Here is a 72089-nt window from a genome sequence, read left to right on the forward strand (position 1 = left end):
TTCCCAGTGGCAATGTAATCACCACCTTGACTATGTGCAGCACATTTTACAACAGCCAATTGTTTAGGCAGCTGTAACGCCTCAAGCAACTTTCCAACCACTTCTGCATTCTTAATAGGAATTCCACTTGAAGTCAGGAAACCTCTTTGTAGCCATAGCTGGCCAAAGTCGTGGACGACTCCAAAGCCATACTGGCTGTCAGTTATCACAGTCACTCTCACACTCTTCCCAATCTGCATACGCTGCACTCAGCACTCCTTCATCTGTTCTCAAACATGACCCATCAACGAACATCACAAACATCACAAATCACTTTCTGGCAAAGGTACATCTTTCACATCTGGTCGTGGTTTGGTACAAAAATCAAGTACATCCAGACAATCATGATCAACTTCATCTCTTACCTCCACAATCTCAGCATCAGGCAACAAAGTTGCAGGATTCACATTCACACATCTCGCAAGACTCACATTAGTGGCACCCAATATGACCTTTTCATACTTAGTCAGCCGACTGTGTGTCATATACTGAGTACGACTCCTTGTCCACAAAATTGCTACATCATGGGGTATAAACACTTTCAATGGATATCCCACCACAATTCCTTCACTCTGCTCCAAGCTTCGACATGTTGCAGCCACCGCTTTCAAACATCCAGGTAAACCTACAGCTACTGGATCTAGCATTGATGAAAAATATGCAATTGGTCTTCTCATTTTTCCATGTTTCTGGGTCAACACAGAAAGTGCACATCCATTTCTCTCACTGCAATGCAAATCAAATTCTTTTTCATAGTCAGGCATACCTAATGCAGGTGCTTCACACAAACTATCTCTCAATTGTCTAAATGCTGCCAATTCTTCTTTGTTTAATTCAAGGGGATCTTTTACATCACTTCTCGTTAATCGCACCAAAGGCTTTGCGATCAAGGAGAAGTTCCCTATCCACTGACGACAGTACCCAACCATTCCCAAAAACATTCTCACTTCTCTTTGAGTCATGGGAGCTCTCATTCCTTTTATTATTCTAATTCTGTCTATGGTAATTTTCCTTAGTCCTTTCTCAATGTTATGTCCCAAATACTGCACTTCCTTTTTACAAAACTGCAGTTTCGCTGGTGACACTTTAAGTCCTCTATCTGCCAAATGATTCAGCATTGCTATTGTATCTACCTCACATGCTTCACGTGTTTTTGACGCCACTAAAAGGTCGTCAATATATTGGACCAATACTGAGCTTTCAGGCATTTCTAGACTCTCCAAAGACTTCTTTAATAACTGATTGAATATTGAGGGGCTTTCTGTATACCCCTGTGGGATTCGGCACCATGCCAAAATACGCTCACCAAAACGAAATGCAAAAATTTGCTGACTATCATGGTGCAATGGGATGGAAAAGAAAGCATGACACAGATCAATTACTGTGTACCATTCTGCATCATGGGGAATCTGATATAAAATCACTGATGGATTTGGTACAATGGGACAACATGATACCATCATTTTATTCGCCTTTCTCAGATCTTGCACTATCCTGAATTTCCCATTAGGCTTTTTCAGTCCCATTATCGGTGAATTACATGGACTACTCATTATTTCTCTCAAAATTCCTTGCCTGATAATTTTCTCTATCACAGGAGTTACACCTTCAATTATTTCAGGTGTCGATCTGTACAGGTCCCTACCTAATAAATTCACAGGACTGGAGTTACACACCACAAAGCGGTGCATTTCTGAAAATTTCCCTATGCTGACTTTCACTGGTTCTGTAAGATATGTCTTAATTTGCCTGTTGGACACACCAACTACTTGGATCATTTCATCCGAGAGAGGAAGATTCCTAACATCAGCTGATCTAACAGTTGATCGAGTAGCACCAGTATCTACTAGGAAAGTAATATTTTCATCTTTAACCCTCCCATCTACAAAAGGTCCTGTCTGGTCTACTTCTAGAGTTGCGCCAAGTACGCACTCTTCTTCCTCCCTTCGGCACCGTCAATAGCTCTCTTCTGCATCACTCTCATCGCGTTGCAGCTAATACTGCGAGACAGCGCTAGCGCGTGGCAGCTTATTTACCTGTTCTTCATTGTAGAATCCCGATTCACTACTATACTTCTGTGTGTTTCTGCTTTGTGGAAAAGGCGGTTTTGGCACCTGATTCTGTGGGGGAACAACTTGCTGCTGTTGCTGCAGTTGACCACTCACCTCATGCTGCACCTGTGGGTTCAATGATGGATTTTCATTGTTAGTACTCGGGGGAAACTTACACTCAGATTTCCAATGCCCTATCCTGCCGCAATTATGACACGGGAACTTCTTTTTAGCTTCTTCAATATTCCCTTTGTACTTCCCATTACTAAATTTTGGCTTTGTCCCTGCTTGTTCTACCAATTGTGCTTCCTGTCTCTCCGCTACCTTTACCTGTGCCCACATTGCCTTCTCCTTTAACTTCCGCTGTTTTGCTTCAATTTCATCACTGAAGTATTTAGCATGTCTCAATACTTCATCTATTTTCTTGTTTTGCCAATCTACGGTATGCTGTTTTATCATTTCACCAATTTCTGGTCGTAAACCATATACAAATCTGTATACAAAATGGCTCAAATCCTTTTCACTCAGATTCTCATCTCCGCTAAACTGCTTAAAAGCTTGTATTAGCCTCTCGTAGTATGCATGTACTGACTCTTTACTTTCCTGGTGTGTTCGATCAATTTTTACCCAGTCTGTTTCTTTAGGGGGCACTTTATTTTTCAGAAATACCATAACCTGCTCATATTTCTTCATTACCTCGGAGTCTGGTGCTCCTGTTTTAGGATCCCTGGGATATTCCTTGGTTGGCCAATTTATCATCAACTTGCACTCTGACCATAGATCTGCTGGTACTATTATGTCAAATAGACTATTCAAATCAATCCATAGTACTTTAGACAATTTCGCAAATCTGTCTACCTGTCTGTACCTCTCGACGGGCTTTTCGCTTAGTCGAGGGAAATCATTCGTAAAAGACAAAATATCCTGTCTCGTCCATGGGACACGTACATATCCTCCTCCTGGAATCTCTCTCATAGGGCATTCTGTCACTACCTTCTCCTTTTCTCTTACAGGAAAGGCTGGAAATGTCTTATCTGAGGCATCATCTCGTTTTCTATACCACCTGCTTCTCCATTTATCCACGTCTCCCCATTTTCTCAGCAAAATGATTATGTCCTTAATTTGACCTATTCGTCCTGTGGTGTTCATCTTCTCAATATCCTTTTCAGTGAATTCTACTCGATATGGTTTCTGTAAGGCTTTTACCTTTTCAATATCAATACCCATCTCATTTGCTATTTCTTCTAACCTTTCATGTAAGTTTTTCGCTCTCCAGGTCACACTTTTTCACAAAAATAATAATTCTTCATCCTGATAAGTTTTCAATTTTTCTGTCGGGATAGTCCCTACGATTAATTCTTCCAATACCATTCGTAACTTGGCCACATCAATTGATTGGGATTCCTTGTCTTTCCTCTGCAAGCTTCTTAACCATTCACTTAACTCGTCTGTTGATGGTCCTACTGATTTTTCTACACTTCCATGTCCAAAATCTTTTTGTGTTTCTGACACTGTTTCTATCATTGTCATACGTCTCTCTGCACAATTCTGATCTACAAATGGATTATTTGTAAAATTTGGTTCCATTACACTCATAGTCTGCCTCCATGGATTCTCATTCTGACTCACTTTTGGTTGTTCTACAGGTTTATTACTTCTGTAAGGGACTGTCAAACAATGCTCACTGTCCTTCTGTTTTTCAAAAATAGGCATTACTGGACCTCTCGTTACTGGAACAGTTACAGCTTCTAGATTCTTAGTCAATTCTCTTATTTTCTCATTTAATTCCAGGGTTGTTTTCGCTAATTCTACAGAATTTTCTCCATCTGTTCTTCCTTCCGATCTTTTTTCTACTTCCCTGGTACCACTGTTTCTACTCAAACTTAGGGATTCTGGTTCCGATTTTATGATTCGCATCGTTTCTCTCATTGGAGCACTTGGAGTTAACATTTCTGGTTCTGGTCGATACGGTGGTGGCTTTTTATAGAACATATCATCAAGAACATCATCCTCAGACTCATTCGCTCCATACCCTCTCGACTCCAAATTATGCCTCTTTTCTGCACACTTTCGACCTTCATTCTCTCCTACAGTTCTTACAGGGAACACACCCTCAGTCATACTCGCATCTCGCCATCTTTTCATTCGATCGCTATGCGTTTCGTATCCGTATGGTCTTCCAAACCAGTACCTATATCATCTACCACTTCTTTGTCTCTCTTGTTCATGCATTTCGTCTTCCCATTCCGTCAAAGCCTCAAACTGTGTCGGTCTAGGTCTTGGTTCCAAATTCATCATCCTTTCCCTCAAATTTCTTAAAGCCGCCAAATTAAATGAACCATGCTCTGGAAAAGCTAATACTCCATCGTCCTTGGTGTATCTCACCCAGTTATCTAACCAAATACAAGTATGAAACCCATATTTCGCAATCATAAAGGATGCAGGGGTTTTTGGTGGAGGAAGTAACTGTCTTTCCCTAGTTTTAACTGGTTTGTCCTTCTTGAACCACTTCTTGATTCTCCCTAACCAAGTTTTCTTCTCCTTATCTGGTGGGTCGTAATACATTTTCTTGTCCTTCGTGAAACGCTAGTCCCTCTTTACTACTGTACCGCTAATCTATCCTATCACAGTGCGACTTTGCACTAACGCACCAATTCAGAGCGTCCACGTCATTGTCACAGTCCTCGAATCCTAGCGCAACTCACACTAACGCACCAATAAGGAGCATCTACGTCACCCTGTTTTCCTCCAATCCTAGCGCGGCGTACACTAACACACCAATCTGGGGCGTTTCACAGTTCTGACCGACTGTCCAATCCCAGCGCGGTCGTTCTGACGTCAACAGCAGCTGCGGCAGCTCCTGCTCCTGCTTCTGTCTACCCCTCCTTTACAAATCTGCTCAGTAAGTTTTTGTTTCAATTTTTGTTAGTAACAACATAGAAACATCTCCATTGTCCGCTTCGCTAACCAAAGAACAGCAAAAAGACCTTTCTCACGAGAATTCCGTCTTTCCCGAGAGCAGCGCTTACCTCTGCCCTACTACGCAATCATTACTTCCGTTGAAAAAGTAGCACATCCCTCTACTTCACCCTTCTAACAAGCATTAGCTAATTGTTTCTCTAGCATTTAACACACATAGTTGGAGACCCAATGCTCCTGAGAAATAAACCTTGAGTTTCGCAATCAACCCAAATGCCTTTACATTCACACTCGTTCACACAAGAAAATGTAGTACATTCACACAGAATCCTGTCTTTCACGAGAAAAGCGAACAGTCTGTCCTACTACAGAATTATGACATACGTTAACAAAGTAGCGCTTACCTCTCCTTTGTCCTTCTAACAAGCTCAGAAAGTACCTATTACCTTTCCAGTGATAAGCGTTATCGGAATGCCAGTTGGATCCCTGTCACCTAAGACCAGAACTTCACAGGTAACCTTCGCTATCATACACACTTCTCTCACACAGAAAATGTCTCTAATGGCAACACACGACGATGCCACCGAATCAAACCCAGACAATGCGCCGTGCAACTTCAATTGTCACACGTTTCCCCTGTGTACCTACAGGGCTACAACAATTCCGTCTTTCCCGAGAGCAGCGCTTACCTCTGCTCTACTACGGAACAGTTACAAACTTCCGACTTCCTACATCCCAGAAGCCGTGCATACAACAGATAACTCAACGTAACTCAACATAGAGTGTTAGTACATAAATCAATACCAATCAATAACCAAAATCAATCAGCAATGTACAAGCAATAATCACTAAACCAAAACAATAGCAAACCATCATACTGCTACCAGAAAAACTGCTCCAGCGCGGAGTGCAAAATCCCTCCCTACCGTCACGGACCAAAAGATCTGACATACACACACTATCCATACATTCGCTGGTGGGGCCCATAACACCAACATTCACTCACGATCAGTCCGTGCGAGAGGCGATTATCCTTCCAAGTGCTGAAAATGAGGGGGAAAGATACCACTTTTACCCTAATGAGCAACAAATCTACACAACCTTCTTATACTCATTAGGCCCTAGATTTCACCTTTGGTATTCCCCTAGTAAACGGGATGGATCAGTTAGTTGTAGGTTTAAGTGAATTTCTAATACTCTAATTAACCTTTTCATTAACACATTTCAATGAATAAACAACCCAACTCATTTCTGTAGATGTTCAAATCCAAATTTATATTAATATTGCAAATCAAATCATTTATTTGATCAAGTTGCCATTCATATTTACCTATTCTGGCTAAAGTCGTCCTCAATGTCAAATCTGGCAGTCTCGCAAATCTATGCCCATTGATTTTAGTAGGTTCAGTTCATCAGGAGTACAAGGCATTAATTCAGTCATTCAAATATTCAGGCTAACAGCTGTCCTGCAGTGTCACCGTCCTCTCCGTCAGCATATCATCAGGAAATCGAAGGAGCGACTCCCAACCTCTCTATTCTCTGGGTTTTATAATAATTTCAATAACAAAATGTAACAAAAATGAGTTTTAAACTGTTCTGATTGGCTGGTCAGGGGTCGTCCTACAAAGTTCTCATAAGGTTTAGTCCATGGTGTCATCATACTTGCTGGTTCCGTTTTGTCTGTAGTGTTGCCACTATTCCCAGTGCGACCTTGATAAGTACAGCTTGCCTGGGGTCAGGACGAGGCCATTGTTGATCATCTTAGCGCAGGCGCACTTCACCCAAGCCTTGTTCGGCGTTGGCAGTCGGGTTAGGCACCGAAGGCAGCCATCGTTCGATAGGCCAAAATGGTCAACTTAAGCAAAGAAACACAAAAACGTAATTAATACATAAAAATTACTATGCAAATGTTATTCCCTCGCTAATACCCATATGCGTGTGTATTTATCTAGCCAAAAGCAACACTCAATGCGGTTTATAGTTACTAAATAAAGCACAAATCACAATTGCATCACAAAAGCAACATATATCATGCAATATTCTAATTGTTTATGATTAGTATGCGTACGAAATTTAATTCACGTATTAATTAAGCCATGCAGATGCAGATCCCACGTGTAATTCATATATTAGTAAGGTTGGTAAATATTTTCCACATCACTCCAACCCGTTAGTTCGATTATAATTAATTAATTAATCTAATTAATAAAATATCATGCAAAATGGGGTGGGTATACAACTTTTTGCATAACCCGCTCCAGCACTGACACCCAGCAACCAAAATAATAAAGCCTGACGCTTAAGGCACATAAGTCTGTTTCTCCGACCCTGACAAGCTGCTCCAGCACAGTTTGCTCCTCTCTTGTCCAAACATGGAAATGAACTACGAGGAAGCCTTCCAGGGAGGGGAAAACACCCTGGCTGACCTCCCGTGGGACGATGACTTCTATGATGCTGTTGACGCTTCAATTTACAAAGCAGTGGGTGAGGCCATGTCGCCCCTTGAAGAGAGGGTATGGCGCCACATTGACCAGGCACTAGCACAACTGACTAACCTCCCTATGCCCCCGTCCCTCAAACTGGGTCCCCAGCGACTGTTCTGATGACAGACCCTGCCCCCCTCCTAAAAAATGCTTTCTTAGCTACACAACCAAGTATACCACCTGCAGGTGACGATTTGTCAAATCTTCAAAACGATGCAGGGGACACTGGCACTACACCCGGCCCTTCCAGTCCTTGGCCCCCAGCTCAACCTCAGGACTCTTCTGACATGTTCGACCCTGACGAGATTATCCATCCCTATGACTGGGCCCCAGGGGATAAAGTAGCCAGCTATGTGGCAATGCGCATTAGGAAGCCCTTAGACAAAGAGGCACGTAACTGCCTCCGGGCAGAATGCCCATGTCCTTCCCTAGATGACAACGTCGCCCTCACTCCGGAGATTGATGCCCGCATGGCTACATTTTTGCAAACATTTGTGAGGGATACCAAAAAAGGGATTGATAGGTCCAGGCGTACATGCCAGGACAAACTCCTGGACGTTTTAGGGCCACTCACCAAGATCTTGGACATGGCCGAAGAGGCCAAGACATCTGGTTCCTTAATATCTCCTGAGTCCCTTTCCGAGTGGGCACAGAGAGCTATTGTGTTCTTTCCACGAAGCGTCGCTGCTCCTTGCTCATCAAAGTGGATTCCAAACTCGGAGATCTTGCAGAACCAGTGGCGCAAGGAGGTCTCTTTCGAGGACCTTTTGTCAAGGAGTTAGGCAAATATGTCAACACCTTCACCTCGCTTGACAAGGCACAATCAAATATAAAAAAGGTTTTCCCCTGGGTTTTCCGAGGGGCCAGTCGAGGTAGGGGCCGCACGACCGGCCGTGCTTCCAACCAGCACTGAAGAGGGCAAAGATCCAGACAGGGACAGTACCAGGACCAGTCCCGTTTCGGCAACTTCTACCCTGAAAGAGGTCGACGTGGCAAGGGCAGAGGATATCGAGGAGCTGCAGCCTCATCCAATGCCGGTGAGAGTTCTCCGTTCTTCCCGACTAAAAATAGGGGGGAGACTGGGGAATTTGTTTCCAGACCTGGGTTTCTATCACCGGGGATCCATGGGTATTGCAGACGGTTCAGGGTTTCCACATAGAGTACATGGGCGAACCCGTCCAGCAGAACAGGCCCCGCCCCATCCAGTTCTCTCTTCAGGAATCCTCCTTAGTGGATGCAGAGGTTGAATCCTTCCTGTCCAAAGGGGCTATCGTCCCCTCTGCTCTCCACCCCAGAGGTTTCGTCAGCAACCTCTTTTTGGTGGACAAAACAGCTGGTTCAAAGAGTTGTTAGTCTACCGCTGCTTCAAGATGGAGGGAATCCATCTTCTCAGGGATGTCTTGCATCCCTAGGACTGGATGGTGCTTCTGAACCTAAGGGACGCATACCTGGTCATCCCAGTTTTTCCTCCCCCACAGACGCTTCCTTCAGTTCATCCGGGAGGAGCAGATGTACGAGTTTGCGTCCCTCCTTTTCGGCCTATCCTTGGCTCTTTGTTGCTTCACCAAGGTCCTCATGCCGGGAGTGGAATGTTTAGGGCCCGGGGCATTCATATGATTGTTTACTTGGATGATCTATTCTTGATGGAGACGTGTCCTCTTCAGCTTCTTCAACATCTTCTGATGGCAGTGGATCTTCACCAGAGTCTGGGGTTCGTTATAAACGAGATGAAGTCGGTTCTCATGCCCTCGCAATCCCTTACAATTCTGGGCTTCCTGATGAAGTCCACGTCCTCCACGCTCAGTTTACCGGCCAGGAAGATCTCAAAGATCCATCATGAATTGAGACGGGCACTGGCCAAGTGGCAGGAGTCTCTCAGAGATCTAGCCCGGATAGTAGGTCTACTCTCAGCTTCCATCCAGGCTATCTTACTGGGGCCCCTCCACTACCGTGCCCTGCAACGTCTCAAAGCACTACATTTGCGCAGAGGCTGTCCCTACTCACAAAAGGTAATCCTCTCTGAGGAAGCCCTGGAAGAGATCCAATGGTGGTTACAACACATGGAAGCTTAGAACGGGCCTGCAATCTTCGGCTCCGCGCCAGATTTAGTAATAGAATCCGACGCCAGCACAATAGGCTGGGGAACCAGATGCGACGAATTTTCTACAGGAGGGTTGTGGTTGCCAGAAGAACGGAGGTTACATATCAACTGTCTGGAACTTCTGGCAGGCTCCTCCGCCGTTCGCTGTTGGATGAGAGAGTCCATTCAGTCTTCTGTTCTTCTGAAAATGGACAACATATCAGCAGTCCGCTATATCAACCATTTAGGGGCCACGAGGTCCAAAGCCCTCTCCGATCTAGCTGCCAGTTTTTGGCAGTACTGTTTAGACAACCAAGTATCTGTCACGGCGGAGTATCTTCCCGGACAGGACAACTTGATGGCGGATTTTCAATGCTGCAATTTCAAGGACTCCAGCCTATGGAAACTGGACCCAGACGTTTTTCAGAGATTGAACGAACTTTGGGGTGTTTTCTCAATACACCTTTTGCCTCAAGACTAGACCATGAACTCCCACGTTTTTTCAGCTGGAAGTGGATCCCTGGGCAGTGTCCACGGACACCTTCCTCCAGGATTGGGATCGGGAAAAGAGATACACATTTCCTCCTTCATGATGATCATAAGGGTGACAGCCCAGATCAGAAGGCAGAGAGCGGAAGTGCTAATTCTCATCCCGTTTTTGAGATCTCAAGTCTGGTTTCCAGTTCTTCTGGAACTTTCTTGGAATTCTCCAATCCTACTCCCCCTCTTTCTGAATCTTCTTCTGGATCCCAAAGGAGTTCCGTATCCTCTGGTTCTGGGGAACTCATTGCGACTTATGGCATGGAGGATTACCCGGGATAATGCGAAGTCCCGAGACTTTCGGCAAAGGCTGAGGAACTCATGTCTAAGGCTTGGGCGGACAGCACAATCAAACGCTACAAGTCTGCTTGGTACAGATTGTGCAGGAGATGTGTGCAACGGGGTCTCAATCCCATGGAAGCAGATGTAGTTCCCATCCTAACTTATTTAGCTCACCTGGCCTCTAGCAGTTTGGCTTACAGGTCTATAAAACACCTTTCTGTCAGCCATTTCGGCAGGCCACCCACCAATTAATAATACTGCAGTCGGAGAACACCCTCTCGTGTGTAAACTTCTCCAAGGTGTTAGGCTATCTCTGCCCCCGGAACTGCGTTACTCAGCGTTATGGGACATGAACCAGGTTCTTAACTTGTTCTTATCTTGTCAACCTAATCTGTTTTTATCACGAAAAGAGCTGTCAGCTAAACTGGCAATGTTGCTTTGTCTTATTTCCTGCCAACGCATGTCTGATGTGAGAGCTTTGGACGTCACATGCAGGATGTTCACTCCTAGTGGAGTGACCTTTACTCTTAAAAGAAGGACTTACTGCCACACGAGGGTGATCTCATACCAGGAATTTCCAGTTTCACCTAAGTTGTGCGTGGTTCGTTGCCTGAAGGCATATGAAGAGATGACAGAGGAGTACCATCCACCTGGAGAATGCCAACTCCTTATTGCATTATGCAAACCTTGCAAGATGGTGTCTCCCCCCACCATAGCCAGATGGGTCAGGTGGGTGATGCAAGAGGCAGATATAAGCCTCAGAGACTTTGGAGCTCACTCAGCTCGAGGAGCTATGGCCTCGAAAGCATTTTGCTTGGGTTCCCGTTTAGAGGATATCCTCAACACGGCGGATTGGTCTTCCGATTCTTCCTTTAAAAGGTTCTACTTAAAGCCAGTGCTGGACATGGCTCCCCTTATGGTGAGCAAGCTTTAAACTAGCATAATCCTCGCCTCCAGTCCTGACAGGGAATGAATAATGTCCTAGCTATCGTAACGGAAAGTTTCAATTCTAATAAGGACTCGAAGGCAAGAATTATCCCACCCTAGGGTTTCTGGATGAAGAATTCCCACCCTGTATTGGAGTAAGTAGCTCATTTTGAGTGTAAACTGTTGAGAATTTTGATTCAGTATAATTTGCGAAGTCTGCCTCACTGCTCTTGGTTTCTAGGTTTAACGTATACCTGTTCGAGATATGACAATGTACCTTTGCCCTCATAGGTTTTGATGCGAATAAACAAGAGGCTTGAGTGTAATCTAACGACTGCCTTCGCGCAACGATAGAGGATGAAGGGCCATTGTGGACAGACTACGTCAAGGATGGAGTGCCCTGATTGGAGGAGCAGGATCTGTTCCTAATTGGACACTTCTTCTCTAACTACAATTTTCCCTAGGGTGTTTGGGAAATGTAGTCTTGTTGTTTTAAAATGTTTTTTTTTAATTTGGCTGCTGTTCATAAAAGTGAAGAGAGAAGGCATACTCCTCGCCACCGAGTCCTTAATAGAATTGAAACTTTCCGTTACGATAGCTAGGAAAGTTTTCATTGTGTATCGGCATTAGCTCTGTATGTTGGTTGTAGCACTGCACGCAGAGACGTTTTAATGCATGGGCCAAGTGGGCTCTGGCCCCAGGCCCCAGCCTTTCAGGGGGCCCCCTGGCAGTCATCTCCATTCTCCAGACTTTTGCCCTCATGACCTTGCAAATTTCTTAAACAGATTGTTTTAAATACTGTTTTCCTTTACTTTATCTTTTATGTAGCTGGTGTGTGAGAGTCTAGTACAGCCATTTTGCAGAGAAATGTTGTGTTTATGTTTCATGCAATATACATAAAAAAAGTTTCTTTTATATCAAACAAGGCCTAACATATAAGAAATGGGAGGGCATCACAGGGATTATTTGCAGTAATATTGGTGAGCTGCTGGTGTGGTACAATATTTAAAACACACATAACTATCCCTGAATATTGGCTGTAAACACATTTAGGGCCTTATTTATGAGAAGTGATGTATCTCTGTGTGAAAACAGGGATGCGTCAATTCTTAGTGCGCCCTCCTTGCGACATGATGGATGCATCATAGTTACTGTATGACGCATCATGTCGCAAGGAGTTACAGATACGTCAGTATTTCTGACATATCTGTAAGCGCAACAGTGATGCATTGCTGGGGTGTGTTTGAAAATAGATACAAATCCAGCGATGTGTCTTTTCACATGGGACAGCCCCACGTGAAAGAGAATGCATCAGTCTTACACCTGCCGTGAGGCAGGGGTAAGATATTGACGCAATGGGGTCCAAGAAGCGGCGCACTGAGTTCTCATAGATTTCAATGCGCCACTTCTGCAAGGCTTCTTGCGGGGTAACACCCACCCTGCATACATTATACCTGGCGCAGGTATAATGCGGTGCAGGGGTTTACAAAGTGACGCATCTGCCTAGATGCGTTACTTTGTAAATAGTGTGCAACATACACATTTTTTACGCTGCCGGTGCGTCACAAAAAGTGACAGTAGGAGGAAAACATTCATGAAAGACTCATCAGTTATTAAAAAGCCAGGTTTTTAAGTTCTTCCTGAAAGAGAGTAGGTCTGTGGTTAGTCTCAGAAACTCAGGGAGTCTTTTCCACAATTTTGCGCCTAGAAAGGCGAGGAATCTGCCTCCAGTGCAGGCATGGCATATTTTAGGCACGATGGCCAGGTTGGCATTGGAAGATCTTAGGGGTCTAGATGTTGTGTAGCGATTAGCGCGCTTATTTAGTTAGCTGGCTCTTAAGCCATGGAAAGCTTTAAAGAAGATGGTCATCGCTATGAAGTCGATCTATTCTTTATGCGGAGCCAGTGTAGAGACTTAAGAATAGGGGTCATACTAGATCTGGGTTTAGGTCTCAGGATGGCTCTGGCTGCCGCATTTTGTACCACTTGTAGGCGCTGGATTATGGATTTGGGAAGACCGAGGTACAAGCTGATGACATAGTCAAGCTTTGATGTAATCAGAGCCTGCTCCACAATCTTTCTACTCTCAAGCGGTAACAGTGGCAGGAATTTTGTTGGCATCCGGAGCATGCCAAAGCAAGCGCAAGTTTTTGACTTTCTCCTTTTCTGCGGGCGGGGGTGGCTGATCTTTTTGTCACCAAGAGCGTTTCTGGATTACCAAAGAAAACAACTTCAGTTTTGTCAGGATTGCACTTCAGCTGATTGATCTTAAGCCAGTTAAAAACCTTTGTGAGGAAAGTCCTAATCATTGCCCGTCAAAGTTGGTTCCTTTTTCACATGTAAAACTCAGCTGAGTGTCATCAGCACAGGAAACTATTTTGATGCCCTCTTCCTCTACCAGAAACTCAAGGGGGGATAGATATATATTAAAAAGGGTAGGACTGAGAATGGAGCCCTGAGAGACACCTACATTCATGGCCGGAACCGGGGATAAGAAAGGGGAGAGCCAGATGTCCTGAGATCTATTTGCCAAGAAGGATGACATCCATGTTAAGGCGGTCCCCCCAGGCCGATGCTAGCAAGTCTCTCCAGGAGCCTCTCATGTGGGACTGTATTGAAGGCCGCCGACAGATCGAGCAGTATCAGAACAGCCTTGCCTCCCTGGTCCAGCTTACCCTTGAGAAATTCAGTCACTTCCAGCAAAGCGGACTCCGTACTGTAAATAGCCCTAAAACCGGATTGGGACTCAGGAAGGAGCTTCCCATCTTCAATGTGTTTTTGGAGGGCCTTGTTTACATGCTGCTCTAATACTTTGGAGAGAGCAGGAAGAAGGGAGATTGGCCTGTAGTTGTCAGGGTCCGTCAGTTTGGCGTTAGCCTTTTTTATCAGTATAAGAATCTTAGCATTCTTCCATAATTTCAGCATGTTCCCTGAAAGAGCTGGTTTACCATGGGGTTCATGGTGGGAGCTAATAGGTTCAGGATATTCGCTGGACATGGGTCGATAGGAGAGCCAGACTTAATGCTTTGGAGAAGGGTCAGTAATTCTTCAAGCTGAAACTCAGGGAAAGCTAGTAAAGATGGAGGATCCAAGAGGTGAAATTTGTTATTAGAACTAAGGTAGAAGGTCAGTTCTGCCTCTGAGATGTTAGTGAATGCTTGTTTGATCACGAGAGAGCTTTTTGTGGAAGAATTGAGCTATTTGCTTAGACCATTCTTCTGTGCATGGCCCTTCCTTTGTCCCGGCTTTCGGGGCGGTAAAGGATTTAACTATGCTAAAGATTTCCTTACTCTTATTTTGGGCATTTTCTATCTTGGTTTGAAAGAAGTTTTTCTTGGCTGCCTTCACGAGAATGTAATGAGCTTTTAAGGTGTCTTTATACACCTTCCTGTCCTAAGGTGCATAGGATTTACGCCATTTCCGTTCCATTTTTCTACAATTGTTTTTGCTACATCTAAGGGAACCGTAAAACTATGGAGCTGGTGGGGCCCACCTCTTTGAGGAGTGGGAAACCACCGATACCGCTGCACCGATGTTGGTTCGGAGCCATGAATCTATTGAGAGGGCGTCCGAGTCGGGGCAGCCAGACAGCTCCGGTGAGGAATAACTGAGGGCGTCGGCTAACATTGGGATGGATATTTTATGGAATGTCCTGTAATTAGGGACCCTCTGCCCTGCGTTAGCCCGAGGGGCAGTGGCAGAGTTGGGAATGATGAATTTTAATAGGTGGTGGTCAGACCAGGTAATGAGAAGAAGTAAACTTACTGATCTGTCAAAGTTGTGAAAAATGTGGTCGAGGGTATGGACCTTCTCATGGGTGGCTGAAGAAATACATGGAAACATGTTGCAGGCCTGCAGCGTCTCCAATAAGGGAAATTGTTTGAGGGTCTTTTCTATTATCCATATGTATATTGAGATCTCCCACAACAAGGCAGTTGTTGTATTTTAAGGCCAGGGAGGTGGTGGATGTATTAAGCGTAGTAATAAAATTTCCAATTGCACTGGGAGGTCTGTAAAACAGAAAACCAGCTATGCTATGATGGGGGGATAAGGTTGAGCGGAAGCCTAAGGACTCTGCGCCCTCAATGTTTTCCATCGGGATGGGAGAGCAGTCTAGTTTTTTATTGTAAATTATGGGGACACCGCCCCCCTTCCCACTCGGTCGTTCCCTCCTAAGGATTTTATAACCCGTAGGGATGGCGGAGGTGATAGTAGGGTTGGTGGCTTCAGACAGCCAGGTCTCAGTGAGAAATAAGAGATAAGGCTGTTCATCTAAAAGTAGGTCATAAATGTGTGGTTCATGCATTTGCATGGAGCGACAATTTAAAAGTGTGGCCTTTAAGTCCTCTGTTTTCTTATTGTTTTTACACTTATTGTTGCGTGGGAGGATCTTGGGTACACGTTTCCTTGGCTGGAGGAGACCAGTTGCACTTATTGCGTTGAAAGTCTACCTCCAAGCTCGGATCAGCCGCTGTACACTGACATAATGGTAGCCGCCTAAGGCTAAGCGGTTTTTCCCTAATGTAATATAGTGGAAGAAACTCACTGGGGGGGAACTGGGCAGCATGGCTGGCGCCGGACGCCTCCAGGATGCTGACGGGCGTCTGTGTGCATCGGGAAAATTTAGGCTAATGCCTATGATGCAAACTGGATCGCTAATGCAGCTGAGGAAGCGGAAACTGTGACGGCGGAAGTGAGGGGCCCAATAGTAGCCCCAGCCCTCCGCTCAATCGGTGTATCAGCCGCGGCGGACAAGGACTGGAGGAAAAGCGAGATGCGAATCGGAGCAGCTAAGGAGGTGTAGGCAAGCAGAATCAAGTAAAGTGCAAGTGCGCATAGGTAGGAGAAATTGTTAAAAAGCACAGAGTAATTCAGCCACATATATACAAGTTAAAAAGTATTAAAAACCTAGTAGCAGGGCAGGGAACACTAAATCCTACCGCTGTCAGCTGCGCGCATCTGTTTACATCGGGGAAAATATAGCCTAATGCCCATGATGCAAACTAGATCGCTAACGCAGCTGAGGAAGCGGAAACTGCGTGGGAAACAGGGGCTCAATTTGTATCATAAATTCAAAGCTGTTCTGCACAGGGGCCCCCAAAATATGTTTGGCCCAGGGCCCCCAAAATCCTTAAGATGTCTCTGACTGCACGCTGCACTGCAGTAAAACTATTTGTGGCACTAAACTCTATCTGGGGCACTGCATGTTGCTTGTTACACTGCTAACTGCCCGCACTATAGTGCACCAATGTACACTGTCTGCAACACTGTGCGCTGTTTGTGGCACTGTTCACTGTCTGTGGGACTGTTCACTGAATGTAATACTGTCCACAACACGTCAGTGTAGCAAGTGTTGGGTCCATAGAGTTGAATATTGACTGAAGTCTTGTGCCTAGCAGTGCAGACTGATTGCCACTGCACACTTCCAGCAGCACTGCGCTCTTTGTAGAACACATTCACTACAAGTTCACAGGAGTCTGTGTTGTTGCACAGTGAATGCACGTTATGTTAAAAAGATTTGTGCAACACTTCATGTCCATTACCTATCATACCACTGTGTGATGTATGTAATAGTGCACACAGGCAAGAAAAGTCTGTAGCACTGCTTGTGCTCTCGTTGTAACACCACTCAATACAATTAGCATTGCACAGTGACTTTAGCAGTAACAGTGCACATTGGAACACTGCAGTTGGACTTCTGAGTGCACGCAGCAGTGCACATTGACTGCAGCATTGCAAAATGACTCAAGGACTGCGCAGTGGCTGTAATTCTACAGAGATAGTGAAGCACTGCAAAGCGCGGCATTGCGAACGGCCTCGACTGCCTTGCAGTAGTGTCACGAAAGCCCCGCACCATCCAGGCCCGCTGCTGTGGGCTCAGCAGTCATGTTCTGAGCACGTGACTTGTGCATAAAACAGGATGGGAAGAAATGTTTAGAGGAAGCCAAATGCCTGAGGCTTTTTCACAAAGCATTTTTAGCCACAGAGCCAAAAACCTGACTCACCCTGCCGCTAGTGTACAATAGACAGTCCTCATTACAGCCAACATGCTTTCAGTATGCCATAGTCAACTACTAAAAACGACCTTCCACCCAACAATATTTAATACATACCACTTTTTAAAATCTACTTATAATTTGCTTTCCTCAAACAGAGCACAGTAGACAAATTCACTGACACCATTGCATAGATCCTCTAAATCCCCCAAATCGCCTCCGCATTCAAACCTGCTTTTTGCAATTTTATTTTGGGTTCAGTTTTATAGAGTGTCCTCATCACCCGTAAGTACAGGAGCGCTTTATATTACCACCAGTTACTTTGTACAAGCATACAGGTAACTGATCGCCTACGCATTCAAACCTGCTTTTCACAATTTTATTTCAGAGCGCGGTTCATATAACGGCAACATCACTCCAAGGTATAGGACCACTTTATATGACCACCAAATAATACACAATATATTGCCTTTATAAAAAAAACTTATATTGCACAACTGCGCAGCAACTTAAAACATACCAAACAAATATATATTATTAATCACATAGGTGAAAGCTAATGCATTAATCAATGCTTGTTTGCTCTGTCTTTAACTCTGTCACAGTTTTAGCTAGTTATTTATGAATGTGTGCATATAAAGCACACTCAACCACAGAGTATCAACGCATTATACATGGAACAACATTGATGTATCGCTCTTTGCAATTAAATGGACTAGAGAAATGTTACAAACACTTTCTACAACCAGCAGTAAATATGGAACTGACTGCATGAGGGTGGGAATGTGCAAGCAAACAGCATAGGGAAACCAAGGGAACATAGCTCACGTGCATTTTCTCTGAACTCCTTGCTGCCTGCTCTAAGATTTCAAGCTACCAAAGGCGAATCACAGTTCCTGACAGAATTCAGTGTACTTCATCAGTCAGGTTGTTTGGGTCTAGTGAAGGCTCTGTCTTCGAAAAACGGTGCTAGGCGCCACACCAACATTGAGAATGAGATGAGCCATTTGCTTTCAGTTTGATCATTGCTGGAGGGCACAGCTCAGCACCCTGTGTGCAGATCTCAACAGGAGTTTAATGTTGGAAATGAGAGACTTTCCCCTTTTCCTGGGGTACCTCTAGCTAGTGGATTCCTGCTCATGGATTGTGGCTAGAGGGAGATTCCCACTCAGGGAAGTAGATAAGAGATAGCAAGCATGTTGTAAGGGAGGAGGGGCCCTTCGGGCACCACCACCTGCTGCACCCACATTGAGAGATCGGCACAGTCTTTTTGACCTCCCGGCAGTAGACTGTGGCTTTTCCCCGAATCTGGTCACCACAGAGGAGACCGAAAGCCCACTGGGCATCGGAGAAAGTTTGTTCAAAACATGAATGTCATGAGGTCTGGTCAACACCAATCATGGGCGAAAGGCATTCTTTCTGTCTGACCCCCCAACCCCCAAATGCCTCCCATAGAAGGGGGAGATAAAACTCACTTGGTATCAGGGATAGAAAAAAGATCAGAAAGAAATGTGATGGGAGTCTGTTGCATCCTAGCACCAGACTTCCTCCTAACCTTTGACCTATATTTTCAAATGAAAGATTTAAAAAGAGATTTCCAAAGGCAGTCTCTCTGTCTCCTGGAAACCAGATCCTTCATCCTACAGCCATTCCATGGATAAGTGAGAGGAAATTTGAATGTTTTGGGACATTTTGACACATACGCTGGCAGAGAGGTAAACTCACCATAATGCCTCCACCATGGAGCAGACATCGATTGCTGTCCAAGGGTGGGATCCCGATGCCAAGGCGGATCAGTGCCCTGCACTATTTCTGTTTTGCACACCAAACCCTGGTGTTTAGTGGACAGAAAGTCCGGAAAAGGATGATAAGAAGCAAACTCTACAATCAGCCCCCAATAAGAGCTCAGAAAGACTGAAAGATGTTTGGGGAATGGATATGAATACATATGGACATCTACTTGCTACCCCACCCTCGATTACTCTGTCTGTAGTTTTAAGGAAAGCCCAGGGTTGGTAGGGTCCCCTGGGAGCTGTCTGTTCCCAGGCCCCTCCATGAACAGTGAGGGAAATTTGGAATTTGTTAGCCATAGGTTTGCAAGGCATTTGGGGTTAAAAAAAAAAAAAGCAGGGGGATCCATGCAAGTCACCCACCCTATATTCACCCGATATCTGATTTTCTTAACTGTCTCAGGGTGTCAACATCTCCGGATGCCGTTTGACCCAGGCCAAAATATCTCAGCTACAACATTACCCAAATATGTTGAATTTAAAGCAAAAATCTTGATGTTTCCATAGTGTATTTTGGGGCCTTTCCTGTCTCGGTCAATGAGCCCATTTATACCAGAGGGGTACCATTTATATCAGGAGATTACAGAACTTTTCCTCACAGAATTGAGGAAAATCTGTACTTTTAGCCTAGCTTGATTTTCGCAGGGCCTTCCAGGTAATAAAAAAGTATTGTGTTGCAAGCAAGGCAAACCTCCCTGGAATTCCCTGGTCAACTCATTTCCAGAAATGTCTGGGGCTGGTAGGTTTCCCTCAACGGTCGCTAAACACAGCCCAAATATTATAGCTACCACAACCCAAGGATCGATGTAAGTTCAAAGCAAAAGGAGTGAAAATTCTACAATGTATTTTTAGCAATTTTGTGCTCTGGGCCATAGGCCCACCCACACAATTGGCTTACCATTTGTACCGGGAGAAGTGTGGGTATACTGGATGGTAAGCCTTTCGGTGTTCTCTGAGATTTCTCAACTTTTACACAAATAAGATAGATGTCATCTTAACTGATGTTCAACATTTTTTGGATATTTTGGTTCTGTAAAAGCTGTGGGAATCAGGCAAGTCACACCACCCTGGTGCCTAGGGTTCAGGAATATTTGTGGTTGGTCGGTTTCCCTAGGTGACAGCTGACTCCGGTCAAAAAACTGCAGCTACACACATACCAATAATGAATGGATTGCAAAGGCAAACGCTTGAAGTCTTCATTTTGCATCTTGGTACCGTTTGCTGTCACAGGTAATCACCCCACTTACACAAGCTGGGTTTCATTTCTATCAGAAGAGTGGGGACACTGGTTGAAAGGAATTTCATTGATTCCCAAAATTCTAGGACCTTCCAGTAGAAATGCGAGGAAAATCTTGGATTTTTAGCAAAATTTATCATTTACATAGCATTTGAGGAAAGAAGTGGTATTGGGATCTATGTGAGCCACATCACCCTGGACTCGGCTGCATTTCATGTTTTCAGAAATGTCTGGGGTTGGAAATTTCCCTGGGTGCTGGCTGACCCTGGACCCAAACTTCATGGCTAACCACGGGCACAGATTGATTGAAATGCAAAGGAAAATTCTTGAAATTTCCAGGGTACGTTCTGGGGCGTTTCTTGTCATGGGAGATAAGCCCACTCGCACAGGTGTGGCACTCTTGTTATCAGGCGAACTATAGTAGTTTATGAAGTCCTTATTGATTGTTGCAAACTCTAGAAATTTGCCTCACAGGAATATAGAGAAATTCTATCATTTAGCCATAGATTAACATCTGCTGGGCATCCTGGGTAACAAAAATTTGGGATCCATTCAATTACACCACCCTAAACTCCCAGGATTCCTTTTTTTCTTAAACTGTCAGGATTAGGGAGGTTACCTTGGGTACCTGGCAACCTAAATGAAATATCATATCTACCTCTACCCCAAGTATCGCTGTAATTCAAATAGAAAAAATTGTCATTACGAAGGTGCGTTTTGGGGTATTTCTAGTCCTGTGAAATATCCCATTCACACACATGTGGGGAACTGGTTTTATATCACGAAGAATGGGAATGGAGACTAGCAGGATGTTTGTTGTTGTCTATTAAATTCCTCTACATTTTTATTCTTTCAAATGCAACTCAGTGTGCATAGAAGAATACATTTTGTGAAGCTCCCTTAATATAAACTAATATTATAGGTAATCCCAAACCGAGAATGGTACAAGTAACCCCCATTCGTAATGTCACATTCTTGGGCACATTGGAAAATGCACGACTTTCCTTCATGCCCATTTTTTATTCATTAGATTTTACCTCATTAATAGAAGGATGGTTAAGACACAAGGAAAAATCATTATGAGCTGCAGCTGGGTTCATAGCTCTTGGTATCCCTTGTCTTTGGACAACTGGCTAGCAGTGTACATGCCTATGACAAAGGAGTCCAACTGACATAACAGTATGTTAATACATATTCCTTTTTTTACTTTTTCCTTTCACTGTTTTGCCATTTCAACAAATAGTTTCTTTGGGAAACACATGAGCCAATTAGTACCTTGATAAGTTCAGAAATGTGCCTATCGTTCAAAAATGTATAGCTTTTTGGGGGCACCCAAGTAGGGAGAAAAGCAAAACTTGAGAATATTGACACCACTAAACACCTTAACATAACTATGCCCCAAAAATTATATTTTTACAAATCTGCCTGTTTCTAAAACCTGTGAAGTAGTAGCATAGCAAGGAAACCATGGTCCTGGTGTAAACAAGGAAACTGTCTCTTTTTTCCTGCTATTGAGGTAGTAAAATCCACCATGGTCAGGGTTCAATGGGACACTCATGGCTCTGGATCTTGGTGCTCAATGCTACACCAATGGTAGTTACTCCTCTGCTGGGGAGAAGGCATTCTTAGGACTCCAAACCTTTTATTGATGCCAGTTTTAGAAAACAGCAAACAGTGTTTTTTGCACAGCACTTTTTGGCTAGGGGTGGGTGTTACATAATTCCATGAAGCATAATCATGCCGAGCTACCTAAGAAGTCCGCAAGACTATGCTTGAATTACTCGAGAAGGGTGCTCTTGGACTATATTTTCCCCCCAATTTACTACCAGCATTTACTGGTAGTGTTTAGCACGAAATGCCCTCTTAGGTCCAAAATGGATATGAGGATGTATTTTGCACTAAGAAACAGCGCTAAATGCATGAATAGCGGGAGCCCCCCTGCGTTGCTAAATGTTCTCTTGTGGTTTTTCCCCTAGAGCAGATGTAATCATATAATTGTCGGTAATTCCTCATCAAAGAATAATGCAGAATTGCTGAAATTGCTCCGATAACTCTCGTGTAATCAAAATTCTGCCCAGGCTTATTTTTAAACAATTTTTTTTAAAAGAAATCCAAAATTTCGTAATATGTTGGCTATTTTCTCTGTACCCTCTCGGGAAAACCACAAGCCCGACTTACTTTTAGAATATTAAGCATGCGTGGGGAAAGGGGACGCAAATTGTGACCTGCATATCTTTTATGAAAAAATTGTTTTGAAGGCTTAAACTCAAATAGCCTCAGTGTGAAAAAAAGCGATGCAGCTGGGACACTCAGGCTTGCAGAATTAATCAGAATTAACAGTACTGTGGTTTGTAAATAATCCTACATGCCTTCCAGCCAGTTGTATTGTACATCAGAACTAGAGCGCATTTATTCCCTTCCAATAGGTCATGCCAACCAGGGTCTCAGTGAAGCAGCCAATGAAATCTGCAATGCAGGCACGAGGCCCTTTACAGCTGGAGGCACATTAGAATTCTGGCCGCAGCGCAGCCTGATTTCTGCTGAGAGTCGAAAATGAAGCATTTATGGATTCAGCACGGAGCAAAAGGCTCGGCTGTACCCACCCTTCTGAGTGTTAGCACTGCCCTACAGATGATGAAAAATGCGAGGGAGGCATCGGGGGTTGAGCCTATTCGAAACATCAATATATGTTTTCCTATTTCATATTGAGTTGTGGACAAGCTAGAAGGCACGCTTTGAAAATCCTAGACTTCACCCTCTAGCTTATGTTCGCAGGCTGCAAGGTCATCGTCGGCTTCCTTCAAGGATAAACAAAGAGTGCACAATGTAGCCCGTCTTCGGATGAATGCACAGTATATTGAGGAATTATGTTTGTTCCATCGTGCAATAAAAATCTATATTTTTTTGCGGATTTCGAGCTGACACACAGTCCTGAGGTCTGTGAGTTAGCAGAAGCCGTTGCTTAATCTAAAACAATAGATTTATAGGAGCGAGGAAAAGTCGCTGCTACCTTTTGGTATAAAAGTGAAATTGGAATAAAAGGCAACTGGTATTACAGTGCCACTGGTGAAGGAACAAACAAATATGACGAAGAAGAGAGACTTTGAATAAAGAATATTTTGTATATAAACAGCAAATACTTTGGAACTGGGAGAGCAGGTTTGAGTCTCGGCATCGGATTAACATCCTGTGATTCTGGCCAAATCAAGTAGTCTCTCAGGGGCAGATTTACAAGGACTGGCGCATCCCTGCATATCTGCAGGGATGCGCCAGGTAAGATGCGTCACGCAAGTTTACCCTTGCATTTACAATGCTGTGCATCGTGGCGCAAGGAGAAACAGATGCGTGACGCATCTGATGGCGTAATGCGCCGCATTGCTGGAGCCGTGTCGCAAGCGCGACGCAACTCCAGCAATACTCAGGGGCTGCCCATACCTAACATGCTGCATCACACCTTACGCCTGCTTCAAGCAGGCGCAGGGTTTTGACGCAGCGGCGTCGGAAAAGTGTCTCAGTGAAATCTTGTAGATTTCACTGCGTCACTTTTCCGAGGCTTTTTCCGACGGAACGCCCACCCTGCATACATTAAACCTGATGCAGGTTTAATGTAGCGCAGGGCTTTACAACGTGATCCATCTCCCTATACGCGTCACGTTGTGAATAAGGCGCAACATGGCGCGTGGTTTACACCGCTGCTGCGTCACAGAGGTGACGCAATGACGGCTTAAATGTGTCCCAAGGGGCTTGTAAATCTGCCCCTCAGTGCTTAATGTAACGCAAATGGTGCTCATGAAAAGGACTCCAATACTTTTGGGGTGAGTTCACGCTATACAAAACTTGAAAAGAAAAACTGAAAAATGTTTACCCATTTGCTCATTATTTAAGAATTGCCCGTTTGCTGCTAGGTTTGCTGTGCCTCATAGGTGCCAATTCTAAGCCCTCCTACACCTGGAGTGTGGAAACCGTACATCAATGAGTGGGCACCAAATAGTTCCATCTTTAATCAGCTCTTGTATTATTCTGTGTACGTCCGATATTATCCTTTATTAAATAAAAATAAGTTTTCTTGCTATTAACTACACCATCAGCTCGCAGATTGATTACTAGGTTATATAACCTCACACAAACAAATACCCCATGGGCCGCCCCCCGGGAACTGGCGCAATGGAGGACCGATCTGGAAGAACTGCCTAGAGACGAACAATGGTCATTTTGTTGTTCACAGCTGAGATATTTATCCCCGAACTATAAGCTGAGACGTATCCATTTCAAATTCATACATAGGATGTATCACACCCCCATGCAGTTGCACAAATTGGGGTTACGTCTGGATTCACGGTGCTGGAAGTGCAGATGTGAAGCCGCTACCTTTCTGCACATTGCGTGGAATTGTCCAATCATTGCTGTATTTTGGGCAGGGGTGTATGATACCATACAAGCTGTCACTGGACTGTTACTGGAATGTACCCCACTGGTGGCATTGCTAGGTTACGTAGGGGAAAATCCCACCTGAGAAACATCGTTTGGTGGCCATGATGCTACTACTCGCATAGCGTAGACTAGCTATACACTGGGGTACCCCTAGAACTCCCCTGGTAGCTGCGTGGGTGCAAGATATATTCTTTTGTCAGATGCAGTTAGCTGCAATCTTGGACCTTATGCCGTCGGCATCCCGTCCCAGGGACATATGGGAACCCTTTACTGCCTGGCTTAGAGGACAGTTTGCAAACCTCCCAGATGACTCTAATCAAATGCTAGCTGCCTCCCCGTCAAGATTGTCCTGTTGACTGCCTCACCACCTGCCACTTTACATATATGGGGGCCGCCTAACCAGAAACGCGTGATAAGGTCAACATTACCACTCTCCCCTCCCCCCCCATCTAAGATGCCTAAAATCCCTATACTTGCCTTGCCCACAGCTGCCGTGGTTATGTTCCAGTCAATCTAACTGTGTAAATTGTGATAATAAATGATGTGTTTTTTCTTTAAAAGAGCAGGACGCACTGCAGCAATGTACTGGATTTTCATTCAGTATTGGTGTTTAACAATTAATGCAAAGACGTAACTTTGAGTGATGCTGTGTAGTATTGACATGCAAATATGCTTATGTTGTATACATGTCTGAACAAAACTTCAATACAGAAAAATTAAAAAAATGTAAATAATATGTTTCCTGGTATTATTTAAAGTCAGCAGAAAACATTAATTGTCTAAGCCAATTGTTTTGGGTTTAATGTGCTAATGTATGCATCATAAGCACAGTAAAGTCATATGACAAACAACAGATGGACTGTATTGAAGGCTTCCTTGCCTTCAATACAGTTTTGTTTTAGTTTTCATTTCAAGTATAGTCTAGTGACAAGAAAATCTTCATTATAGCCCTACTTTAATTTCAAGGACATAGAAAGAAACAAAGGACTGACATGTAGGCTCCTTTTTTCACCCAGCCTTCTTTTGCTATGGAAACCAAACGAGAACCGTATTGAAGGCAAGTGAGCCTTCAGTACATCCCAGCTTTCAATTACATCCGGAGGTAGACAGCAGGAGCACACAGAGAGGGCAATAGTTGTGAAATAGTCCCTAAGGCAGTTCAGTATAAGAACTAGAGTGGAAGAAGAAGGTTACTACCAAACACCAACTTGTATGAGATGTGAGCTGAATACTCAGTGGACTGAGACAATATCTGATTGACAAACTCTCAAAGCAATTGCTGAAAAAGGCTGCTCGAAAAAGCTACCTTTGAATGGGGCAGACCAAATGCCCACACTAGGGATGTTAGAAATAGTCTATAATAATTTATAATAAAATCCTTATCCTGATGAAAACACCTCTAACAGCATATGTGCTGAAACACATGCCTGCCCAATAGGATGTTCCACTAGACTTATTTTTGGAAATAAACATATCTACATAAACAAAGACATCTTTTAATTAATCAATTAATTAATTAATTATCCATTCATTTTGTGTAGAGCACACAGCGTAAATGAATTGCTTCTAAGTGCTAATAACACAATGAGAGGGGATCAGACCGCTGAGAGATTACAATAGAAACGCTTTCAGCTGTTTTCTTTTGTTAGAATATGTAAATGTTGAGGCAGCTTGCCCCACAATGTGGTCCAGACACTGATAAGTGCCTGTCTCCTTGGAACCCGCAGTCATCTCACACGTGGAGGGATAAATGTAGCTCTTACGTGCTGTGCTGCTTAAATACAACACATCAGAACATGAGGTGGGATATTTGATGGGATATTTGGCACAATTTCACACAGTCAATAAAGTCCAGCCCCCTGTTAGATGATGCAAACATCATCTGAGCCAGTGATCCTCAGTTGCCAAGGTGCGCTGGATCTTTTAAAATTCCTGCCTTCTCTGGAAATCGCAGGTAAGCTTTCCAGTCTAGAAGCGGTGGCTAAATGTTAAGCATGCTGGAAAAGCACCGGAGCAACATGCCCATCCTTTCTGAAGGGCAGGGGTCTGGTGGCACCTGAGTACCATGGATGACTCTGTGTCCTCTTTCTGTCTGGTGGCACCTGAGTACCATGGATGACTCTGTGTCCTCTTTCTAACATGGCTATTTGAAAAACCTTAGTAGCATCCTGTCTTCACGATGAGTCCATCAGTTGTGCCGTATGAGAGCAAACCTGGCCACTCACACCTTTTTAGTTGCTCTCTGAAAAGCCTCAAAGACCCCTTCTGATCCAGTCCCAAAGTAATAAAAGGCATGACATTTGCAAATGCAAGATGAATCATCTGGATACCCATACATGGACACATCGCAGTTGGCCACCAGATCCACCTACAATGCAACGTACATATTTTAGATAGTTAGATAGTCAGGGCCTCTACTCAGAGGTTATCCTGGATTTTCTTAACCCATGCATTTACAAATGGACAAAGATGAAACCAGAGCACTCAATAAATGTAGGAAATAAGAAATAAAACAACAATCAATGTAAGAAAATGCCTACTCCTGTGAATATTTGTTCGGATTGAGAGGAGAACTGACAGTGAAAGTACAGCGCACTATCTATACCGCACGCTGGGCTGTGACGTCCGGCTGGAGCCGTGAATTTTCCCGGCTTCCTCACTCCACTAGAGGGAGTAAAGGCAGTGATAGGACTCTTCATTGTATGCTGGACCTATACTGCTGGGAGGAGTCCAGTTTTATTATAACTAATGGTTGAAGCGTACTATACCCGCCATACAGAAGGTTTAGTTGGTTATTCTTCCAACCGAGTGAGTAAATCTTCTATTTCCTGTTATTTTTGAGCACCTGGTGAGCTGATTTAAACATTGACTTTCAGATATTTACCATAAATCTACTTACCCTGCCAAGGCGGTTCCTTTCGACTGTTAAGAACCCTGTGCCTCTTAATACCAGGTGTCATTTATCCTACTGTCCTGAAGAGAACTCCACATTCCAAATGAGTTTGAAATGTCGTCAACAACATAGCACAGTAATTGTGCTGTGATCTGTTAACTTCTAAGTATTTTTTCCCACTGGGACAGTGAGCACCTTATCTTATATCTTCTGTCTTTTTAATAATGCTGTACACCGGCCATTTGTATATATAGTTTACTTTGACAGTTACTGTGTTTCTTAATGATACATATTCCTATGTTAAATAAAAATTCCAAACAAACAATTATCGGGCAAAGTGTTTTCTTAGATTGGTTGATGTTTTTTTATCTTCCTTTCTACATTTAATTAGTGCTCTGAATTCAACTTTGCCAATTTGTAAATGTATGCATTACGAAAAACCAGGTGAACCATTGTGCTTTGTTTATGTTGGTTGCCCAGGTGTCCACTAGTTTAAGGGCTGCTCTTGTTCTATGTGGTCAGTAATCTACTCAGGGCAGCCCTTCCAACCCTGGTGGGGAAGTAGGCAGAGGCATGAGGTACTCACCTGGGCCAGGCCTAGGCAGAATTTATTTCGGAATTGTATGTTATTCTTGTAACGCGGAATTGCTGATTAATTCTGCCACTCTACCGGTGGAATTAACTACTTTAATCTGCACTGGTTTTTAAACATCGAGCGACTGCACAGTCTTCTGGCTGTGTTTAGAACCCACTGCTTACCCCTCGGCACCCATGTGATGGAGCGGGTAGTACAACATTTTGTATACCTCCCCCATTCTGCATGAAAATACTAATTGAATAATCTATTAATTAGAATATTATTAAATGTGTTTGCATGTATATTAAACCAATAATATTAATAACCAAATTACACATGGGATTGCATATTGCATGGCTAAATAACCTTTATGACTAAAATCCGTATGCATACTAACAGTAGCATATGTAGTAAATAGAATACTGCATGATATATGTTGCTTTGTAATGTCTTGTAATGTTGCCCAGGAGGAGGACCAAAAGGATGAATATAATTGCTTTAAATGTCGCTATACGCTAGATAAATACAAGCACATAGAGGGATTAGTAAGAGGTTAACATTAGATTTATTATTTCTATGCATTAATTACTCTTTTGTGTTGGTTTCGCTTAAGTTGGCGTTTGGGCCTAAAACTCAAAATGGCCACTGACGCTACACGACAAAGTGGCCACTGTCCCATGAGGTGTGGAGTGAAGTACGCAGAAGCGACAAAGTCTTCCAGACCCTGTCGTGAACTGTGATCACCATGTACCCAAGCAAGGACACTGTGGGAAGACAGCCAAGACTGAAAACAATTGATTTTACAGTAAAACCGGAACAGACTGACTTTTACATGCACTTGATTACCTCACCCCTCGAACTGTACTAAGGTCCCAAACCCTAGCATCGGACGATCTCGACCAGCCAATCAGAACTGTGCTAAATTATAAAATGTATCTTATTTGTTTTGATTTTATTATAAAAGTGCATGGTAGAATAGAAAGGGTTACAACCGCCGTTATTTTTCTCGTTTCCCAACATCGACTACTATTTTTTTCAACGACGATTGCTGCGTTTTCCTGAATCCTAGAAGGTCCGGATGCTGCCCGATTACTCGATGACTGCGAATTTTCCTTAGATCTACGGGCAATGATAGATGCTTGCATGTCTCTGGTCCTGGCCGATCTTTGAGACTGTAGCGTGCAGAACAAATAACTTTGAACTTTGGTTAGCTTTTGGACAACTAACTGCAATATGAGCCAATGAATTAGAGGACTACGAATAGCCAGATTAGGTAAATATGATGTTCTGCGCTATAATTGAAATTTGATATAAGTTTTCTAAATGCGAACATAACTCTTTAAGAAATTTAGATAAACAGATATTGATTAACAAGAAATGAGTTTGTGGTTTATTGAGAAAGGTAAGATCTGAAATCTTGAATGTGTTTTAGCTGGTTCTAAATCAACCAATCCAACTAAATGATCCATTGATCATTGTGGGATGAGTGCCTTGATGTTTAAGATTGAGATCTGTAGGTGTAATGGGTATTGATGTACATTGTTGTAAAATAACTTTTCTTTCCTTATAGGTTATAAGGTGTTCCCCTCACATGTCGAGCGCTTGAACCGCTCATCCCTCCCGTTACGTGCAGACCGGAGAATGGTTAGTGTGAGTGTTGGTGTTATGGGCCCCACCAATGACTGCATGTGTGAATGAGTTAGTGTGACATCGGGTCTGACGCAGGGAGAATACCGGTACGGGTTTGCTTTCCCCGTTACCAGGGTTTTTGCGCTCCATCACATGCATACTTGGCATTGATTAACTGTTAATCACTACTGAGTATGTAAGGTCTCCGAAGGGTATGCAGTGGTTTCTAAATATGTGGGAAATAGGGAGCAATTTCTCTATGTTCAGAAACAACTGCATATCACAGGGCGCTCTTACATACTCTGCAGTGATAAAAAGAGCTCAGAGTGATATGCAGTGGTTTCTAAAGATAGAAGAACTCCTCCCTCTTCCTGCCATGTTGTGAAGTCCCCATACCCTTCAGCACGCTTACATACTTAAAACTGCAGAGTATGTAAAGGCGTCTGAAGGTAACGCTATTTTCTTAGGCAAAATGCATCCTCTCATCCATTTTTGGAGACAAGGGTGAATTTCAAACTAAGAAAATTGTGCCAAATGCTCACCCCATCCCATCGCTGAATTCTGCAGAATCTGGTGGATTTTTTATGTAAATCTGTATGATTCTGTGGAATCAAACTCTGTGAATTCCACCCACCCCTAATCTAGACACACTGTGCTTGCCCAGAAACAAAAGGCATGAATCGGTCAACAACCTGAAGGAGTATGTTAAACAGCCGCGGTCGGTAGTAGGAGTGACTGCAGGGCGGTGACGTGGGGAGGGGGCGGGGCAGGGTGGGGGATAGTAAACTATGGATTACGGAGATTTACAGGGGAGTTAACATATGAATTATTAAAACGAATTTCGTTGCGTGCACTGCATCGCATTTGGTGATGCAGTGCACGCAACGAAATTCGTTTTATTAATTTATATGTTAATTTACCTGTAAATCTCCGTAATCCATAGTTTACTACCCCCCACCCTGCCCCTCCCCCTCCCCACGTCACCGCCCTGCAGTTACTCCTACTACCGACCGCGGCTGATGTTAAATTTTTAACTGGACTCTTAACAAATGTGTCGTAAAAAGCTTTGCATTAATCTGAAAGTGTGTACTAAGGACCAGATTTACTAACACTTTGCTCTGTGTTTATGTCAAGGTGGCATACCATGAGTGCTTCATGGCCGTACCCATAAATCCACCCATGGGTTCTTCTGATGCAAATCCAGATCTGCTAACTTTTGTAGACAGGGATTTACACCTCTTGAAGATAGGCATAATAGTGGAGCAACTTCTAAACGTTTCCACAATTTTCCAACTTTGCATGTGTGTTGCAATGCACAACATGAATGCAAAACTACAGTGTATCCCTTGATCACTCACTCTGAGCTACAATTCCTCACTTTAATGCTATATTTAAAAAAAATTATATTCAAGTTTGTATGTTGTTGAGTGCACCAGAGGGAGAGCCCCACTGCTCACTGGGCTCCAACACTTCATCACTAGCACTCTTCCTCCTTGAGCAAGTAACCCCCTCGAGTTGCACCACTCCAAATGTTTTAAAAGACTGCACATGTACTCATTCACCTTTCACTTGCACTACATCTGTGTACAAGTGAAAAGCTAATTAGTACAAGTGATGTGGAGTATGCCAAATGGGGGTAGCCTTGGGGTTGACAGCGCTGTTTCCAGAGAAGATTAGAAGGCATCCACGGCTGGTGGCAACATTTTGAGAGAGTTGTAAAATCTTTTGAGGAGGAGGTTTAGGAGAGGAAGTTGTGTTTCTGTGGGTGTCAGACCATATTTTAAAGTCTTGGCTGATCTGACAATGTGTGATCAATTTGTAATGTTGGTTGGTGAGCGATTTGTACCTTCCTTTAAGGTAAAAGATAAATTGATTGGCATGGCCCATGAAGGTCATTTGGGGCAAACTATGTCTAGAAAATGTGTTTAGGAGAGGTTTTGGTAACCAGGTATGGATGAATAAGTGTTTAAATTGGGGGTGAGAGAACAATTCCACTCCGCTGGTGGAGTTCGCAGAGTTTTGGCCACTCCGCATTCCGATTGTAACATGGAGTTCTGGCATAACTCTGCCAACCGCCGTGTGGTGGAATTTGTTCTTATGCGTTGCCCGCCAATGTTAAGTTGGAGAATGCGAGTGAGAATTTGCGCCACCTAGCATGATTTTTGGGTGCTGGTATGCCTCCCTGCAAGGTTTCTCAATGGGGTAGGGGGATGCAGTTTACGACCGTTTGTGTTGAGAAAGTTACCACTTGAGTTGAAAATCTACTCGAGCAGCAGCAAGAAGCAGAGCCCTTTGGCGCGCCACTTCCTGCCGTCCGTGCGGATTTTACAACTCAGAACAAGCTCCCGGCGCTAGTGCCAACTCCTGCCTGCTTGCAGAACTCCGTGGAATCTCACAGAGTTTTTATGTAAGTCTACAGAATTCCACGGACTGAAACTCCATGAGCTCTGCCCACCCCTGGTTTAAATTGGCGATTAACAGCAATGTGTGCAAAAAGGGTGATAAAAAACTCAAGATGGGAGGAGGATCTGAACAACGTATTGGGCGAGCAGGTATTCCCTCAAAAATATTTGCTTGAATTTTATAGGGGCGTTTGTTAGACTTCCAGAGCATTTATATTATGCTGCCGTTATGTTTGATGGTCATGCTTAATGACTGAAGATCTCTTGTTTGAGGACTGTAACTACCTTTAGCACTTTTACAACTTTTAAAGATGGTTTTTGCTGTGAGCACATTCTTTCATTCATGGTGACAGATAACAGCAATCAGCTTGTTTCTCAAGATTCTAAAGATTTCCTAGACATTTATGGGATTGAGTTATAGCACATACACTCCACTAGCCAATGAGCACGTGGTGAAGGCCAACAAGATCTTTAAAAGTACTATCAAAATGGCCATTAAAAGTGGGCTTAAAGTGGATGCAACATGAGAGACATGTAGGCAGATGTACTAATATCTCATGCAGTTCAGTGCAGCAACCTAAGTTGCTGTGCAGCATTGCATAAGACGGAGACAGAAGGACAACACCATCTTAACTAAGATGGTGGCATTGCGTCTGTCTTCCGACACGCACTGGTGCAGTGTCTGAGTGCCGGGCACCATGCTCTTACCTTACACCATTGTGCAGATATGTCTGTGTGAGCCTAGCACAGGTAGCAAAGGAATCAAAAAGGGTAGCTGGATTAACGTAAAGCTTGGCATATGATATGCGCGGTTCTCGACGTACGTAGTTCCATATGAGGTCAGAGGGATTGTGAGAGTTGGGTGGAGTTGGAAAATGGTCAAAGGTCAAACAAGAAATCAATGGCACTGTATCAAACGGTGGTGAGTGTTCTGGAATAGATGAAGGGGATGAGGAGTGTAGTGGATTCATGTTTTAGGTTAGAAAGTAAGGGGCAGATTTACAAGCCCCTTGCGCCACTTTTGCGTCACTTTTAAAATGGGAAATTGATGCAAAAGAGGCGCAAGGGGCTTTTAAATATGCCCCTAAGTTTATTAAGAAAACAAGTGATGCAGTATAATACCATACATGGGGGGTAGGGGAACGGAAAGAGGGAAACATAAAATGTAATTGTATCATATGAACCTATCTAGTTTGGAATGAGAAAGCATTAAATATCCATAGAAACATAAGTAACATTAAGTCGCATATAACAATCATGTAGCAATATACTTAAACTGTCGTATAATAACATATTATGAAATAGGATTCACTAAAATATGGAATATCATGGAGGTCGAGCAACTGCTTGTTGATCAGGAGACAGTGAGAAGGAGCGGTAGTGGATTCATGTCGACGTCAGCTGATGAAATAACGTATGTGAGCAGACTGGCTGTCAAAAGGAGAGCAGTAGTGTGGGTTAAAGATTTCATCTGTATTGTAGCTGCAAGGCTTGTACATTTGCAAACATTCTACATAATGTGATGGAGAGTGGGATTCCAGCTAAGGCAGTTGTAAATCAGTTACTAAGGTAGTAGTAACCCAGCTGGCCTCCTGGCAGTCATCACAGAGCAGTTTTCCCAATAAACATATCCTTCATCATCACTGTGTTTCTAGATACTATTTACAACAGATTACCTGCAAAAAAAGGTGCATCAGTCTGATGGACCACTCAGTGACAACTCCCTTCAGCAGCTTGGTTTATGAGAAAACTAAGCAACGAATAGAGTGTTACAACGTAGGAGGAGGAATAACTTTTTTTTCCGCTGGTCTCCTGGAGTGGGAAAGGTAAGTGCAGGGGCTCAATGTTTTGGTCAGATGCCCATGGCCAGTGCTACAGAAGGTTGGTTGTTGAATACCTAGGATGCTGGTCTTGAATCTGCCTCATGTCTCTTTAACCCACAGCCAGACACTCCCTGCCCCTTTGTCGCAGTTTTTTGTCTTTCTCTTCCTTCTTCTTCCCCTTGTGTGTTTACACTCTCTTGCTCTGGCTCAAAGTCTCATGCGGAATAATGAGTGCCCGTTCCCAGAAATGAGCGTTGGTGGACCCCGCTGGCTTAAATTAAGCACTGACTATAAGTAGGCTTGTAAATTGCAAATAAGGAAGCTTGTAAATTATGCTGGAGAGTATTAGAGTGGAACTCCACACATTTATAGATGGAAGTGGAACATGGGAAATAGAGAAGCCAAACACTATATGCACTCAGTCTGAGTGCTGCAGTCATTTTGCACACCCCAGGCTGCACAGTGGAACATGTGTGGAGTGCTGGTGTGGTACGTTCAATAATGCCTGCTGAAAAATGTGAAACGGGGCTATAAGATTGTCCCAGGGTAAAACTGCAGGATGCAATAATGAATTTACTCTGGGGTAATTTTCCTACCTGGAAAATCTATGAGACTCAGGTTGAATTATCAGTTTCATCACAAATCAGAGGTTTTGTGTTACCAAAGAACTCGTAATGCAGCAAAGTTTTGGGATTTTGGGCGCATCAGATAAAAGGACAGGATTTTTAGGGGTGTATTTTGTTTTTGTGTAATTGTGCAAAATCCCACAAACATTATGCAAATTTACGTGAAACAACATATTTTAGAGCAGAATGTATCCTTGTATCTGACTCACAAACGTGTGGTTTTTTGTTTTTGTTTGTTGCTGTGGCTTAACCATACTACAACTGCGTTCATTGCACGAATAGATCATTCAGAGACACTGTATCACTCGTGTTCACCTGCAGCCCGCGCTACTGTAGCCATCGAGGCAGACTATGTTTCAAGCGATGCAGGGTGCAGTTCCATACTCTGTTAGAGGACTGCTTTTAGAAAACGTCATCTCCCCAGTTACCTCTGACAGGTTTTACAGTCTCTAAAGTTGATTCATTATCAACTGCAGGATAGTCAAGCCACGCTTCTTAAAGGGAAGACAAGTATTGCAATTAAGGAAGAGCAAAAGGCTAATGAGGACAGAACAATAGAACATGTTGGAGAGATAAAATACAAAAGACTTCGAAAAATGTTGCATTGCTCTGGCACAGTGAAATGCCAGCTATCAATGTCAGGCTCTCCTAGCAAGAAGTCCATGAACACGGGCCTGCCATGAGAACGCGGGAACCCATCCGCCTCTGTTTTCTAGACTTTTTATCCTTCAAGCATGATGTTCGGGGGTTGCTGCCCATCACAATGTCACAGCCAGCACTGGGAACCTGTCATCCGGTGAAATAGCAGCAGGGAAGGCCTGGCACAGGAGCAGCAGGGTTTATGAAAGCTACATTCAATTTCACATTTTACCCACGTGTTTGTTTTGGTGATGTCAGCAGGTGCGTCACTCAGTATGCCGGCACATTTCTTGTTTGCTCTTCTTTAAAGGTTTCGCCTACATTAGGAAATTAGAAGGTGTATTGATGAACGCCCCACACAGGTGTGTTAAACCACATCCTTTATTCTCTTGAACAGCCTTTGGCCACAGAAAGAGAATATACAGCTGCCTTCACTGGGAGGGGAGGGGAGGGGAGGGGAGGAGAGGACAGAAAGGCAGGACACACAAATTCCTCAAGCTAATAGAAGCATAAGCAATACTTTAATCATTCTGTATCCTTAACCAGCATCAGTGGGCATTCTGCTAAAGAATTAGCAGTTCCAAAGGGCCATTCACAAAGGTAACTTATACTTGTGAGTAATTTATGTCTGCAGGTTTATTCTTGCACTTTTGGTTAACTTTACTACTTATGCCTATTTATAAAATCCGAGTGTAAAGTTATATAAAAGTGTAGACGTACACGTTTCGCCCCATGAAAAAGTGGGTGGAGCTAAACTATGCATGTGAGTTACTAGTGCCAAAAAAAAAACCAGTAGTAAGTTCAGCACCACACATGGCCAACCACTGAAACTGCAATACCCTCATATAGAAAATAATGGAGGTACTATGGACGTCACTTGAGGCTAGTCAGGGGTCGCAGCTCGCTGCTACTCCTGGCACTTCCTTTGCGACCCCTGGACTCAGAGGAGGCAACAGTTTTTCCCCCTCGGAGGCCAGGGGCTGCAAAGGAAGTGCCAGGAGTAGCAGAGTGCAAGCTAGAGGTGACAGCTGTGAACCCTAACTAGCCCCAAATGATGCCTAAGAGAGGTACTGATTTAAAATAAAACATCATAGGAAATAGAATTAAAGTAAATTATGTTAAATAGTTAAACATATAAAACAATCTAAGTAAATGTTAAAAGAATCTAAGCCTAGTTGTTATTTAATTATGAACTATTGTAATAATCTTTTTTGAATTACAGAATTAATACAACAATAATATTTATTAAAATATAAATACATTCATTTTCATTAATGCTATATATCCAGTGGCAGCTCTTCCGCTATGGCAGAGAAGCGTCACCACCCCCACCCCCCACCAGTCTCAAAACGTGAAAAATAAAACAGATAATAAAATGAGTTTATTATCATTTTATTTTCAAGGTTTGAGGCTTGGGGGTTTGGCCATCACTATGGCAGTGGCAGAGGGAGTTGTTGCACTGTTGGCAGTGTGCATATCAATTTGGCCGGCCGTCAGAGGCCAGCCAAAGCGGCATGCGCCCTGAGCTGTCTCCAACCCGAGCTGTTTTGCTCAGTTAGAGACATCATGCGAGCGCAAATTCCCTGCACTCAGTCCAATCCTGACGCTGCTTTCAAACATGACAGCAGCATTAGGATTGGCTGCAGGGGAAGTTGGGAGCCTGTACTGCAGCGAGGAGAGGACACGGAGAAGAGCGTTGGGTGGCAGATGGAAGGTAAGTTCTTTTGCTTTTTTTAATGTTTATTTGTTGTCCCTTCCACCCTCCCTCCTCCCCTCGGCCCGCACACCAGGCACTACTGTATATATTGCTTTTAATACTTATTAATGCTTACTAAATTATATTTTCTACTTGAGGTGGGAATGTGTTTTTTATTTAAAATTCATAAAACTTATTAACATGTTATATATTAAAAATGAATGAAAATTTGAATTCAGAGTTAAGTGAATAGTGTACTAGCATTTTTTTATTTTCTTCGACCATTAAAATAAATATATTACTTTATTATGTAACATGAAAATATTTGTGTTAATTTACTTTGAGGTTCAATAAACCTTTTTATTTTCTCAATATTTATCATAGGGAGATCTCTATCCAATTGTGGAGTCAACAAATTATTTTAAAAAACACTACAGCACGTTATATGTAATTTGAGTGGCGGCTGGTGACATTTCAAAGTGGAGAGCGTAAAAGTTGGGGATGAATTTTACATAGCCAGCAAGTCTGGCCCACATAAGGGTGTTCAGCCCATGCATCATTCACCGAATCATCTCCCCTTTAACTCATCGATTTTTTCATCATCCACTGCATTCACCTGTTCATGCACGCATCCATCCATCCATTCTTCTAGCGACACTCAATTCACTCATCCACCCACCCACCCATCCATGTATCTATTCACTAGAAAATTGTCTATTAAAATGTCCATCACATGGAGCATTCATCCATTCATTCATGTAAACATCCACTTACCCTTCTCGACACACTCTCCTGTAACTCTTCCACCCACCCATCCATCTATGTATCCTTTTACCACTGGTGAATCACCAGCGCATCCAGCCATCCCCAGATGACCTCCCATCCCTTCATATATGCATCCGTCCATCCATCTTGATAAAAGTGCATTTGCTTGCCTGTATTGAAACCACGTTCTCAATTACTCTGTTAGCCAGACAAGCAGAAACACAATATTGCTCTGCAAGCTTTGATTCCAGTGAAACAACAAGCATCATGCAATATATAAACAAACTCACTACACTGACGCGCAATACACTAATAAATAAAATAAAATAAATGGTGCTTACCTACAGGCTGCACCTGCTTCTTTTGGCACGAGTCGAAAAGCTCCCTCAGTGTGAGTCAGACCAACTTTAGAGTGCTATATTCAATTCCACGTGCCATACATGATTCACTTTTATTTCTGTTAAGTCCCTTAAGGTTTGTAGGGATAATGACTTGACTGGAAAGAAGAACCGGGCAGTCTGGCATAATCGGCTCAAAGCAGCATGGTGTTTGCTAGATGTGTGGAGTAAAAGAAATGCACAGAAAAGATGGAACAAGCGAGGGAGACATGCTTACTGCTGTACAGGCGGCTCTCCATCTGCTTGGCCACTTGGCCAGTGGCCACCATAAAACGCATGGAGCAGTCTAACCACACTTGCAAGTAGTAACCTGATGCTAATTAACACCGCGCGTAAGTTATTAACACCACACGGGCAGTTTAAGTAATGTGGACCTCAGTGTAACACACTTTGCTCCCTCACAAAGTTAAGTGAATTGGCAGAAACATGCTGTTTGCTTTCTTCAAGCAGAGTCTTGGAAAGGTAAACACTGCATTATGAGAACGGGAACGGCGTGACTGCTGGCATTTATGTACATCCCCAACACAAAGCAACTTAGACTCTTGGTGATGGCAAAAGGCCCAGCCTCACATTTTTGTGGGTAGCCTGCTCACACTCAGTGTTGGAGAAATCCCTTCGGCGGTGTCGCTCCCAGGCACTGTCCCGCCATGACCAGTCGCCGTTGATTGAAATAAGGGAAGCCAATGGCTGATTGTTGTTAGAGACCCCCTTCATCTCACTGGTGAGGGCTCTAATTTTTTATTTAAATCAAGTGTTCAGACATTATGTTTTCACAGGAACTCGTGCCAGCTTTGTTGACTAAGGCAACAATTTATTTGTTTTTCAACTTTGTAAATCAGTTGAAATGTCATGGGACAAAACCATGTTACTCTCATTATTGCCTTTATTTTACACTCTGAACTCACCGTGACGGGGTAAACGTGCATTCTCATCCGCTAACCAGCAAATCCTGAAGGTGCATTGATAATCTGGAAATTGTAGCAGATGCTTTACTTAACCCGCCTTTACGGCCTCATTTACAGGGTGTTGGCACAGGGCAGCGCTGCAAGGAATATTGTACGCTGCTTTGCGTCAGAAGAAAAGGACAGGAATGCGCTGTATCTGTGAGATACAGCGCATTCCAGTTCGATTCCCTGCAACGGCACACTATCGGCTTCTATGACCCCCGCAGGCACCCTTGAGCCATGGTGCAAGGGGGTCTGCGTTGTAGGGGCGATTGTTTTTGTGCAGGGACAACCTACTGCCCAAATAAAATCACGAGAGCTGTTTTCCTCTTTCTACGTGTGCTGCGGAGGAGACAAGTAGTAGAAATAGGGATATTTCTCCTCATTGCGCCTCACTAATGCCACTCCTGGGGTGACGTTAGAATCTGATGCCTTTCCAGGTTTACAATTCCTCGTAAATCAGGGAATACTTTATTTCCCATGGGTGTTATGTGGGAACACCCACCGCAGCACCCATGGAACGCCCCTTTCACGCAGTGTCTGTGTGAAAGGGGCACATATTTACTGGGCCATGAAAAGCCACACAAAGTAGTTTTGCGTGGCCCGGTAAATATGGAGCAGCACATTGCGCCACTGGAGTGTCGAAAAAGTGAAGCTCCGGTGGCGCAAACGTGTTGCAAGGGGCCTTGTAAAGGAGGCCCTCGGTGAGCAATTTCACCAACTGCTTGTGATTAGTTCTTGGAGTGAATCTTTTACCCCATATACTCTAAGCCTCAGACACAAGCCAGTATTTCTCTCTTGATAACTGGTAGTCATTCTCCTGTAGGGGATAATGAACATGATGAAACCTCGATCAGAACTTCTCTCCAGTCCTCAATCTTATGAGTGAGCACAGCGCCTAAACCTTAGCAGCGCTACAAATGTTTTGGCACTAGGATCATAACCTAGCAGGTAGAGGGCTTTACTAATAGCTTCTTTAATCCCGCTATAGTAAATCTGGCAATCATTTACCATTCAAACTTATTTGGAATTATTCTTTAGGAAGGACCTCATGTGAAATGTTTTTTTTTCGGAACAATTCTTAATAAATTTGGAATAAAATTTAGCGATTCCAAAGAATAATCTGAGATCATCCTTGGAACACGGTGCTGGTACTTTTCTGATTGCCTCTACTACCTTTTCCTTGGCTTTCATACTACCCGTACTTAATTCAAACCAAAGGAAGGTAATCTTCAGTTCAGAAAACGTATACACGCTGATTCCTGCTACAATATCTCTATTTGCCAAAGTCTCTAACACATTAAACAGACATGCTTCAAGCAAATTTATGTCTCTCCAAAATTGAAAAATGTAATCTTGGAAGCACATCACCCCGGGCATGTCACCAAACTGTTCTGCCATCAACCTCTGGAAACCAGCTACAGTTGAGGTGAATCTAAAAGGCATCGGACCGAAACTATAATACCCTACAGGGTGTAATGAAAGCAATCAAAGACCATATTTCTGGGTATAAAGCAACATATTTCATGATATGCTGATGATACATTGGAAGAGATTTACTATGATGTTGTGCCGTGTTTGTATCACAATAGTGATGCAAAATGGCACAAAATCTTTTTTTCCTAATTTATGTTCAAGCGCTAAACTTGTTTGACACTGGAAATAATGTAAAAGTAATGCAAAGCAGCATTACTTTGTGCCATGGGGTCATGCCAAGTGTGGTGCATGGGCGTGTATCTACAACCACCCAAGGTTTCTCTCGCTAAACCCAATTTACCAAATACAGTAGGTTCTGTTTAACGTGAGAATACTGCGCCCTTTTAAACTAGGCACAAGGAAGGAGAAATACTTTCATTTCCCCTTCCTTTTCTGACTTTGCATGTGTGCTGCACTGTGCAGCATGCATACAAAGTGGAAAAAGCTTTCCCTCATGTCTAGGCATAGTATTTTGTACAGGAAGGTTATCCTTCCAGTACAAAACCTATGCTGGACTCATACACACACACACCCTAACGCTATGGCACTAAGGTGTGTGGGTGACGCACAGCAGCTGTAATCAGCGGCGGCACAAGGGGAAAGGGGAGGAGAAAATATGGCGCTCTCCTGCTCCCTCCCTGTCGCAAAACACAGCGCAGCCACGCGGGGGCAGTGCTGCCTTGCGTGGAGATTTGGTAAATCTCCCCCATTGAGTGCTGAAAACCATCGGGCATGTCTGGTAAGTGTAAGCATCTCATCAATTTGAGGTAATGGAAACTGATCCAACACACTATTGCTGTTAAGATACCCTAAGTCAACCAACCCTCTGCACCAGATGTGCATCACAAAAGTGTCACAAACACTGCACAAACTGTTTTTTTCATTTACTTTCCAATGCAAAAGCTGATGTGTATTAGAAAGACTCCTAAAGTAATGCAGTTTAGCTCCATGGGCTACTTTTCTTACATAAAAAATGTGAGAAAGACTTCTCACCAAAAAATGACATCTCCTCTAGGCAGGACTAAGGTTTGCAAGAAATGTTTGTTTCTCAAAACTTTTCAAACTTTACGTGTGTGCTGCACTTTTATTTCAGTAAGTTACCCCACCTAATGTCTAAAGCATGTGCATTTAAGTCGGACATTCGCCAATTTAGCTAGCTGTTAGATCTGGGGGTCTCTAGTTGGCAGGGTAGGTACCACTGTCCAAGTAGGGACCCTTGCTTCTAGTCAGGGAAAGGGGGATACACTGTTAAGATAACCCCTGCTCACCCTCTAGGTAGCTTGGCCTGAGCAGTCTAGGCTACCAATACTCACAGTAACACAGTGAAAACACCACAGATTTACTCCACACCAGTTTTAGAAAAATAATGTATCTTTACTAAAAACTTCACAAGACCAAATACTACAGACAAACCAACATATAATTCAAAAGGTTACTTTAAAGATAGTTCAAGAGTTTGCAGAAAGTACTCCAGGAAGTAAAAGTCAGTGTCCTGCACAATGCGATTCTCAATGCACAAAATGCGACACTCTCGTGCCCAACAGTACCTGTAGTTGCGATAAGGTTCCCAAAAGCTATCACAAGGAAGATGGCAAAGGCGATGCGATACTCCTGAGAACCTGGGGAGGCTTTGCAGCAGCCCTGCTTCACGCAGCAGAGGTGGATGCGCCGGCTCTGATCTGTAGGGGGAGGATGCGATGACTTTGGCTTTCGTTGCGTAGGTTTCTTAGGGGGAAGCTTCACGCACAGGTTCGATGCGACACTCTTCGATGTGGCACGATGCGCGGCGCAGTGTTGACTTACGGCGCCGCAACTCTCGATGCGCCACGGAACGGGACTCTGCGTCGACGCACGCAGCGACTGGATACTTTCACGCACCGGCAGTGGTGCGGCCCGCAAACTGGTTCTGCGACGACCCTCGCAGCGTCAGGAATCTTCTCGCACCGGGACGATGCTTGACGCACTCGGCGATGCGGGGACTCCGGGTGCTGCGATGATGCAGCGATGAAATTCTCCTCGCACTCTCGTTCTTGCGACACGCAATCGGATGATGCGTTGGGTACCAGTCACTCTTGTTCACGCTTCTGCTTCCCAGCTCCCAAACACAGCAAAACGACCTCCTGAGGCCCCAAGACTGGGCAAGCACTCCAAGGCAGGTCAGAACTCCTTCAGCAGAGTTCCAGGGGAGCTGGTGGTGAAGTCCTTTTGTTCCTGGGACTTCTTAACAGGGAGCCACCTCTTCTCAGGCCCTTGGAGATCAGAATCAAAAGAAGGGGACACAGCAAAGTCCTTCCCCTCTCCTTGACAGCAAAGCAAAACAGCAAGCAGGCAGTCTTCTCCTCTTCAGTCCTTTTCAGCTTTCTCCTTGGCAGAGGTTTCTTCTTAGTTCCAAAGTGATCTAAAGTTTTAGGTGTCTGGGGTCCTCTTCTTATACCCCTCCAAGTCTTTGTCTCTCTGTGTTTCAGTGGGGGTATTCCCCTGCTCAAACCGGTTCCTGGGTGTGCTCTGCTCTGGAGCACCTGGTTCCTTTCAGAGTGAGGGGCAGGGTCGTTAGACGCTCAGCAGGAGGTGGAGCCTTCTTTGTGCCAGCAGAGGCAGAGTCCTCAGCCTGGCCAGCAGGGGGTGGAGCCAGCATTGTGTTTGTCAGGGGCAGCCCTATTCAAACCCAGGGACTACTCCTCCCACCCATCTAAAGCAGATCTCCCTATTCACCCTGCTGCTGACTCATCCAGGCTCCTGGAGCCACCTGGCCCATCACATGACACCAGTCAGCCAACCAGCACACAGGCACACAGGAAGGTTAAACAGGAGAATAGCTACTTTCTATAAAGTGCTATTCTCACACAGTGAATTTAAAAACCATCTTGCTAAAAAGATGTGTAATTAAATTCTGAACACAGAGATACCAAACTTGGATCTTCTATCTTGCCCTTATGGGAAGATAGGCATGTAAACAGCCTTCCCCATTCTATCCTATAGGCAAGATAGCCTCTCAGCAGTGAAAAACAAAAAATGGCTGTAATTCACTACCAGGGCATGTTACACACCTCAGTACATGCCCTACCTTTCAGATACACTGCACCCAGCCCAGGGGGGTACCTAGGGCCACCATAGGGATGCCTGACATCTACAGAAAGGGAAGGATAAGGCCTGGTCAGTGGGTGCACTGGCCAGGTCGACATGGCAGTCCTGGACTGCACATAGGCACTGCAAGCAGGCCTAAGACATCATTTTAGCGCTACTCCTGTGGGTGGCACAATCAGTGCTGCAGCCCACTAGTAGCATTTGAATCACCAGCCCTGGCACACGCAGTGCACTTTACTAGGGGCTAACAGATGAAACAAATATACCAATCATGGATAACCAATCAATATAACAATTTATACAGAGAGCATATGCACTTTAGCACTGATCAGCAGTGGTAAAGTGCTCAGAGTCCTATTGCCAACAACCACAGGTCAGAAAAAATAAAGGAGGAAGAAGCAAAAAGTTTGGGGATAACCCTGCAAAAAGGGCCGTTTCCAACACAACCCCCTTCCAGCCTAAAGCCAGGGTAGACCAAGCGATACCTCGATGGGATTCCCTGCTTAGGGCGATAGAACACGGAAACTGGCCCAAACAGCAGGGCACTATTCCTGTTCTACGCCTTCCTGAACCCGGTTGGATCTCTCCATCCATACTCTCAGGGTCCACCAAGCCAACCCATGTGGAACCCTTCTCTTCACCTGTGGACACCACCTGTGCAGCACCTAGCCTTAACTTGCTCACAGGTGTGTCCCAACAGACAGACAGCAAGCCGCAGTGACCACTGACAGTGGTCAGGGATGAGACCCAGGCCTTATTCCTCTCAGGGCCCTCAAACCCCTGTGGCGTCAGAAGGTGGGGGGGAGTAGCCCCAGGTGCTTGGCAACCTTTGTCCACTTCCTTTCCTGTCAGGTCGGTTCTGACAACCTGGCACTGACCCACCAGCCCCGGGCCTGTATCCGGTGGCTGGACAGGAGGCTGGGGTGGACTGTTCCACACCCGGTCCTCCTCTTCCTTGGGGCTCTGTACCGTCCCACCTTGAGCAGTACCCCCTTCTAGAATAGTCAGGGCACCTGTGGCAGGTGTCCTGCACCATTCGCCCACCAGTTCAGGGGTTCTATCCTGCAACTGGGATTCCAGGTCAGGGGGGACACCCCGGACCTGGCCCTCTAACCTAGGGTCTACACCCTCCAGGTGAACCGGGGTCAGAGGCGAGGACTCCCTCCCTCTGCACCCCCTTCCAGAATTCTGCACCCTCCTACTCGGAGTGGTACACCTCAAAGACAAACTGGTAGAGACACTGCTTACAGATGTCCTTCCCTCCAGGTCAGGCAGATCCTGAACCTGGCCTCCCAACCCAGGGACTAAACCCTGCGGTTGCACACCTGCCTGGCATGCCAGGACTTCTGGGGACTCACACAGTATCTCCCAGAGGGTGACACATGACTCATGTGTCTCGTGACAGTCTGCCTGGCGCAGATCTCCCGGCCCCTGTCCACCTGACAGTGCGCGAAGATCCCCCAGGACAGAAGCAGTGTCACCATGGTCACTCCAAGGGGACTCAGCCCTTCTGGCCGGTCCCTGACCCACTGGTTCTCCCACTGGGGAACACATCCCCCTCTCACCCCTCAGTCTGGACTTCTGCACCCTCCCCACTGGAGCGGTACTGCCAGACACCAGAACCACTGGAGCTCTGTTTACAGAGGCTCCAGGTTCTCCTGACACTAGGAGATCCTCCTCAAATGGCCTACTAGCACTGTCTAGGCCCCCAACCTGGTGTTCCCTTAAGGAACCCTCCAGGCCCTGAGACTGGGTTTCGGGCACCTTGGGACCCACAGTCCCACACTCACCCCTTCTCCACTGAGACAGGACGTGAGCCCCTACACACCTCCCACTACACTGGGATCTAACTGGGCTACACTGAACCTCTTCCACCTAGCAGGTCTGGAAGATATCTCGGCCACTCCTTTTGGGATCACTCCCCAATGCCTCTCCAGACCTATTGGCATCCAACCAAAGGTCTGCCTCCACTGCAAGCTCTCTGGAACCAGAGAACTCACACTCCACCGGGTGTTGGCATAGCTCTGGAAAACAGGGACTTAAAATATGCTCTCCAACAAATGAATCACACAGCCCCCCACAGTTGTTAACCAAGCTACCGTTTGCCTCACCCTCCAGTGCCTCACACAAGTACCTCACACCACTCTCCTGAGATTGGCAAGACAGTACCTGACTGTCTCTGTCACACAACTCACACTCTTCTGGGTGGTCTTCACACTCACACACCAAGGTTTCTACCATGGGGGAACCCCTCTCCCTGTAACTCTCATCGAGGGTCAGTAGAGTGTCCCTCCCACCACTAGGAATATGATCCCTTGTGCCAGTTCCCCAATCCACTTCAGGCACACTGCACCCCACTGGAACTACATCATAAACCTGAACCCCCTGGTGTATGTCAACCCCCTCCCTCAAGTTAGGCGCCACATCTCTGGGTGTTTGTACCTCTCCCTCAGCACTGGATAGTACAATCTTGCTGCCACCATCTGAGCTGGACTCCACCTCCAACTCAGCAAAGCTCACTCCTTGAGCTAACCATTCTTCTTCAGCTGAGACACTCATGGCCTCAAGCCTCTCGAGCTCCAAATCAAGCTCCCTCATTCTTAATTCATGTGCCAAGGTCAATTTCAATTCTTCCAAGGCATACATCTTCTTGCTCTCTTCTACTTTGTTTTGGGTTTCCATTTCCATCAGCTTCAACTCAAGCCTCATGACTTCTAACTCATGATCTCTAGCCCTTTGATTCTCCTCCAACTCCTCTGGAGTGAGACTCCTACTGGAATGGGAGCTGCCAGCCCTTGAGACTGGTCCGACCACGGGCAGAGCTTGGGGAACAAAACCATTCTCTTCATCTGCATCATCTTCCTCTTGAGCCTCCCACCAGGCCTTCAAGACTCTTTGTAGCACATCCCTTCTAGATCCGCTTTTCACAGGGCAACCAAGGTCTTTGCAGAATTGCTTGAGCTCCTCAACCTTGTACGAATACAGATCCTCAATGGAAAACTCAAATTCTGCCCTCTCACTTGTTGCCACCTGAGACATGATGCTCTTGAAGAGTTACTCAAAAATAGAATAAAAATACAGTATGTGGTTGTCTATTGGTCTGCACTTAAACTAGTGATGTACACCAATTACTGTGGGTCAAGTACAAATACAAGTTCAATCCTCACCGCTGACCACCAATGTTAGATCTGGGGGTCTCTAGTTGGCAGGGTAGGTACCACTGTCCAAGTAGGGACCCTTGCTTCTAGTCAGGGAAAGGGGGATACACTGTTAAGATAACCCCTGCTCACCCTCAAGGTAGCTTGGCCTGAGCAGTCTAGGCTATCAAAGGCAATGTGTAAAGTATTTGTACCAATACTCACAGTAACACAGTGAAAACACCACAGATTTACTCCACACCAGTTTTAGAAAAATAATGTATCTTTACTAAAAACTTCACAAGACCAAATACTACAGACAAACCAACATATAATTCAAAAGGTTACTTTAAAGATAGTTCAAGAGTTTGCAGAAAGTACTCCAGGATGTAAAAGTCAGTGTCCTGCACAATGCGATTCTCAATGCACAAAATGCGACACTCTCGTGCCCAACAGTACCTGTAGTTGCGATAAGGTTCCCAAAAGCTATCACAAGGAAGATGGCAAAGGCGATGCGATACTCCTGAGATCCTGGGGAGGCTTTGCAGCAGCCCTGCTTCACGCAGCAGAGGTGGATGCGCCGGCTCCGATCTGTAGGGGGAGGATGCGATGACTTTGGCTTTCGTTGCGTAGGTTTCTTAGTGGGAAGCTTCACGCACAGGTTCGAAGCGACACTCTTCGATGTGGAACGATGCGCGGCGCAGCGTTGACTTCCGGCGCCGCAACTCTCGATGCGCCACGGAACGGGACTCTGTGTCGACGCACGCAGAGACTGGATACTTTCACGCACCGGCAGTGGTGCGGCCCGCAAACTGGTTCTGCGACGACCCTCGCAGCGTCAGGAATCTTCTCGCACCGGGACGATGCTTGACGCACTCGGCGATGCGGGGACTCCGGGTGCTGCGATGACGCCGCGATGAAATTCTCCTCGCACTCTCGTTCTTGCGACACACAATCGGATGATGCGTTGGGTACCAGTTACTCTTTTTCACGCTTCTGCTTCCCAGCTCCCAAAACACAGCAAAACGACCTCCTGAGGCCCCAAGACTGGGCAAGCACTCCAAGGCAGGTCAGAACTCCTTCAGCAGAGTTCCAGGGGAGCTGGTGGTGAAGTCCTTTTGTTCCTGGGACTTCTTAACAGGGAGCCAGCTCTTCTCAGGCCCTTGGAGATCAGAATCAAAAGAAGTGGAGACACCGCAAAGTCCTTCCCTTCTCCTTGGCAGCAAAGCAAAACAGCAAGCAGGCAGTCTTCTCCTCTTCAGTCCTTTTCAGCTTTCTCCTTGGCAGAGGTTTATTCTTAGTTCCAAAGTGATCTAAAGTTTTAGGTGTCTGGGGTCCTCTTCTTATACCCCTCCAAGTCTTTGTCTCTCTTTGTTCCAGTGGGGGGATTCCCCTGCTCAAACCGGTTCCTGGGTGTGCTCTGCTCTGGAGCACCTGGTTCCTTTCAGAGTGAGGGGCAGGGTCGTTAGACGCTCAGCAGGAGGTGGAGCCTTCTTTGTGCCAGCAGAGGCAGAGTCCTCAGCCTGGCCAGCAGGGGGTGGAGCCAGCATTGTGTTTGTCAGGGGCAGCCCTATTCAAACCCAGGGACTACTCCTCCCACCCATCTAAAGCAGATCTCCCTATTCACCCTGCTGCTGACTCATCCAGGCTCCTGGAGCCACCTGGCCCATCACATGACACCAGTCAGCCAACCAGCACACAGGCACACAGGAAGGTTAAACAGGAGAATAGCTACTTTCTAAAAAGTGCTATTCTCACACAGTGAATTTAAAAACCATCTTGCTAAAAAGATGTGTAATTAATTTCTGAACACAGAGATACCAAACTTGGATTTTCTATCTTGCCCTTATGGGAAGATAGGCATGTAAACAGCCTTCCCCATTCTATCCTATGGGCAAGATAGCCTCTCAGCAGTGAAAAACGAAAATGGCTGTAATTCACTACCAGGGCATGTTACACACCTCAGTACATGCCCTACCTTTCAGATACACTGCACCCAGCCCAGGGGGGTACCTAGGGCCACCATAGGGATGCCTGACATGTACAGAAAGGGAAGGATAAGGCCTGGTCAGTGGGTGCACTGGCCAGGTCGACATGGCAGTCCTGGACTGCACATAGGCACTGCAAGCAGGCCTAAGACATCATTTTAGTGCTACTCCTGTGGGTGGCACAATCAGTGCTGCAGCCCACTAGTAGCATTTGAATCACCAGCCCTGGCACACGCAGTGCACTTTACTAGGGGCTAACAGGTGAAACAAATATACCAATCATGGATAACCAATCAATATAACAATTTATACAGAGAGCATATGCACTTTAGCACTGATCAGCAGTGGTAAAGTGCTCAGAGTCCTATTGCCAACAACCACAGGTCAGAAAAAATAAAGGAGGAAGAAGCAAAAAGTTTGGGGATAACCCTGCAAAAAGGGCCGTTTCCAACACTAGCACAGCTGGGAAACAATGAGCAGAGGTTTCTTCTGTTTACAACCGACCCTGTGTGCAGCTCATACATCCGGTAGTGCACCTGCTGAACACCGTATTGGACCATAAAGTCAGCACATGGGTACAAAACGTGTATGATTCAAAGTACCCCTTGTTCCACATTACGCAGTAATTTAGACCACGTTCAATCCATCCTGAAGGTGCAGCTACTGACTCGAGTAATGCGTCTAGCTTCTCAAAATGAAGGAACTTGAGGAAATCTTCTCTTTCCCTTCCTTTGCTAAATGTTACAAACTCTTTACTGTCGTCCCTTGCACAACCGTTGAAGCTCTTTTAGGTAGCATCTGTGGGTTTGGTTCACCCTAATGTGACCTGTGTGTAACTTTATATTCAAGAGTTCATGGCAGGGCTTTCAACCTCAAAATGTCAAAACACTGCGCTTCATTAAGATAGATGGAACTTAAACACTGTGAATATCTATTGATAATTAAAATGAATCTAATAATTTTGCTGTTTAAAAGCAAAATAAATAGATGTAATTAGAGTATGTCTTGCACACTCCTGTGACGGGCTGTTAGGACAAAGTGGGATCAGAGGCCGCTCCCTTACTTATCTGTTCATGAACCTTCATTGTTTTAGTTTTAATTGTTCATCATCATCATCAACACGTTCACATACTGCTTCAAGCCACCGGCACCTAGCGCTCCACAAGCTGACAAGATGTTTCTTGTCTGTCTTTCATGTATTTTGTAGCCCTGCCACCCCTTCTTTTTATATTCGGAAGGGCTTTTCGGGTTTCGCAAATCCGATCCAGAGCCCTTGTTTCTGACCGAATTGGTCAAGTTCCGAACGACCAAGTACGATGCCTGGAAACCCGAGCCTTTCGGATCCGATTCGTGCAGCTCTATGGACTTGGTTTCCGAACGAGTGAGTACGATGAACGATTCAGACAGCCTTTTTGATTCGGTTTGACCGGGTCAAATCAGCTGCTGGAATCGGTCTTTGGGGGACCATAGCAGGACCCCTAAGCCCGGGGGCCTCCGAATGAGGCCCATGGGGCCCCTCTCCCCACCCATGCAGACACCATAGTGTGCCCACCACAGGGTGCATGCTTTTACCCTACTACTCCTTTTTTCAATGGGAGCCTGGGTTCGCGTTTGGAACACAAGCACCCATAGAAGTCAATGGGAGCCCGACCGAATTGTATCCGGATGCATCATACTCAATCAGTCGGACTCCTCCAATACAAGTCATCCGGAAAGCATTCCGGAAACGATTTGGTCGCAATGCTTTCCGAACGACATCGGAATCGGGCCCTTGTAGTTAAATTTGCCAGTGTCTATTGTTTTAAATGTGGCTAACCGGTTAATAAATATCTTATGCTTCCTAAATATGTCACATATATCTGTGAGGACCTCTTGGGGTGTCAGTCTGATGTTAGTCTTTCTTCTTATTTCACATTTCTTTCTTCTTACTTCTCATTTCTTCTTCTTCCATCCAGACTCTTCTCTTTATATCGTGTTCGATTATTTAATCTTATAAACTAATAACACAGTTATTTAGTTAGGATGAAAGCATCTGGGGAGCGAAATTGTAACTGCAAACCCAAGTTTGTTACTTTTATGAAATAATAATTTTTTTGTTTCACACTAACACTTTTTGGGGATTTACTTTTTCGACACTTTTTCCTCTTCAAAGGAGCATTTCGTTCAGCATTCTCGCAACCTTGATACATATTGTACCTGGGTGCTTCAGACAGAAACTATGTAGGACTATGAAACCATTACAAAGTGCTATGTACCCCACCTGGACTCATCGTCATCTTGTGTTTCAGTAATCACCAGGAGGGTTGACCTCGGTGTCCACAGAACTGCCATTGCTTTCATGTCAATTGCTGATTGGGGGAGGGCACAAATCTTACAAAAGAATACATGGAGGCTCGTTGTCATCAGCAATGCACAATGGCATTGCATGAAGTGACATCACAAACATACCATTGCATTTACCTTAAAAACAATGTGTCTTTTCAAGAATTGGGAAAAGAGAAAACACGTTAAAAACTAATGAGGCATTACTTTGGCTAGCACATATAGAGCATGTATGTTGGGTAAACAAAACATGCTTATTGCATGTTTATTAAAGATCCAACGGCTTGATGTTGATGCTCTGGGCAGATCAGAGCCAACTAGTTGCCCTAGTGCCTGCCTTTGGCCATGCTCATTACATCGTTTAACATCTTCACATGTTCTTTCAGAAACTGGTTGTCTTCCAATAGTGAATATAAACATAGATCAAAGATGTTCCTTGGATGGAAGGGATTTGCCACTGCCTAGCACATCCGATGCTAGGCAAACCTCGGGGCGTGCCAACATCTCACAACTTGCCTTACCAGACCAAGCACATTGCTATCACAATCGATAGGAGGGAAATATGCAACAAGGAAGTAACACTGGAATTAAACTGAGACCTGAAGGTCAGACTAGCCCGGAAATATAATGACTGAAATAACAAACAAAGGTTGGTTGCCATGGCGAACCGATAGCCTATCAAGAAAGAAAATGTCCCTCTGCTTTAAACAATGCATTCCCACGCCCTCCAGTCCTGGCTGAGGGCATAATGTTTGTGCACTTAAATTTTATGGTCTGGATTGATAGCCCAGCAGTTGACAGACAGCTACAGAGGGCCTTGGCACTGCCCACATGTTGACTTCGGGAATACATATTTTGATTGGGCAGATGTTGTGTGCTTCCACAAAAAAGTGCTTGCCCTCGACACATCTGTGATCATTTTGTTTATTCAGCAGCCTAAATGTAAACTCTCAGGGGGACACAAAGATGACATTGGAATGTGATTAAAGTGTCTTAGGTAACTATATAATATATTTTGTTTTTCTACGGAAGCTTCACAGATGGGAGGAGGGCAACCATTACCCTACATGAATTGTTAGGTCTGGTTGGACAGTGTAACTGTCACCTCACCTTTTAACCTACACCAATATTATTCTGCAGTTACTTGCTTCCAGACAAATACATCTCTATTCCCAATCTGTTTACTTGTCATGCTTCCCTTTGCCATACAACATTCCTTTAAAGCCAGACCTATTGGAATTGCCAATGCTTGTTTGTAAATTTAGACTGCACAGTGAAAGCAAGAAAAGCTAGGATAACACCACACCAACTTGAGCATGAGGACATGATGAACTGGATGCTGGTTTATCACTGAGAATTGTCACAATAATATTTCTTTTCAGAAATGCCTTATGATTCAGCAGGTAAGACGTTAGTCCATGTTCGACTATGCCTCCTGTTCCACTGCCTACCTCCATCCAGGGCCTCCTGACTTCACAGTTCACAAACATGCTGCTGTTACATGGGCTAGTCTCTGCATATTTTATGTGAGTCCTTTCTTTCTGATTCCAGGATGCCATTGTTTACTTGTCAATGTCAGTGATAAGTCCTAGCATTTGCTAGTGTGGTATAAGGTCTTTAACACAAAGTAGTAAACCAACGTATCACCTTCTTTCATTTGACTCTTGTCCCTCCCTATTTCTTTGTTTCCTGTCGGGTCTGTGGGGGGAAGCTTGGGGGCAGAATGAATGATTGCAGATGGTATCTCTTTGTGAGGTAATGGAGGTCACAAGTTAAATTACCCAAAATGAGGAGTAATCTATTGGTTCCAGAAATAGTGGATACCATCACACAGGTTTTGTCTGATTCTGGGAAATGCAATGCAGATTTTTAGCAACTAAATTAAACGAAAATCTCTTTATGGAGAGGAGTGTCTGCTCCCTCCGTAGTGTCGGGGGCGTCGGTGGAGGCCAGGCTATGCTGCTATCAACAACCCTTGACCCTCTCCAACTATTGTTTTTGCAGGTGCGGATCTGGTATATTCAAGTCTAGTGTTTTCAGATTCAATAATTTAGGGTTCGGAAACACCAGACCATTTCCCCAGAGCAGCATTTCCCCACAATCCCCTGGGGATATAGTTTAGGGTTGGGCGGAACTCACATAATTTCACCCTATGGAATAACGCAGAGTTACATAAAAACGTAGCAAGATTTCGAAGAGTTTCACCAATGGCCAGATATAGGTACTTCGTACTACTTGTGCTGTGATTTAGTGCTTGGAGCACGTTCTGTGCTGACAAATCTGCGTGAATGGCACCATGCCGTGGGCTAGATGGCGCAGTTACATGAGTTGATTGTACTGCCTCTTGAGTAGGTTTTCTACTTGAGCGGCAGCCTTCTGACCGCGAACGGTCTTCCCTGACCTTGTTGAAAAAATCTCCCCAGATGTCCTCTTGGCAAACAGATGCCAAATCTCACTCACACTCGACAACTCCCACTCACCACATATGAGAAGCAATTCCACCACACGGCGTTTGGCAGAATTTGGCTGTAATGCAGAGTCTCCAAATTTCCTCAGCCTGTGTGGGCAGAGTGGAATATTTTGCCCACCCTGAATATAGTTCCAGAGAATGTGTAATAGGAGCCATAGGGCAGGGCAGGGCTGGACTTACCATACTGCCACCATGGCATTTGTACACTGGGCAGCAGGCTAGGGGGAGCTTCCAGAGCAGGATGGACTGCCATGATCCAAGCATACCTTCATGAGCCTATTCTCGTCATAGGATCCCACAGTGTGAGGCTGATTGGAACATTTTTGCCATGGCTGAAATTAGTTTCCCGTCTAGTTGGACATTAGATGGAAGAGGAAGACAGCAGTCAGTGCATACTCCAGGTGGTGAGAGATGACTACAAGTATAATACTACACAACACCACCCTTTTCATGCTCAATGTCCAATCTGAGCTATTTCTTTTAAAATTCATCGGTCTCTCATGTACACACTGAAAAACAGAGCAGTAAATAAATTCTTATGACAGTAAAGAACCCACAAATTACCTCCAAACACAATTTCAGTGCTTAATTGGAGAAGCTCTATACTTCAAAATAACATCATGTTATTTAAATGGAATACATTGTAGTGTGCTAGGGTATCTTTTTTTAATTCTTTTTTATTTATATTTTCAGAAACATTGAGCACAACTTCCTCATAAATGTACAGATAAAAAATGTAAAGCATAAATGAAAACTATAGAATGTTTGTGAGTTGTAATAGTCCATCACAAAGCCATTCTAAGTTATGCGAAGATGAACAAACGTCAATAATCTTTTCATGTGCATTAAGAAGCCAGCTGCTTTTTCCCATTCTTGAAATTTTTATTTTTAGGATCTTTTCCATAAGAATTGTTCCTGATGGTTATTGCGTGAAGCTCCGGAATCTCTGACTAGTATTTTGATATAGCATTGTTCACAGGTGCTTACGTATTCCCCACATGTTACATCCTTGGTCCTCTACAGCACACACGAGTATTGACGCACTCATCAATCTAATACATGGAATTAACTACAACTTACTCCACAATATCACAATATCAACAAATCGACCCACCTCTTGACTCTAACACTTTCTCCCTTCTGACATTTCCCCAGCTTGTCTTAGTACCTGTTTTAAATATTTTAAGGTCTATTCTTGCTGTAGTGTGCCTGCTGGCTATAATTTGTCCTTTGGTCCCACTATTTCTTCATTAATTCAGACCTATTGATCTCCTGGTACTTGAACCAGTGCCCTAAATGTCTCCCATTCATTCCATATATTAGCTATTCCTTTTGCAGCTTTTCGCACATATATCATACCCACTTTATCTCTCTCATTCCTTTCTTCTTGTGCCTCTAAAAACAGCTCCCCAAAATTGATGGTGTGTTCTAGTCCCATTCAAGCCTATGCTCCACTGCCCCCAGACAGTCATATCACTAGCTGCCCCTGTGATTTCCACTGTCCCTCTCCATGCCCCCTGGGTTGCCCTAAACCCAACAACTGGGTAAGTAAATCATTTATGTGTGATTAATCAAAATCATTGCAAATTAATAGGATCAGATCAAAAGTGAACCTCAATAAAAGCACATAAAATACGTCATAGCTTTGTCACTTCTTAAAGAACTCCTGTGATCAAAAGTTTAAACATAAAAGTCCGGTTAATGGGTTGGATTATTAAAAACATACGTCCGTTTGTGGTTGTATGATCTAAAAGAGTAATTCAACTATGACCAATAAATGACAGTAAGACTTTGCCATTGCATCTTTATAAGAGCAGCTCTAGGTACAGATTTCACAAATTAAGATGATAGAATCTGATTTTAGGATGCAGACGAATAATTGTAGCGTTGATCCTCACATTTGTCCTTGATGCAAAGTCGCCTGACCCGTCACGTGGGACAGCGCTACAATCAATTTCCAGCTTCATGAACTTTAAGAAATTAGCAATTAATTGGCCGAAATCACCAAAGTTTGCACATTCAGCATTGTAAATGGTGCCATGGAGCTCTTAACATTCCAATGTTCTAATTAGGTGTATAAATGTTTTATTTTGCTGCAGATTTCATTCTTTCTTTGACAGTAGAACAATAGTGGAGGTCAGCTAAAAGGTGAAACCTTCATTAATGTCTTTAATGTCCCTGTTATAAATGCAGACCTTTAATTAAATGGGCAATAGTGTTATTTTATTTTCTTGATTGGTTCAATTCGGATTGGTTGCTTGCTAAGTCTTGGCTATGATAAAGCTCTCCATTAATATGTAGGTTGGTTTTCTGATACGCATGGTCACTTTCAAGAGGTGGGATGATGGAGAAGTTGATGATTTGATGTAAATCCATTATTGAAACCCAAGTACAGCCAAGAGTTGCCAGTTGCTGATGAGGAATGTGCATATAGGCTGCCAGCTGAGCTGACGTAAAACGCCCAATTAAGATACGCAAGCTAAGATATTTTAGGTTGCTTGTGAGGACTTCCCCTTTATATGTTTTTTATGTTGTCTAACCTATTGTGGGGGCATTTTCCAATATTGATCATCCATATCATGCCACATTGAGTACGCTTCGGGTGTTAAAGGATTTTGATTAAAATCTCCCATTAAGATCCACATGGTTTTGAGGTCAATATATACCAAATGGATGTAAGAAGAGATGCAGACATATCTTTCTTTTTATTGGGATTGGGGTTTTGGTATGGATTCCATACTATTAATTAAAAATGTACTTTCGACTTTCCAGATAGGCAGAAGATTAATTTTAACAACCGTATATCATTGTTCTCTTGATAGAGTGCATGTATTTCTGCCACTATTGTGTTATGACTATAGGTGGTTACTCTGCCCAATGCGTGGCCGTCACAAAAGAGAGTTTACATGTGGTGAAGTGCATGGTATAATCTGGTATGCGAAATGAAACACATGACCAAGTCTCCTCTAAGTATATGATATCAAAATGTTTTAGAATCATCATAATTTCAGGTTTTGTTGGTAATCATTAATGCCTCTGATATTCCATGAACAAACCATCAGTGGCCTAATCCAGGAGGTGATTTTATTGTTAGGGGACTTTTTAGAGTTTTGATGGCATTCAGGACCAAATATTGCCAGAGGGTAGGTGGAGGGGTGTTGATAATAGAGCACCTCTTCATATCTCTTTTAGAGGTCATAGTAATTGTTAGACTAATGACCTGAGAGCTGCTCACTGTGGCTCCCTTACCGCTGTGTGACATTGATAATTTGGTACATCTAGTGTTGTAAGCAGGCCTGTTGCATTGGGATGGGCGGTTTTTGAAGTGATGCAGTTCTTCAAAGATAGAAGGATAGATTGAGGAAACCAGAGCAACTATACTAGTGCTCCATTGAGCTGACTGTCTATTTTTTTTTTTTTATTCGAGCCGATTGTTTTATTAGCAAATGTTACCACTGGTCATTTCTGGACTTCCCCCTCAATTAAGGGCTTGAAGGGGATCACCTCAATGTCTTTAGAACAAATTGTATTAGATAATGGGACAGCGATGCAGAGTTTGATAATGTTTCTTCTATTTAAGATATCTTGCCGACCTCAAGAGGGATACTTTGGAGATAAGATTTTGCCTACTTTGTTCAGTATCTGCAAGGAACTGTATGTTAGATGTCTGTTGGTGTCTTCTTAAAATTGATTCAGGGAACCATAGGTAACTTATCAGAAATCCTTAGCATCGGTGGAAGTGTTCATCTAAGCAGAGGACTTCCCCTCTTTACATCTTTTCCTGTTTTTCTTTGATAAGATTATTGTATCCTGCTTGACGTCTGCTCCAATAAAGTTTATTAGTTCATCTGCTTGAGTCATGGATCAGAAAATCACGCAACACTTTTAACATTAGATCCAACAGGGAACATTCCAGAGCAGAGTAAAAAGGAGGATGGAGTGGAAAGACTTGCTACTGCCATAAAAAATTTAGATTTATATTTAAGAGGTGCACTTGCGAACATTGGAGACAGACTAACTCAGGTAGAGACAGAGCTAGAAAAATTTCTTGATAAAAAAGTAGTAGAGGTTACACCACAATCGAAAGCATAATATAATAACATCAAAGTGAGTAATTATAGGGACCCAGGAAGACGCCAGCAGCAAGTAGACTGGGTCGGAGATACACAAAGTAACCAAAATAGAGATTATCCTAAATTACTAACCGCAACGACACTCGCTCCATTTAAAAACGTAAGCAAAAAAATCTCATCCCAAAATATATCATTCATTCATTTGATCTTTATTTCGACGTTATTTCAGCCATAAAAGATTTACAAGTTAAAACAGACATTGCAACACATAATATAAAATTGTCAATTCATAATATACAATAAAATTCAATAAAAACAGAAATATACAGTCACCCCTGGCTACTATTCGCAATTATGAACCATCTCTTGGACCACATGGCTATCAGAAACTTCGATAGTGCAAAGACGATATGCCCTGAGGTGTCGGTCTTAAGAATTCTCATAGCAACCGAGCATTTGTCAAAGCCCAAGTTCTTACATAAAGGTACTAACCAATACTTCCTAGCTTTACTATAAGCAGGACAAAAAAAGAGTATGTGGAGTTCATCCTCTTGAACGGCACCGCATCCTGGGCAAGATTCATTCAAAGAGGAGGGCCATTTGCTTGTAAAGGCCCTTAACGGTAGTGTACCATACATCCATTGAATATAGAGCTTCCTTGCTGCTACTGGATAGATAACATTCAGGAAGTCCTCGAACACATAGGCAGTCTTGTTATTTAAAAATAATTTTGTCATGGTGCCGACTCGAGAATCATGCAGCCATATGTTACGTTTATAAACCTGAAGGACTTCGTAAGGGATATACCTGAAACCTTCCTGCACACCTGTTCTGGTTCATACCACAGGGCAGGTAGTCCCATATTCTCCAGTTCCTGTTTCAAAAATACAAGCCAGGGAATTTTTGCTGCTTTACTATGGCTCAGTACGTCCTTCAATGCAAGCCTGTAATTTAAGAGTTCTGGCGTTATCCAGAGCCTCCGCCAGAACCTGAGAGGTTTTAGGGCTAGCTAATCCTGGATATGATTTAGTCCTAGATCTAACCTTAATGGTAGGAGGGGTGTACATTGGGGGAGGGCCAATAGCTGTCTCATAAATTTATTCTCCACGTTTAGGATTTCGAGCCTGCAGGAGTGCCCCCAGAGTTCCCCCCCATAGAGGGCCACTGCCCTTGCCTTAACTTTATAAATCTCAAGCGCGGGACTCACTGGCTTAAATGTTGATGCATTTGACATCTTAAGGATGCCCCCCCTTAGTTGAGACAGTTTGAGTTGGGACTTAACCTGTAGGGGGCCCCACGAAAGATTTTCATTTATCGTGACCCCTAAGTATTGAAAGGTCTGTACCCTCTCCAGTCTAACCGAGCCCAGGACAGGTGTTGGGCGGGTGGATGCCGGGGGATTAAAAATCATAAATTTAGTTTTTTCTACATTGATTTCTAGGCCACGGCATTGGCAAAAATCGATAAACCCATTCAGTATACGTTGTATCCCCATAGGGGACTTGGAAAGCAGTAGGGTGTCATCGGCAAACATTATCGCAGGCCCCCTCCTGCCTGCCAATCTAGGGGCGTCATTATTGGGGACTGCATCCAGGTGTGATATTACACCGTTCACATAGAGGCAGAACAGGGTTGGTGCCAAAACACACCCCTGCCTAACCCCCCTGCAAACTGGAAACCTGGAAGACAGCAACCTCATCAATACCCCCAATATTGCATGTGGGACTCCCATGTCCAAAAGCACCGCCCACAATTTCCCCCTAGGAACCATTTCAAACGCGGACCGGAGGTCCACAAACACCATGTAGAGGCTGACACCCTGTGACCGTCCTCCAGTATAACAAAATTAAACGGAAGATCTGGTCCATGGTGAATGTGTTCCTCCTAAATCCGGCCTGAAATGGGCTGAGAATATCATGCTCGTCCATCCACTCCTGTAAACGATCTAGGATTAGTCGAGAGAAAATTTTTTGGGGGACGTCGATGAGGCTGATGGGCCTGTAGTTAGCTGGGATCTCTGCTCCCAGCCAAGTACCCGGCACCTCCATGCCTCCCAGGATTGCATTAAATAGGGTACAGAGATAAGGAGCCCAAATCCTTGGCTGATCCCTAAAAAGGTCGCCAGGGAGTTTATCTAAACCGGGAGCTTTTCCCGTGACCAATTTCCCTATGGCAATATAGACCTCCTCTGGTGTAAATTCCAGTTCATCAAACTCAGCATCTGGCAGTGTGTATGCTGTCTAGGCCAGTAGCTGCTGCATATAATGTCTTAAAATGGAGTTCCCAAACCCCTGCCTCAATATTGGGTTCAATCGCAGATCTGGGCTCACCTGACCCCATACTGACTATTGCCCAGAATCTGCGCGCATCTTTCATGTCTAGGGAGGAGGAGAGATTTAACCATCTTTCCATGTCCCACTCTTTCTTCGCATGATTCATTGTTTCTTTATATAATAACCTTAAAGAGCGGATTTTTGGTTTATCTCTCCCATCTTTTACAGCCTCCGTGAGCTTCGTTTTTACCTTCCTGCAAGAAACATTATACCAGGAAGATACGGGCACCCTACTCCTCATGCTATGGCTAAGCGGGTTAATAAATTCGAAAAGACAGTCTACCAAGTCCTGATGCACGGTCAACATGTTTCCAAGGGAATCTAGTGCCAAGGGCTGAGCCACTATATCACTGGCCTTCGTGAGGAATGGTAAAATTGCGCTATATAATTTAGGTAGTGCATCTTGGGAAGCCACCAATTTCCCCCACTTGACCCTACGTCTATTATTGGTGGTTATCAACCCATCTATCATATCTGGGGCAACTTCATTCTCATTCGCCCTTGGGCGTGGGAAGTCCATCCTCAGACTCAATGCATTATGGTCGCTGTCTGGCCTTGATATCACCTCAAAGTCAACAACCTTCGACCATAGACGTGTCTCCACCATAATGTAATCCAATCGTGATTCTTGATCTCTCTTGTTAAAGGTGCACTTTGAGGGGATATCAGAGGGCATCCGACCATTGCAAGCCCTAATTCAGTTGCTTAGTGTTAGGGTCGTAATCTGCATGGCCAGTGGGGACCAAGACTTTGCATAGGGAGACTGACATGGCGGGAGTCCCCAATATTCGTCCTCCCCCGTCAACACTCCCTCATTCAGCCCTCGCAGCGGCTCAAAGTGACAGTTTAAGTCACCAGCCACCATATAGTGTATATCATTACTGAGGGAGTCAAGAAAAATTGACAGCTCCCCAATGGTACTAGACTCCTTGGCCACACTTATCGGGCGGGAGTAAACGTTCACGATTGCGAATTTATAAGAGGTTGGCCATGTCAGGAGGACACACAGGATGTCATCAGAGTTGGTCGGGATAGACTCACCCTTTCAGCCTAGATGTAACCCAACCCAGGTTGTAAGGCCCCCAGATGGTCGCCCCTTACCTCCCCAGCGGGCAGCAAAGTTAAAGGCCGCAAAGCCTACTCTGCATTGGTCCTCCCTAGCCCAAGTCTCCTGGAATAAGCATATATCATTACTATCCACAAAAGAGCCCCACTCCGGACAAGCTAGTTTATTTGGGAGACCCGCCACATTCCATGACAAAATAAGCATATGTTTCGTATTAGCAAGATTTTGACGTGCTATAACTACAGGAGTGTGGTCACTCCCCATAGGGATATCGGCACCGGTGATTTCTAATGGTAGTGATGGTTTCTGGTCCTGTGGTGTCCTCCCTATATCAAGCATACCACTACTCATACTGCTCCCTTGTGGGGGATAATGGGCTCTTTGTAATACTGTCACTGAGTGGCTTCCCATTAGAACCTTAGTAGCCTCAGTATTATCATCCCGACTTGAGGTTTTACCTAGAGGTTCCAGCCTGGTTTCGTTCAGTCAATCAACCTGTTCCAGGCCACTATAACTATTGTGGCATGGGATATGGCTCTGGGCTAACAAATTGTTGCCGTACCTATCCTTCCCGCCCTTCCCCCCTCGCTGGTATGATACAAGAGACCAGCCATCATCCAGATCTCTCAAGTGTTCACTGGGGTAGAAAAACAAAAGGGGGCGAGCTACGATTTTTGTACCTGGGCTGGATACACTCCAGTTACAGATATATGCTGCAGTCTGTGAGTCCCTAAAGTTGACCGGTACACAATCGCCAGTTGAAGTTTTTGGAGTGCGACCCACCCATCCCACCCTTCGAACCATTGATATTTCACTAGTGATATGAGGGGGGAGTGTCCTATACATATTGAGCCAATGGATGGTTTTATTTTTTAAAGAACTATATGTCTCAACGTTCAATGCACTTAATTCAGGGACCCCAGTTAGAACAGCCAAGTATGGACTCACCTCCGGTGGTAGGTCAATTCTAGGCCTATTTCTAGGTTCCTCTGTCCTATTTCTAGGTTCCTCTGTCGCGCCCCCATCCGTCAGGACCCACCCATCATGTCTAACCGTATCAGTGTGGGCCACTCCTGTACTGTTGGGGACTAAATACTGATCCACCCTGGGTCCCACTCCCGAGTTCATTTGCAATGGATTTGGGGCTGCGACATCACACTCCCGGGATATACTATAATTACCATCTATCGGGTAAGTCGCAGAAATAACTGGTTTGACACGCGTCTCGACCCCTCTAGTTGTGTTAATTGAATTTCAATCACCCCGGTCTGGTGTTTTACTAGCAATACTATTTAAGATACCCAATGTAACATGCTCAACCTTAGAGAGTTGACTCTCAATCCGGGCAAGTCTCTCTTCCAGCGGACGGAGTGAAACACACAGAAGTGCAGTGATTTTCATACATATAGAATCCTCCCCTGATGATGATAGTACGTCCGTAGATGCAACCGGACCTTGCGCGATGCCACCCCCAGAACTTACTCGTTGTAGGGGTAAATCAGGCATGGCACACCCCCCGGATCCTTCATCATGCTTGGGGCTAATTAGCTGTGTGTTATTACTGCAGCATTTACATGGTTTGGCTTTCCTGGCTCCTGCAGTGGGGTGCTTCTTTTTCGATATCGCACCCGTACCTTTCCCCCGGAGCTGGCGGGTAATAGGTCTCTCCATAGTCTTGGGCGGCGTGGAATCACCCGAAGTCACAGGGAAACCATGAGGCGAAGACTCATTCAAACGCTGTACTGGAGATTGGTTATGCGTAGACAATTCGGGATTCTCAGGATTCTCAGTGTTTAAGCCCCTAATGGCTTTTGGTGTACGGGCATTTGCATAATGGCCCAGATCCTGAGAAACTCCACGTTCCATCAGGACGATGCCCTGGTCAATCACGGAATTAGCTCTCAGTATGAAGTTGTCCAGGGTACCTGTTAGATTACCATTAGGAGCTTTATTCCTACTCTCCTTCGCAGCCATAATTCGGAAAAAACAAACACAAAAAAAAAAAAAGAAAATTCTAAAAAGAGTTTCTAAGAGGAGAACTGGAAGGAGTTCTGGATCAGTTTAAACAAAGTACTTACGGGACATTTTTAAAGAAGGAGCAATTTCCAAAGATGTCAGTCTGGCCCCCTCCGGGCTCAAACAGGCTACAGGGAACCTTGGCCACACAGTAAACCTTCACAGTTAAATATGTACGGGCAGGGGGCGGGAAGAGGTACACAGCTGCACAATGTCCAAGGTCCAGAGCCGTAAGATCCTCACATATATCCGGGGCTCCACTCGCTCCACTCACTGTGTGCAGAATTCCTTTGGTCACTCACTCCAGCGCTTCGATGACAGCCGCCCCATCTGCGACCCACACGGTCCACACAAACCTAGGTCGCAGCGTCAAACAGCCCCCACATCGATCGCCCTCGGCCGGCTGGCCCTCCACTCGCTCTTCACGCTACTCGGCGCCGGCACCGGTGCAGTGCTCAGCGCAGTGCGGAGAGTGTTCAATACTGCTCAGCGCTGGTTTGGGAACAGGTTGGGAGCTACAGAGTCAATTAAGAGTTCTACCTACGCAGAGAGCCTCCAGCTCCGGCTGCCCGTTCCGCTTGGTGCAAGCCTTCCGCAAGCCTTCCGGGCCTCCCCTGCAAGCCCCCAGTAGTTGGTTGGGGGACCTACCCGGGTTGGTGTCGCAGGGCCTCTGTCACTGCAGCCGCTCCACACTGGTGCACCACCGACACTCACTCCGCTCCTCGGCTCGAACCTGCACAATTTTCTACTGCAGCAAAAGCGGCCGGTTTAGGGAAGAGGGCGGGGCTCCGCTGGCTGTGTCACCAGCTCCGAAATTCGCTCACCCGCTCGCTCGCTCCTCAAGTTTCCTCCCCACCTCGGGGACTTGCACTCAGCTCTGCTCCACTCCGCTGGTCTCAGGCAGCCGCGGGCGGGCAGCACAGGCACGGTAGCGCTCGTCGCAGGTTTTTCCATGCAGCCCGCACCGCACCACACCGCAGCTGTGCAATCTGATAATTTCCACCCGCTAAAATCGACCCATTTAGACCTATTTGTACTCCTTTCACAGTCATTCTTGCAAACGTACCGCAGTTTGGGTCATACGACAAAGAGACGTGTGAAACACTCAGAAACAAGTCATTACACTGGTTAAGCACAAAAGTGGGCTCTACGACTAGACTGTTCGAGGAATTCAAAATGGCACGTAGGGTAGGTTGGGTAGGGAAAGCCAGGAAATCCCTTGCAGGTGATTGCGTGGTACTAACATTCCGCTCCCCACAATTAGTAGAAAGGATTCTGGGGAAAGGGGGAAGCAATACGATAGAGGGAGGGATAAATATTCTACCCTTGGTCTATTTCTATCGCCCACCCCCTGAGATAGAGAAATTAGACCAGCTTGAGGGTGTGTCTCGGCCTATATATAACGTGCCAGTAAGTAATCGATTTAGAACACTTTCCCCTCTTGAGGAATTAGATTGACTACATCAAACGGTGATAACTGGTTTAGAGGAACTACAAGAAAGCCAAGGCAATAGTTTGCAAGGGAGGAGGCCAAACAAAACAGATCAACTTGATGACCATATGGCCTATTATATAACAGCAATGAGGATTTAAATTATATATCAAAAAAGTCCATGATACTCGAAACTGTGGTTCCCACACTTAAAATACTCCCAGATAATGAGGGGAAGGTAAGGATTATTTTCTAGAATATAGCGGGCCTATCATCTAAACTTCATAATGACCTCTTCCTAGACTTTACAAGGAAAACCGACATTCTTTGTCTTCAGGAGACGTGGACTTTGAGAGAAACACATATAGACGGTTTTAAAACCTATCATACTCCAGTCAGTCAGTCAAATTTTGGGAGATCAAAGGGCAGTTTATGTATTTATATCTCAAATATGTTGCCAATAAAAAGAATTACGTTTGTAATGTCTGAACCAAATTACCAAATTGTAACACTGAGTAAGGATAGCAATAACTTTATAATTACAGCAAATTTTTATAATAACATTTCCAAGGAAAAGGTGGAACACACAATGAACCACCTAAGACATGCATTGCAAAAAATACAGATTCCAAATTCAGGGATTGCCCAGATTGTATGGGGCGGGGATTTTAATATTAATATATGTCCACATAATAATGATTTGACTTGTGGTTTGATGGACGAGGAAATTCGTAATTTAACCCATTTTCCGCACGACGCTTATGGTAATGCTCTGAATGAGAACATATTTATGTTAGATTTGGGCTTTGCAAACACATTAGTTTCACCACCTATCCATTTTTCGCAAACATTTAATGGGAGAGGTTTGAGTTCCATTATAGATTTTATTTTAGTCTCGAACCATCTCTCACATAGTGTAACAGGATTTAAAGTGCATAATATAGCTATCAGCGACCACTTCCAACAAACAGTAACAATATCATTTAAAAACTCTAACCAATACTCTAAAAAAAATCCGAACCATACATGTAATAACCTGGATATTGATAGAATAAATGGATATTCACTGAAGTGGGAAGGGGTCGACTCTGATAATATAACAAAATTAGTGGTTGGTAAGGCACTGGATCCAATAATGAAGTGTCTAAATGAAAATACCTCACAGGAGATGGTCTTAGAAAACTTTCAATATATTACAACAATAATAAAAAATAGCCTGAAGGTAGAGTTAAAAAGGGGAGTTATTAAGAAAGTTGGGTGGTTTAACACTGATTGCACAAAAGCCCATCGTGCACTTAAAAAAGCAATACATAATAGTGAAAAAGATAGGTCAGAAATACAACGAGCTAGGAAAGTATATAACCGGGCGATAAAATCAAGGAAAAGGGAGATTAAAAATTCCCTCTGGGAAGATATGCATAGGGCTAGCATTCTAAAAGATAGCAGGGCATTCTGGAGAGTAGTTAGATCCCCTTTTTTTAGTCCTGAAGGTAAACCTTCAATGGAGATTGCGATTGATGAAAATCAGTGGGTGAGTCACTTTTCTAAAATTTTTGGACAAGTTGAGACAAGATTTAATATCTCCTCCCCCCAACGATTGGGTGAACTACCCTATAGATGTACTCTTCTCCCTAAAAGAAGTACAAACAGCACTGAGTGAAAGCAAAGGAAGCAAAGCCCCCGGACCTGATGGGGTTCCGGTTGATATATATAAGCATAATCCTGACCTTTGGACTCCACTATTAACCTGTGTCCTCAACGCAGCCACTACGAGGGGATTAATTGAAAACTGGTCTGAGTCTATTATGGTTCCCATCTACAAAAACGGAGATAGGCAGGATCCTTCTTGCTATAGACCAATTTCCCTATTGGATTCACTGGGGAAGGTAGCGGGAAGGATACTGTTAAATCGCCTACAAAAATGGGCGGAGGAGAAGAATATACTCTCGGACTTACAGTTCAGTTTCAGGGAAGGATTGAGCATAATTGATTAAGGGCCCAACTTGGCCATACTCATGGGTAAATACACGAAGGCAAGGAGGGGGAAATTATATCTGGCGTTTGTCGACCTCTCCGCTGCCTTCGATTGTGTTTACCATGAGAAATTGTGGAGCATTTTAACAAAAATGGGGGTAGAGGCATCTCTAAGAGACTTTCTGAAAGCCCTATATATTAATGCTAAAGCATGTGTACGTTTTGGGTCCATAGGTGAATGTACAACAACATTTCAGGTGAGAAGAGGCGTAAGACAGGGGTGCGTCCTGGCACCCTTCCTTTTTACCATATATACAAATGGCCTAGAAAAGGCAATGTTGGAGGGGTGCCAGGACGTACTCCAACTGCAATTGGAATTGGAAAAAAGACCGATACCCGTATTACTTTATGCGGATGATGCCGTTATTATGGCTAGGACCTCATTGGCACTGCAAAGGGCATTAGATTCCTACAACGTTTTTATGAAAAATATTGATTTACAAATAAACGCCTCAAAAACATATGTAATGAATTGTGGCAGAGGCAGCAAGAAAAAGAAGGACATCTTTTTAAATGGGAGGAAACTGGCAAATACTTCTACCTATCCCTATTTAGGGATATTAATAGATGATAAGGGTTCTTGGGGTCAAGCTATCAATACCAGGAAGCTTTTATTTATGAGAACCATGACAGCCCTTGTTAACTTTTCACAAAAATTAGGTAAGAGGCCCCCAACTAAACTAATTAAGATCTATAAGGCCAAATGTACAAGTGTAGCATTATATGGGGCAGGGATATGGGGTCATCGAAACGTATCTGAGATACAGAAAGTGGAAAATGCGTTTCTTAGATATCTACTAGCTGTGCCTAGAACCACTTCTACCTACATTTGTCAGGCAGAGTTAGGAGTCCCCTATATTTCGGACATTATAAAAATTCAACTAGTAGTTCTGTGGCACCGGATCTGGAAGTCACAAAATAACAAATTTAATCAGATGGTTCTGCAGGACGCTCTGAAATTAGAACATACTTTAGAGATAGAATGGATAAGATATATAAGGGATTTTATGACTGACCTAGGAAAACCAGAGTATTTTCATAATCCTGAGACAATCTGCCTTATCCCAGGTAAAGAATTTAAAAAACATTGTATGCAGCATATGGAGAATATAAGATTTGCGAATGAGGCGATAAAATCTACAGTCCAATCAAATCTAATGATAACCACTTCTCTTAGCATGCAACCATACCTCCGAAACACCATAAGGGGATATGACAGATTTGTTCTTACCCGTTTTAGGTTGAATATTTTTCACAGATTGGTCAGCTTCCCAACGGTCAATGATTGGTCTAAAAATTTATCAATTTGTCTGTGTGACAATGTATCTCTACAATCAACGATGAACGCCACTTTGTTTTGCAACTTCTATAATGAATTGAGGAAAAAGTGCATAAAACCTTTCTTAAAAATATGGGGTCTCCGACAATGTCGCCCAGCTTATATTGCTCTTCAAAATCTACTAAAATAGTATGACAAAGATTTGAGTGAAATCACAGCATTAAATGACCACAGATGGTAACAGGGGGTGAATGGAAGACCATATGATATTGATATGTTTCAGTGCAGCTTGTGTCTTCAAAATTAAATATTCGATATGGGTTATATTTTCAGCATTTGTCATCACGATGAAATGTGCACTAGAGGGTGTAATGAGTCTCACTCAAGGAGACACTGACTCGCGTCTGCATTGTAGCACAACACTTAACATTGCGAGCACAGTAAACTCATAAAATGTTATAAATAGCTGCACCTTAAATTTACTAAGTAAACCTTCAATTTTCCATGCCTCTTCAGGTCAAAACATCTTTGCACCTGTATTAAAATGGAGAACAACCCAAACACATCTCTAACATAATCATCATCTTACAGTGTTTAATGTTCAGTCAATGATGAGATGTTTGATGAAGTTTTAAACGTGTATTTATTCTTTAAGAGATTAGTCTGTAATTTTGTCTTTTTATTCAGATTAGTCAAATAAATTAATTTCAAAAATATTGACAAAATTTGGTTAGAACAAGCATATACAATAACAGTGTGTTCCATAAAGGAATTAGTCCCTATCTTAATGTAGGACCTATCCTAGCAAGAACCCATAAATAATTATTTTTGGAAAAGAGCAAGTAAAATTGGAGCAAAAGACTAATAACTATGGAAAAAGTAGAACTCCCTATAAAGAGTAGTTCTGGAAACTCAGCTGAGATCCCTAACAGCTATAGTAGCAAATGTTAAAACAGGTAAAAGGAATTAATCCCAGTAGTAGCTATGATCAGCATGAAGAAAGAAAGTCTCCTCACAAAGCGCAAGGCAAACAAAGCAATCACCAGCAGCAGTAGCTTATGGCAATTCGGCTAGCACAACAAAGTGCTAAGGGACATGGCAAGACAGAGGTGTATAGAATGCCATAACTTTATAGCTAGGAACACAGACTATATAGAAAGCTCAAAACATGTTGCAAACTATAACTGTTGAATTATTGTTAAGCAGTAGGAAAGGATCTTCCAATGGTCGGTCATCTTCTTTCTCGATTCCCGCAGTAAACGTCCATGTCGACATGCAGTTATTTGAATGTGGCTACAGCGTACTACAAAAAGATACTTTGTGAAAGATTGTCATGAGAACCTTTGCAAGCCTTCTCTTTTAGCTGTTCGGTGTCCCATTGTGTAGCAATAGACTGCTCTAGGAAATGAAACATTAATATCTAGCATGCCCTGGTTTGAGCATGGCCTTCAGCTAGCATTGTCTTTCATTAATATACTTGTAAACAATTTTAAATATAATGAAGTCATACGGTGTGAAGAAGGAAAGGAATATATTTTGCAGCAAACCGCACATTTCACGAAGATGTCAAGTTCTACAGTTCCGTTATTAGGTTAAATCAGCATTTTACAAAAAGGCATTTATTTTTTTATTAAAGTGATAGGAAAGAATCAAGAAAGTATTGAGGCCTAGCAGTGAAAGAACAATATAAATTGGAGCTTTCCTGCAGAAATAAGCAACATGTTCACTTTTTGCACGTTTAATACATCACATTTTCTCTATCAGCTATTTTTATATGCACGGTCTATGTTAACGTTACATTTCTTCTTTGTTATGAGATAAATTTACAAACATTTTCAACTTCTACATCACCATACTATAATAGCTGTTTTAGCAAAAATTTAATGACTTTTTTATAAATATGGGACTGCACATTTTTTTACCATTTGTGCAACACAGCACTGCAGTTTGTCACTCAGCACTGTGCCAAGCATGGTAAATTTGTGCTCTATTGTCATTTGGTCCAGTGATGTATTTTGTTCAAAATAACCTATTGCAAGTCCAACTGTAAATTAATTTTGTCTCCTAGCATACAGTTGTCCGAGCTACAATGTTGTTTATGTCGTTTTTCTGAAATCTACTTTTCATTCGGCCAGTACTGCCCCTCACAGTTTCATCATCAGTACCCTGAAAAAACTCTGCAAAATACCACATAATGGTTCCATACCTTCCTGGAATAGTCCATTCAGCAGCCTCTCATTATAGGTTAAAACCCTCTGTCTCAGTCTCATCATCAATGTTCCTTTCCACAATGTCACCAACTCACCTACAAGACACATTCACAAGTCAATGCAGACTGCTCACATGCGAGGTTGGTCAATTGAGATCTGCCCATCCCTTCCTGTACCATAACCCCATGATGTGTCCAAATTTCCCCTAGGAAACAACACCTTCTGTTAGCATGCGTCCACCCTGCAGGCAAAAGTCAAATGTCCTAGGACCTGTCACAGCAGTCTCAAAGCACATCTTTTGACCAAAACGGTTAGGAGATGTAGCCTAGAGGCTCAAGCTGCCAAGTTTGGAAATGGGATTCTGGGTATGTCACTTAAACTTAGAGGGCTTGATTCAGAAAGGTCCTCCGCACTCGTGGCAGAGGCCCTGCAGTCATGGGGGAGTCAGGTATCTTACTGGGGATGACACAGTTGACCTTCTGATTGCTGTTTTTTAATGATGAACAAACGTACTATCAAAGATAATTTCAGAGCCCGGAAGATGCAGTGTTCTTACCACAAACACGTGTTGGCTGCACATACAGTGTTTTCTTTTAAAATAGAAAAAAAAGAATTATGCTGTTTAAAGACTATGTGGTGTCTGAGACCTTGTGAACCATTTGTGATAAATTGTACATTCTGACTTTTCAGCAATATGATTTGATATAATTTGTTGCAAAACATTATTTCTCTGATTAAATAAGAAGAATAAATATGAATTCAGGTTAAGAAGAATTATGTTGTTGGTTGTGTTGAATATAATACTACTCCCCACACCTTTATAATTGTGCTAATATTTATTTAGGCCAAAGGGCAAACTGGTCAGTGGGTGAAGTGCATAGGGACAGGTTTTCAGTGATGCCCAAAATTGATAAGTCTCTGTCCCTCATGTTAGTACCTTTTAAGCGGGTGTCACTCTGGTCATACCTTCCCTCTTCTACTCATAAAACCACTGGGCCTTCACTGTACTCATCCCAAGAGCCCCAATTCCCTGTGACCACTGGCGCCCTTTTTCCATCCCCTTCCATCAGAATGCACCCTTCCTCTTCTTTCATATATGTCACCACTGATTAAGAATGTGACTCCAGATGTATCTAGCAACCGTGGTTATTTTAACTTTATTCCTCTTAATCCTCCACTCTAGAGAAAGTCGAAAAGGGAACTGAACTCCCCCAATTGTTTTCTCTTAATATCACTCTTATCTGTTCACAAAAGTGCTATTTGTGATACGTGTAGTATGATAGCTTTTTTACTGCTTTAGTGTTACCACCAATTTTCTTCTCCAAATCACCAGTGTCACCCATTTTCAATGCATCTCTCGCTCTGTGTCTGGCTTTTAAAGCACTGAACCACACAGGTCCTTCCTTTCTGCAAAACCTTTTAGTCTGGTATGAACCAACCAGACATCTCCGTTCTACAGGGGCCAGACTCTTGACAGTGCCCAGAATTCGAACATCGCACTGGGATGGCGGCAGCTTTCACTATGGCACCTCTAAACTCTGGAACACTCTTCCGAGTGAGCTCAGAAGTGCGAGCTCCCTCTTCACCTTCAGGAAAGGACTAAAATCCTGGCTGTTTCTGAATTAGATGCTAGAGCGGGCTTACTGTGTTCTCAGCGCCAAGACAACCCCAGCTATTTTAGGCGCTTTATAAATCAGACATCTCCTTAATAATTCCCGTTAACATTAACATCAACTCTTGTCATGACTACCTATGTATGACATAATATCTTCCCTTCTGAGTCCTCAATGTTCTCTCTTTCTGCCAGACTCTGTTGTTATTTTTCCTTTGGTACACAAGAAAAAGTCACAGTGGAAAGTATTAACACTACATCAGGGAACAGCACATGATCTAAAGTAGACAAAGTTAGACAACACCAAATAGCTCATTCAACAAATGATTGTGATTTAATGAATATCACATGGATTGGCAATAAATCAAAACAAGCATTTGCAATGCAATA

The sequence above is a fragment of the Triturus cristatus genome, chromosome 1_2 (assembly GCF_964204655.1).
Source record: "Triturus cristatus chromosome 1_2, aTriCri1.1, whole genome shotgun sequence".
NCBI lineage: Eukaryota > Metazoa > Chordata > Amphibia > Caudata > Salamandridae > Triturus > Triturus cristatus.